This window comes from Henckelia pumila, chromosome 2, assembly GCF_033568475.1.
Source record: "Henckelia pumila isolate YLH828 chromosome 2, ASM3356847v2, whole genome shotgun sequence".
NCBI lineage: Eukaryota > Viridiplantae > Streptophyta > Magnoliopsida > Lamiales > Gesneriaceae > Henckelia > Henckelia pumila.
The window spans coordinates 90708672-90780760 of NC_133121.1; the positions used below are offsets into that span (position 1 = coordinate 90708672).

A 72089-nucleotide genomic window follows, 5' to 3' on the forward strand; every position below is an offset into this window, starting at 1 on the left:
CCGCACCTAGAAAAAAAAAATTTTACAACTCCATCCGGGCTTGGACAATGATTGAAATCCTAATCATTGCTCCATAGCTAAGTTTGTGGGTAAAATGGGGTTGATGCTCCATCCAGGCTATAGACGAGGGGATTAAAAAAAAGAAAAAGATTTTTCGTATCCTAGCCAGTTATAGCTAAGTCAGCGGGTAATTATTGGGGCTAAAGCAATACCGGGTGCAAAATCCGGAGGTGAGTAATTCATTATCTCAAGGGAGGTGAGTTTAGTCTAGAAGTCGTTGGAAGAAATGGGCACTTGAAGAGTGAAACTTGCACTAATTTGTCATAGGTCGCTAAGCAGTTTTGAAACGAATTCGGTCTAAGTTGTATGAAACTGGAATGACAGTTCACACACACACGTTCACGTTAACCGAAGGTGTATTATGAAAAGTTGAGAGCATGTGAGATTTTGTTTTGTGATTGAACTTCTTGGAGGCTGTTCACATTCATGATTCGTCCTCACTTATGTTTTTGTTTTCATGTTGTTTTTGCATGTCTTGCTCGAGGGCGAGCAAGAGTTAAGTATGGGGGTGTTGATAAGTGCATTTTGTGTGCATTATTTCGTTATAGGTTTATATCTATTTTGTGTGCTTTCATATTGTTTTTATGTGTTTTAGTGCATGCTTGTGTATTTCACTCCTCGGGTTAATTTTGTAGGAAAATGATTTGTTGAAGAGTGAATTACAGAGCAGCTTTGTTAAAAAAATCAAATTTAATTTTAGATAGATCCAAATCCAATATTCACCGTTCAGAATGAAGATCAAGATGTTTTAAAGCTTCTGTCCAAATTTCAGTTTGATCCTACGGCTAGATCTCGAGATATGAATTTTTCAAAATCGTCGCTCGCAGCAGAATTTTAGTGTTGCGCGCGCGCGAGAATGGAGCTCGCGCGCGCGCGATTTGCATGTTCAGACTCTGTTTTTTATTTATGCGCGCGCGAGGCTTCTCCAGGCGCGTGCGCGCGTGTTTCGACGTCAGTTTTGTTCCGAAAAGTCCTATTTTGTGAAGGAAATTAATTGGTACAAGTTCCGGACCATATATATAGAAGATATAACATATTTTTGGGGGTTCCAAAGCTCCAGACGACAGACAGAGGCGGAGGCTACGGGCGTGGAGATTGAAGACGCTCCATCAGAGTTTTTTTTCTTTTTTTATTCTTATTTTTATTTTTGAATTATTGTTTTTAATTATTGAATAGTTTATTTTCAACCAAGACGGCGTGATTGGGCCGAACAAATTTATGTAGAAAATTTGGATGTTTGTTTGGGATTTTTCAGAGTTGATTTTATTTTATTGATTGTCAGATTTATATTTATCTTGTGAATAGTCTGATCAACTGTTTGCTTGCATGTTAATCGATTCCAAGTCGACAGAGGAGGTATTGATTTCGATCACTTTGATAATCAACATATTGTAAAACCGACTAGAAATAGAATTCGGTTTTAGTGTGCGGTTTGGGTGTAAACTGAATTTTCAAAAATATTTAATGCATTCAAATTTGATTAGAATTACGAAAGATTAGTTCATCAACATTTGAATAGGTTTGATTGTTCTAGAAATAGACCTTTGAACAAGTTAGGAGAATTCCCGTGATTTAAGATTAAATTTGAGTCCTGAATCGGCTACATGTTACATGATTTGTTCGGTACCTACGTATGTCTTGGTTGTCTTGTTTTAATTACATTTTTTTTTTACTATTTTAAATCTTATTTTTAAGCAGTTTTTATTTTAAATTATTATTTTATTTAAATCAAATTGCGCTTTATGATTTTGTCTAAATTAAGCTAAATAATTAATTCTTGAGAATTGACTACAGTCCCTGTGGGATCGATACTTGGACTCTCAGTCCACTTTACTATTACTTGACCTGGTACGCTTGCCAGTAGATTTTTATCAAACCGATTTTTCCGATCATCGCCCTACTGAAACTTTACCGAGTAACACCGAAACAAACCCCAAGGGCGTGAATGCTATCATGATCGTGACTCGAGCACAATCTGAAAATTCTAAGAAGATGGTAGAAGAGAAAAATATGGAGGGGACGAAAATTTCAGAAGTCAAGGAGGATGTGCGCACTGAAAATTTCTCCATGGCAGGTAAGACTTCAAAATTTGAAGTTAATAATGATGTTGATATTTCTACATTACCTTTCCCTCATAGAGCGAAGCAATTATTATTTGATCATCAATTTAAAAATTTTCTTGAAATCTTCAAGAAACTACATATTAACATACATTTTTGCAGATGCACTAGCTCAGATGCCGAACTATGCCAAATTTCTGAAGGACTTGCTGAAAAATAAAAAGAAGTTGAATGATGTGACGAAGGTCACAATGAATGAGAAGTGTTCGAATGTGCTTCAGAAGGAACTCTCACAAAAATTTCACGATCCTGGGAGTTTCTCCATACCTTGTCATATTGAAAATTCTAAGTCGATAATGTTTTGTGTGACTTAGGATCGAGTATAAATTTGATGTCTCATGCACTTGCTAAGAAATTGGGTATATGCAACAGTGAACCGGAAAATATTTCTCTTAAATTTTCTTATGGATCTAGTAAATACCCAAGGAGGATAGTTGAGAATGTTCTAGTCAAGATTGAGAAATTTATTTATCCTATTGATTTTGTTATTCTTGACATGAATGCAGATTGTGAGGTGCCTCTGATTTTAGGGAGTCCATTTTTAACCATGAGTAGGGCGTTAGTTGATGCTGAGAAAGGAGAGTTAATATTGAGACTGAATAATGAGCAAGTGGTGTTTAATATGCTTAAGTTGGCTAATGATAATCCAAATTTAAAATCTTGCTCTGATGTCAAATTTATTGATGTGTTTCATGTTATAGGTGATGAATGTCAGAAGGTTCAGATCTCCGCAGGGATTAGTCCATTGCAAAGTTCTATAGAGATGTAGCATGCAAGTGCAAGACTGATCTGAATTTTTCCAAGTCGAGGGATAAGCCACCTTGAATGTTGCCACTAAAGGGAGGTACAGTCGGGCTATAGACTATAAATTTAGGGCTGACCGAGAGGCAACCCGGTGCTCTTTTTCCTACTCTATTTTGTTTTTGTTTTCTTTTATTATTGTTTTAAGTTTTTTTTTAGTTTTATTTGTTTTCCTCGTTTTTTTTTGAAAAAAATAAAAATATTTTTTTTAAATGTCTCGCTCGAGCGAACTATTCTCTGTTGAAGTTTTGTTTTTGCAAACTTTTCTCGCTCGAGCGAGCACCCTAGCTAGCTCGAGCGAGAAACACTCTGGCCCCGACTTTATTTTAGGCTCGCTCGAGCGAGAGTGTCTTATACAGAATAAGTCGGGACGCCCCCTTCTTCTCTCCCTCACTTCTTCTCTCAATTTCTTCGAACCCTAAACCCCTAAATCACTCATAATTCGAAATTCTCACAAATTTGCAGGCTAAGCAATCCCGTGCATCTCACTATTATCTTCTCCGTCGGACATCACCTTATCACCTACGATTGTGCGTCGTTCTCCTCCACGCCGGACGTTCACTCACGATATTCATCATAGTCCGCCGCCTCTATGCCGATTCAGCCGCACGCCACCGATCTCTTCGCCGGAAATCCATACATCTTCTCCGCCGCACCTCCAAATTCCTCTTGTTCACCAGTTTGCCGCACCACCATCACACAAGTCTTGCCGAAATTTGCTAGTCCACTTTAAATTCGATGGGTCCAAAACAAGCACGATTGGATGGCGCCTCTTCATCCCAATGAGCTCCGGCGTCTTCGTCTTCCTCGGGCATCGCCGGAAAATTTGTAAATGCCACTGCAAAAGAAAGGTATGACCGAGCTAAACTGAATCGCACCCCTATTCTTGAGAGGGGTGTCGAATTAACTCATAGGGACAGTGCGGTCACAATTTTTATTCATCATCGGAATTGGGTTTTTTTTGTCAACAACCAAAGGCTGCGGTTGTGCCTTTAGTTAGAGAGTTTTATGCTAATGCTGCTAAAAGAGAGGATGATAAAGCCTATGTTAGAGGGAAAGTAGTTTCTTTTGATGAAAATGAATTGAATGCTTTACTTCAGACTCCTGCTGTTGATGATAGTTTGTATCAAAGTTTGAAGGTCGACCCCGGCTATAATGAAATTTTGCTGCAATTGTGCTATGAGGGGGCGGCTTGGCATGACCCGATTGCATATCTACATTTTTCGGAAAAATATCTGTTGTTGGACGAGTCCACTTGGTTCGCATTTGATGCAAAGCGTTTGATGTCTATATCTCATACGAGTAGTGTGAACATGGTGACTTCCATTCTGTTGTATGCCTTGAGTTTGGAGTGGCCGATCAATGTCGGTCGGCTTATTCATAGTGAGATTCGTCGCTCCATCTATACGTCATCCCCCTTGGGCCTTTTCTTTCCCAGCATTATTTCAGAGTTATGCATTCAGGCTGGGGTCCAGGTTCGAGCTGACGAGGAATGGCAGCAGCCACGACAGCCCATTGATGCCGCACTTGTTGCGAAGAATAAAGCGAAGAGGAAGAAGGACTTTCATCATGCCGGACGAGCGAGTTATAGTTCTGCTCCTGTACCTCCACCACGGCATCCCCGTCGTAGGCCATTTCCTGAGGCCATTCATGAGCTCACTGATTTTGCTCATGTTCAGAATGATTTTATGGCAGCTGCGACCGCCAATTTTCAAAGGATGGATGCTCTTCTTGAAAGAGTGGGTGCCCGGTGAGCCAACTTGTGGCTAAGGGCTTTGATGACTCTTTGTATAAACAATTTTTTGTTTAATATAATTTACACTTTTATTAATGGCAATTATCTTTCTTCATATTGTTATATTGTGATATACCGTTGTTATTTTGATAAAGACCTTGAATATACTATAGTGTATGTAAGATGTGGTAGAACATGGGGATGTCTATCATGAAACACATCTTATAGTCACTGTATATTCTAAACTGTTCCTAGTCGATTGAGCCGTCCGATAATAAGGATAAGGATCGCTCGAGTTTGAGACTAGCATTTGCGATGCAGAGTACCACGTTTCATTGGTAAGGAACATAGAGATGTTCGAAGCATGCAAATGGATATTCATATGATGAATGATCGAACTACCCTATCCGGACTTTCCAAGTGGTTATCACTTATCGAGTGGATAAAGTCCGCGGTTTTGGTTGTACACCATTAGTCCTTACTACTTGAAACATCATTGAGACTCTATATGCTAGTACTGTGCTTTGGCTCGTTTACCGACTCTATTGGGGTCATCAGGTGTCGGGATTGGGTACAGTTACAACACATATAGGAGTCGATGCTTTGTTGTCAAGGATTCACCACATACTTGCGAGTGTGGATATCCTATGCGATCTGAGGAGATATTAGTGTGACGAATCTCTGGCCAGAGTACATGATGTGATTTAAGAAATGTTTTCTTAGTAGCACATGCGATGTCACTATTTGATCTTCAAGATGCATTGCATAGTTATCGAATCTCGAGCGACTCTCGATATACCAATGGTTGTTGATTCGATCGGGATATATGGATGAAGGGACCGTACTGTACGCTAACCAAAATCTATTGGTTCTTGTAGGCACTATCAGTGATACCTAGGGAATCATGGGGCGATGTTGCTAGACGCTCTTACCATGATTCGATGGGCAAGTCGGAAATTGTTGTTCCGAGTCACAAGGAGTTGTGAGCCCACGGCTAGCTGTATCCCTGAACCATTGAGGGTCACACAGTGTAATGGATTTTTAATCCCCGTTGAGATAGTTAAATTTAAAGAGTTAAATTTAATGAACGAAGAAGTTGGACTTCTTATTTAAGAGTAGAGGAGTAAGATTTTCTAAAATGACATAGGGATGGCCATTTTTGGAAATCACTGAATTCGGATTCAGAAAAATTTATCTTGACTTTAAAAGGTGCAGAAATGGTTTCTGTGGACATTGGTGAAATCGGTTTATCAATCGGAGTCACGATGAATTTTATATTAATTTCTGAACATGCGGGCTTTGCTTGTCGGGCTTGAACTTATGACTAATGGGCCCTAAGCTGTTAGTGGCCTACATTATAAATAAGTTATTGCAGTACAGAAATTACACACAACAGGTCACAATTTTCGAAAAAACCCTATTTTTCTATCTGAAGTGGCCGACCCCCTCTCCCCTCTGCTCAGTAAAATCCAGTCTGTGAATTTTGAATTGCAGTCTGGTTTAACGGATCAAATTCGTTAATCTCTTCGTAGAAACTTCTGATAGATTTTCTAGTGCAATCTATCAGAGGAATTAAATATCCGTTCGTGGACCTGATTGAAGAACAGTTCGTCCATCAGTTCCAGGGATATACAACAAGAGCAGAGAAATCTGTTGGTGTCCAAAATCTCGATTCGAGATTAAAGGTAAAAATTTTATAATTGTTATTTAATTTTTACACACACAATTTAATCGTAAGGTTGATACCTATTATGGAATCGTTCCATACAAAAATTTTAAACTTCCACTGCACTGGGTATCAATCCTAATTGATCTGATCGCCGGGTTATCCAACAGTGGATGATAAGATATGATCTTATGTATATATTGAGTAAAATATGATTTTATGTATAAAATTGGATTTTATAGATAAAATATGATTTTATTTGATAAAAAGATAAAATATGATTTTGTATGTAAAATAAGATTTTATGTATGAAATATGATTTTATCCTTTTAAATTTAAATTGCCATTGCATGTTATCCAATAAATTAATTTTGAATTAAATGTTATTGGATAAGGATGATCGATTGCCATGACCAATTTTGTAGGTGTATGTTAGGAATTTACATTTGTTTTATTGTTGTTGGTTTTATTAATGGGCCTGGTTTATGGCCCAATATGAATGTCATATGTAATAAAAGTGGGCTTGGTTTATGGCCCGTTCCCACCCCTTAAAAATGTATCCCCTACTTGTCATTGTTATTTATTGTAAATACATTAGATTTAGTGGGAGATCAAGATTTGAAGATGGAGGTGGGCCCAGCAGACAATAAAGACAGAAGAAATGTAAATTGGAAGCAAATGTAATAGGATTGCATTGCATACTGCATATTACCTAGGATTGGACTAAGACTCGTGATTGGCAACCACGGGTCGATTAGAAATGGAATCGATCATCCTATATAATATGTGATATTATAGTTGTATGCATGTTTTAGACATAATTGTGTGAATCCGGCAAGCATACAAAAATTTTAAAAATGATGAGACAAATTTTTATAATTAAAATCCCTCATTTTAAATATAATTTAAAATTGATATCAAGATAAATAAAGGAAATTTAAATTTGTTTAAATGTTCCTACCTTCCATCAACGATCAATGTATGAGATGCTACCCGCGGATACGGTCCGGCTCATATTATTGGGGGGGCCCGTTCGTCGGAAAGCTGTACATTGGATCGACACATGTTGTAAGTTGGGTGGAACTCCCATGGGATCGACTCATATTATTGGGGGATCCACATGGCGACCGTCCATCACAACTTAATATTGATGGGTCATCTTGACATGTCACAATAAACGGCGTCATATTATTGGGCCCTTATTGGACATGAGGTAAAAACGTGGAGGTTGCTTTGAAAGCAATTGGGCTCTACCTTTTGAAAATTATGGTTGGCTGATATTATTCGGGACCATAAGTTTGTCAATTGGACTCCATGTTCTCACTAAGGAAAACAGTTTCCCGTTTTCACTAGAGGGTAGTGAAATCGTTAAAATAGTGGGAGTGAGATTCATAAAATAAATTTCGCCTATTTTATGTCTTAGTAAATTGCTTAAAAAATCACTGATATTTGTCTGTTTCTTTTCAGTATTTCATAAGATGAATTCGCGTAATCCACTTTTCTCGATCCTCGAACAAAATAAGTTGACTGGCGCAAACTATACGGAATGATTCCGTAAGTTGAAGATTGTCTTGACTTCGGAGAAGATGCTCTACGTGTTAGAAAAATCTCCTCCAAAGGAAGCACCAGCTGACGTAAGTCCGGAGGAGTTAGCCAAGCTTGATACATGGTGGGACCATGATATCAAGACCAAATGCTATATGCAATGTTGGAAAACGCGGCTCTCTGATCAATCACGATTGATACCCGATGCAGCGGAAGTTTAAAAATTTTATCATGGAACAATTCCATGGTGTGGGTATCAACCGTTCAACGATTAAATTATTGTGTGTGTAAAATTCAAATAACAATTAATTAAATTTTACCTTCAATCTCGAAGCGAGATTAATGGACACCACACAGATTTCTCTGCGCTTCTTGTATCTCCCAGGAACTGATGAACTCCTTCAATCAGGTCCACGAATGGGGTTTAAATCCCTCTGATAGATTGCACTAGAAAATCTATCAGAAGTTTTTCTGCGAAGAGATTAAACGAATCTGATTCGTTATTCCTGACTGCAATTCAAAATCACAGACCGGAATTTCTCGGGCAGAGTATGGGAGGGGTCGGCCGATTATTACTTTGAGAGGCTAGGGTTTTCGCTTTTGCTTCTCAAAAATAATGAGCTGTTGTGTGTAATTTCTGTACTGCAATAACTTATTTATAATGCAGGCCACTAACACTTAGGGCCCATTAGTCATAAGCTAGGGCCCGACAAGCAAAGCCCGCACGTTCAGAAATTAATATAAAATTCATCGTGACTCCGATTGATGAACCGATTTCACCAATGTGCACAGAAACCATTTCTGCACATTTTAAAGTCAAAATAAATTTTCCTGAATCCGAATTCAGTGGTTTCCTAATATGTCCATCCCTATGTCATTTTAGGAAATCCTACTCCCTTACTCTTATTTAAGAAGTCCAACTCCTTAGTTCATTAAATTTAAAAAACTCCATTACACTGTGTGACCCTCAATGGTTCAGGGATACAGCTAGCCGTGGGCTCACAACTCCTTGTGACTCGGAACAACGATTTCCGACTTGCCCAACGAATCATGGTAAAGCGCCTAGCAACATCGCCCCATGATTCCCTAGGTATCACTGATAGTGCCTACAAGAACCAGTAGATTTTGGTTAGCGTACAGTACGGTCCCTTCATCCATATATCCCGATCGAATCAACAACCATTGGTATATCGAGAGTCGCTCAAGATTCGATAACTATGCAATACATCTTGAAGATCAAATTAGTGACATCGCATGTGCTACTAAGAAACCATTTCTTAAATCACATCAAGTACTCTGGCCAGAGATTTGTCACACTAATATCTCCTCAGATCGCATAGGATATCCACACTCGCAAGTATGTGGTGAATCCTTGACAACAATGCATCGACTCCTATATGTGTCGTAACTGTACCCAATCCCGACACCTGATGACCCCCATAGAGTCGGTAAACGAGTCAAAGCACAGCACTAGCATATAGAGTCTCCATGATGTTTCAAGTCGTAAGGACTAATGGTGTACAACCAAAACCACGGACTTTATCCACTCGATAAGTGATAACCACTTGGAAAGTCCGGATAGGGTAGTTCGATTATTCATCCTATGAATATCCATTTGCATGCTTCGAACATCTCCATGTTCCCTACCAATGAAACGTGGTACTCCGCATCGCAAATGCTAGTCTCAAACTCGAGCGATCCTTATCCTTATTATCGGACGGCTCAATCGACTAGGAACAGTTTAGAATATACAGTGACTATAAGATGTATTTCATGATAGACATCTCCATGTTCTACCACATCTTACATACACTATAGTATATTCAAGGTCTTTATCAAAACAACAATAGTATATCACAATATCACATTTAGTTTTAACACATTGTTGCAACATTACTTGTATTTTTCATGAACATGTTAATTCTAATGATAGTGTTTTATCTCAATGTATTCTCGTCATGAAAGCAAAATGAGAAAAATATTTTTTGCTCATTCCTGAAATTTTTTTATGTGCTTTTGTTTTAGATCCTAGACTTAAATTAGATGGCTTAAGCGACATGTTAACATTATATTATGAATCTTTGGAGCCTATTGCGAAAACGATTCCTTCTATCTCATTGATTTTGTTTAATATTAAAACTCATTTACTTGATATTTATAATGAATATAACATCAAATATGGTGGACAAATTGTTTCACATGAAACACAATCCACTGCAACTAGTAATGTTTCTTCTAAACTTACTAAAGCACAACTTTTATTAAGGGAACAGACGAAACGTCCACAAGGATCCTCAAGTTTCAGTCAGGAACTTGAGAATTATTTTACCACTACTTTTGATTTTAGTGATACAGATGAGGAAAACTTCGATATTTTGAGATGGTGGTCGCAAAAAACACAAATATATCCAATTTTGGTTATAATGGCAAAAGAAATTCTAACTTGTCTGGTTTCAACAGTTGCAGTGGAGCAAGCATTTAGTATTGGAGGAAATACATTGGACGAGAGATGTTCTAGCTTAAGGCCGGAAAACTTGGAAGCCCAATGTTTGCTCAATGATTGGTCAAAAGCCGCTACTCGAACACAACATATTCAAAGTGATGAAGAAGACCAAGATGATACCGAAAGAACATCCGGAACTACGACGGGAGAAAATGCGAGTGAAGTAGAATAAAATGTAATAGATTTGTAATATTAAGTCATAAGATATTAAGATGTTGAAATTCTAATATATTGTTTATTTAATAAATGTAATAGATTTTCATTATGGAGATATGAAATATTTGATTGAGATTATTTAAAGAATATGTCTTATTAAAAATTTGTTTAAAAATTTAAAAAAAATTACATTTCGAAGGTGCAGTGCCCCAGCACTGCCAGCGCTGCCCCTTCGGATTTAATTCGAAGGTTTAGCGCCCCAGCGCCGCCAATTCAACGCTGGGGCGCTAAACCTTCGAATTAAAATCGAAGGTGCAGCGCCCCAGTGCTAAATTCGAAGGTGCAACGCCCCAGCGCTGGGGCGCTGCAATTTTTTTTTTTTTTAAAAAAATGGCACGGTTTAGCTCGGACCCTGAACAGGCGATTAACTGGACCCGGACTGGAACCGCCGGTTCACCAACCCGGACCGGAACCGGCCATTGGCGGGCCGGTTAAGGGTTGGCTAAATGCCAACCCGGACCCGGTAGATCCGACCCGGACTTGGACCGGACCCGGACCCGGACCGTGGCCAGGTCTACTCTCAGCTTCCAATATAATACCCACTTAATGAAGATATATAATATTGTGCACAATTAAATGAAATCTTAACATATATTCATATGTGCCACTTAATAAGAAAATATTTTGATACTTAAATAAAAACTTTCCTAAAGTTAGTGCAAATAATTTTTTTTTAAAATCCCTGACTCATGTTTATCTTATAAACAGGGACGGAACCAGACTTTTAGATTTAGGGGCTAAATCAAATATGTAATTTTGAGGTCGAGATCATGTTTAAAAAAAAACTAATGAAATATAATTTTTTTCAATTCCAACATAACATCTTATCGAAAAATATTATTCATCTCAATAAAAGTATAAATAAATACACCATTAATGATTACACCAAAAAATACACATTCATTCTCAACAACTAAAAAAATAAAAAAAATTACACCAAAAAAATAATAATCACATTCTATCTCAATATCTAAAACACGGAAACTAGTAACAAATTTATGTACATTTAGCTTAGAAAACCACAAATAACAATAAAACCACGATGAAAAATATTAATTATTTATTAAAAAAAATTAGAAAGTCACGATTTAATTTTTTAATAGTTAATTACATTACAAATTATAAACAAAATAACAAACACCAGTCACTATTTGAAAAAACATGTGTATAATAAATTGAATAGAGATTGGATCACTCGAATGAGCTAGATTAAAAAGTTAAATAATTCTTGAATGGGCTAAAACTCATAAGCATTTATTAAATTTATATTATTGGCCTATTGGGTTATACTTTATAAGAGAGGGGCTAGACTAGGCTCCTTTCTTTAAGTCCGTCCCTGCTTATAAGAGCACCCACAGTGGTTTGATTAACACCAACTGGGTATTTTGGTTTGAACAAGTGAGTATTATAATACCCAATTGATGTTCAAACCAATATGATACCCACTCAGCTGCCAACTAGATGAATAACAATGAACGCGTTCATTCAGTTTTTTTTTTCGAATTATTGGTCTAGTGCATGCATTAATCGCATGGGGTGGACCTGACAGCCACTCCACGCTTTTTGCATGTACGGTAACTTTTATATATTTTGTTTTCTTTAATTTAATTATTTTAATAAATTTGAATTAATTTAAAAAAAAATCATAAAATTTTCAACGACTAGTTAACTGCTAGTTTAATAAAAAAACAATAAAAAATTCATCTATAAATACTCACAAATTTGTACAAATATTTTCATTCCAACACATTATCCTATATCATATTACACTCTCAAATTCTACTATTTATTATTCTCACCGTATAAGTTTTATTTTTATTTCTACGGGCATATTTTTTATCCGAAATAGATGAAAATAATAGGGTATTTTTTAAAAATTTCGTGAATTCTACAAACACCCCGAAAGACTATTCATCTTTCCAAAATTCACAAATTCCACCAAATTATCAATATTCACGATATCCACATCAATTTTCAAATATCCAGTTTGTTCCACAAAATGTTCAAAATTTTCAAGGTTTTGGAAATTCTATGAATCATCCGAATAATGGCCCCGAGGTACATATCAACCGCTTACATCCGAATATTGGCAAAACCCGAGTCATCCATATTTCACGTAGCTGATTGTCCCCGCAAACAACTGGTATGCCCTCTACATCTCCGATGACAAATGAACCTGCAACTCCGACTTCTGTCCCCAAGACTCAACTTTCCGACCGTGAATCCCCAATTAAGGTTTCAAATTTAGAAAAAAAGCGGATTCAAATGCTAAGGGTATGATACAATAGTCAAGTTGGTGAAGGTTGAAGACGAGGTCTTAGCGAGATCTTTTGTCACTATTAGTGATGACACAATCATCGAAAATGATAAGAAGGCATACACTTTTTTGGAACGTATTGCAAGCTACTACAATGAGAATCGTCCCCCAAGTTCAAAAAACAGAAGTGAAAATGTGATACGATCACATTGAAACAATAAATATTCAAAAGAAGGTACATTGATTGAACGCAAATTACAATAGTATTTACGGTTCATATCGAAGCAGTTACAATAACGAAGATATATTGAGGGTTTGCGTACAAAAAATATCGCGACGAAAATAATGGCACTGCATTTAATCTCGAGCATGTGTGAAGAATTGTCAAAAACCGTTCAATGTTTACTCCACAGTCCGTTGATCACTTTGTTGCCACGAAGAAAGCGAGGACCTCGAAGTCGGGAGCAAACAACAAACACCTCCTCCAACCAAGATGTGAGTATAGACCTAACGAAAAAGATACTCGTCGAATGAGTCAGAAGACAACAAAAAGAAAGAGAAAATACAAAGTAAAATCGACCATGGAGGATATGATAGTAAACCACAGCAATATTTTTGCAAAGTTTACTGAGTATACAAGCGTAAAAAAGTTTGATGTTTATCTGAAACAAAAACAACTCGAAGTAGATGAGATTAAAAATGTATCAATTAAGCATATTAAAAAGATGAGAACAAGAGAATATGATACAAATACATGAACTATTATGAGCCTATCAATGACACTCGTGAAATAAAAAGAAAAAACTTTAAGTAATAAATATAGTTAAAAATAATAATAATGTTTTTAAAAATAATAATAATTTAAAATTGTAAATAAAATTGAAAATATATTTATTTAACATATAAAATAAAAATAAAGTTGAATGAGTAGACAGTGATACCCATAAGTAATGAGTGTTAATGTTAAAATGAATGTGGGTGAAATAGACGTTAATATGATGACATGTGTATCTCATGGTTTTGAAGATGTGACATATATTATAACGTTGACATGCGATTGTCGTAATGTATTTGGTGCACACATTATAGTTGGTAGGTCAATTTGGAAGGGCCAAATTGTTGAATTCCATTTGAATTTAGTACTATTTTTGCGTTAAGCATTCGAAGATATTTGGTCACATCCGTATCATTTCTAAAAGGTTTGTAGTGCTCAAATTTTGTTTTCTTTCTCAGATTTAATTTGAGCATTCTATTCTTGAGAACTCTCGTGCTTTTTTGTTTCGTGAGAATATACGTGGGAGAATATTTTGCTTCATCTTGAGGTGCGGTACTTGTGAGTACTTGGGATTTGATATTTTAAAAAACGTGTTGGCTTGTAAGTCTAATAATATTTGCAGATTATTAATCTCTCAATCATGATTTTAATAGCATCTCTTATCACATTAAACTCTGTCAAATCAATTATCATTTATTGACCTTAATCCCAGGTTCTCAAACAAATTAAATACAATTCAAATCACAATTCATTATTTTAAAATGGTTAGTTGTCCTACGTTGAGTGAATTAAATCGACCTTAAATAGTTGTAGATAGAGACTTGGACAATCTTTTCGGAGTTGAATTAGGTCCAAATCCATAATTTTATCATGGTATCAGAGTATAACTGTTATCAATATATGTTAGACTGCTAATGTACCACCTATTAATATCTCGAAAACTACGTCCTCCAAATATTTATTTCTAGTATGAGGAGCCTGTGTTAGTTTTTCCACACTAATTGGATTAAGTCGTTATATATATATATATATATATATATATATAGATTTGCACAATCATCGATTTGAATTGGATCACTGTATGCAATTATGCATTATGAAAGTCCTTGGTAAACGTGTTAAGTTTCATATTGATTTTCTTTTTCTTGTTTTTTTTTTGGGGTTAAATTTAAGAGGTAGATGTTCACATTGTGACGACTGAATCCTCATAGGATAAAAAACTAAATAACAAAAAACGAGAGGACATGACAGGAGCAATATTATACAACGTTATCCAGTCCAATTGGTGGTAGTTAGAATCTAGCCCCCCACAATTTAAATATATTAATAAATGTATTTATATATATGGATGTCATTCACCTAACCACAAGCACCAACTACCTCGCCTCGTCAATTCGTTTAACTTGTACATTTTGATTCCTTAAAAAATAAAATTTTACATTTTGATATATATAATAATTCGTGTTTATATATTTGCTTTTGTAAATCGATCAACGGATCAAGATTTCCATTCTTGCTAGGTGAAATATTTTTATGTTTGATGGGATATGATGAGTCTCTCTGAATAATAATTTCTTATATTATGTAATTGTCCTTGATTTGGTATTATATAAACTTTTTGTTTGTTTGTTTTTTTAATAAAATAATAATAATAATAATAATAAAATGGATTTTTTAAAATTGACCAATGTTGGATCGGAGTTGGTGAAATGTGAACTCCAATAACAACGAGTATCGTGAAATTGTGATGTTTCTTGTTTTGAATTCAGTATTATTTTGGTAACTTATACTTTGAAATTGTTATAGTCAATGTCAAATATCATTCTACAATGATTATTAATAACCATGAAATATACCCTCTTTTGTAATATATATATTTTTAAAAACAAAAGGAAGTAAATGACAATAACCCACCAACAAATGAGTTTATATAGGTTCAGGATACTTTTAAAAATTACTTGGTCAAAAAATTTATTTGATTTATGACCTTTATTTCAAAAAAATTAGAAAAATGACTTTCAAACATATAGGAAATACAAAGACTAAGTAAAGGATAAAAAATGTGTTGGAACATACCTGGTTTTGATGTTGACAAAACTACATAAACAAAATTCAGAGGTAAACTTCACTTCTCCACGAGAAGAACTGAAGAAGAAGACTAGACATGTTTTCGAGCAAAACTACAGACGTAAACTGAGTTGACTTTTACCAGAATTTAACTCATATTATCAAGCAGTCAAGTCAACTAAACTGTGTCACTGCATTCAGTTTAGTGAGCTAAACTGAATCAGTTTTTCAGAGCCAAACTACTTCTACTAAGCCAAACTAAATTACCAAAACTGAACTACTGCAAGAGTGAAACTACCCAAAGACTGCGTGACCCAAATATGGATGGCAACGTGGCGGGTTCGGGGCGGGTTTGAGCAAACCCGAGACCCGACCCGCCAACCTGTGGATCCAGTGGGTCCAATTCGGGTTAGACCCGTTGGACCCGCCAAATTAAATATAATTTAATTTTATTAAATAAAAAATTAAATAAGTTAAAAAATTAACAAATCATCATTAAATTTATTTTTAAAATTTATATTAATAATATTTAGAACAAAAAAATATTCCTACAAGTTAAAATATATAACTTTTTTATTTAATTAATAATTAATAACAAAAAAAATCATAATAATATATTTTCATATTAAAAATATCATAATATATTAAAATTATTTAAATCCAAAAATATTATAAACTCAAATTAGGGATAAAATATTGATTATGTAATATAAATAATATAATTATATATTATTAATATATATACATATATATTTTATATTTATATTAAAGTATATATAATATATATTTTTTGAGGGGCGGGTTCGGGGCAGGTCCGGCCAAAACCGGGACTCATCCCGGACCCGCATGTGGACCCGCTTGGCCTGGTCTAAACTCGCCCCTCCGTGTCGGGTTCAATGCAGGGCCGAGTTTAGATCCGACCCATTGCCATCCCTAGACCCAAACTAAATTCACTGCATTAATCTTACTTCTTCGGATAGACTTTTTCATACATAGCTGAAGCCGTAGAAGCCAAATCACAACAGTGTACTATCATGTCAGAAGATGTACGAGGACAAGATAACATAACGACCATTATTTGAATTAGAAATAGCCGTTACAAATCTAAGTATAAATAGATATCAAGTGATGCTTGAAGAAGCATCCAACTTTATAAAGAATTCATGAATATATTCAAGCTATCAAGAGGTAAACTGAACACTTTCAGTTTACTCAGAAGAAATATTCATTCATCAAAAAGCCGAAGAACACAAGCACGCATATCAGTGCACCAGATCAGTGACGATCACATTGTGCTAAGTGTTGATTTGTAATACAAGTGTTGTATTAGTTTATTAGTTAAGATGTTGTAAACCTCGTTGTAACAAATATCAGTCGAGGGCTGAGTTCTTGAGTCTAGGAGTTTTGGGATAGGCAGTTAAGTGTAAGTCTTAGTCTTGGAGTGAGTCATTGCAAAGTGTTGTAATAGTTAAAATCTTTTAGAGTGAATCATTCCGAGGTAGAAGAAAGGATGATGTAGGAGATTTAGCTCCGAACATCCATAAACAATTTCTTGTGTTGTTTAGTTTCTGTCAAACACGACTCACACACAATCATCCACTCCATCTTAAACAAGTTAAATCTGTTAGTAAATCTTATTCCGCACTTATTTAAAGTTAGATTAACATAGACACGTGAGAAAGAAAGCATTTTAGTTGACTAACCTCAACTGAACTCAACTTAGTAGATTCAAGGGTTAACTGCTACAAAAACTTGAGCTTGAGAAGTTAGCATTCACCTGTTGAGCATTTTCAGAGGATAACGACCCCCCAAAACCGATCCTAACAAGTGGTATTAGAGCGAGGTTCTTTCTCGTCTCCGAACTTATCTCATAATGGCTCTTTGAGCTAGATCGCCAAGAGCTTCTGGTACACCACTGTGGACAACTGCACTGCCAAAACTATTGAGACATGCTCCATGGCTAAGAATCTCTGGCAGTAGTTGATCAAGCTAGGCGATGAGGAAATAAAGACTGAAGAGAGCAGGAATCCATTAATCGAGCTTATTGACGAGCCCTGCTGCTCAAATAAAGCCACGAATATAAATGAAGAAAGCTACTTCATGGCTCATGATGATCAACCATCCATCAGAGAACAAGCTTCATAACAAACTTTCACAAGTGGACATGTATTTGATTTCAACTCTAATAATTTCACACGAGAAGATTTATCTGAAGCACTGCATGACATTACTAATGAGTACCAAAAACTGTGCTTAGCATTTGAGGAAGTCAGAGCAAAGCAAAGCAAAATGATTTTACCATACTGCTCAACTAAACACGACTGTGAGAAGTCAGTTGAAAATATCAGTCTATAGGCATAGGGATGACAATAGGGCGTGGCGGGGCGGGGACACGTCCCCGAATTCTAACCTCATCCCCATACATGCCCTGATCCCCATAATTTTTTATCGGGGATTTCCCATCCCCATCCCCATCTCCATCCCCGTGACGACCAAGTTCCTATCCCCGTACACATAACCAAATATATATATATATATACATACATATATTATAAATAAATTTTATTATTATTATATATATATATATATATATATATATATGATATCAATAAATTTTATTATATAAGAATATACAAATTATCATTCAATTTTATGATAAAATACATAAAATATTTTGGGTCAAATTTTTTATTATAATATTAACTTTTAAAATTAATAAAAATATTTTAAATAACAAATATTTCTATCAATAAAAATTATTATTTTAAAGAAAATAATATGTATCAAAAATTTATTAAAATTATATATTGTTTCTAAATTTATCAAAATAAATAAAAAAAATATACATAAATTAATATAAATAGTTTATATATGTACGTAATATGAATGAGATTCAAATAATATTTTTATGTTATAAAAAATTACGTTATCATAAACGGATGTATTATATTATAATGCATAAAAATATATATAAACCAAATAATAATAATACGTTTAATTTTAATTTTTTTATAATATTTAGATTTAATAAAATATTATAATTAAAATATTTGTATACTGTATTATTATTATTATTATTATTATTATTATTATTATTATTATTATTATTATTATTATTATTATTATTATTATTATTATTAGGGCGGGTTCGGGGATGTGAATATCATCCTCATACCCTTCCCAATATGTTGCGGGGATTTTTAAAAATCTTCGAACCCGAACTTATACCCAAAAATACTCCTTCGAACTCATCTCGTTTCGGGTTTTCCCTGCGAGAAAAATTGTCATCCCTATGTAGGCAGAGATTGCTAAGCTGAAGACTGAAAATGATAAGGTACAAGTTGAGAGTCAACAGTGAAATCAGAGAATATGAGGCTAACTGAACTGATTTAAACTTGGAATAAGTCCTCAGCTTTGTTGACACAAAACTGGTCTCGGGTTTAGTGACAAGGACTGCAGACCAATTGAGAAAAGTACTCGACCAAAACTGAATATATGCAAAGGCAAGTACATTCACTTTGTCAAATCCAGTTTGGTACATGAACATACTAGTCTTGCCCCACAGAATGATGAAATTGTTGAAACTTGAAACAATGTCCCGAAGTTTTAAATTGAATATGTGCCACAGAGCTCTTGTGCAAGACAAGATTGGACAACACAACCGTAGACCCTACATAAGGTTTGATCCAAAAGGATACAGAAAGATTCATGATGAGGGAAAAATAAAATCACATGAAAGGTTTTGACGTCTCAATTACAGAAATACCAGATATAAAATTTCAGAGTTAGTGTTATTTTCAGTGTTGTCAACACTTCGAAAAACACTTATGCAGCGGAATAATTAAACATAAAATAAATAACATAAATATTTATGCACAAGTAATTAATACTTGTGCGGTGCCTCATGACAAAATGATCACTAGAAAAACAAACCAGTTTACAAAAACCAACTAGTGAACATATATGAAAACCTAATTTTCTCAACAAATTGAGAAAATAAAGAACATCATAAAAACTAGTAGAACTAGAATAGAAAAACCAATATGATGTTTAACACATGTGCCGAAAAAAAACAAAAACCAAGGAACCACTTTCGAATCAACACTTCACTCGCGTGATTCTTCAAGTGTCTCCAACACTTTACGGCAACACGGTTATTCGGCAACGATCGGCAATAAAGTTTCTTCAGAAAAAAATCTCGATCAACTCTCAAATATATTCTGAACTATTCTCTCTGTGTTGATCTCGCTTCGTTGCTCTACCTCTCGTTCTGTAGGATAGTCTTCTTAAATAGATCTTTTAGAAATCCTACCAAAAAATTCAAACACAAAAGTTGTTAGGATAAAAATATTTGATCAACAAACTTGATAAGATATAAATCATCTCTTTAAACAAGAGATAAGTTATTCAACTAAAATATACACGATAAGATAAATATGATAAGATTAATTCAAACTCATGAGATCAATATAAGCACATGTCAAAGAAAGGAAAAATTCAAAAATTCTCAATTAGAGAATAACGTGATATACACGTTCTTTCAAACTCCCCCTTTTTGCCTTTCTGGACAAAACATACACAAATGCAATAACTCCTCCTGAGTTAGATAAGTACTGCTCCCCCTGAATTTTTTCACGTCAGCACTAAGTGGTGTGAGTTAGTGTTGGCAACACTTACTCTCAACACTCAACAGATCAGAGCAGCAAGTAGCATAAAAGCATATCTAAGCACTTATGCAACTTATCATGTAAGAAAGTAAGACTTCAGAGCAAAACACTTATATCAATAATAAGAGCAAACAAAAAAACCAATAAGAGAAACAAATCCAGCTTTCGGTTATTCTGTTTCATCAACTTCATATGCTCCAAAAGTACTTGCAGTGTATTTGTCTTTGTCACCACTGCCCTTTTTTGTCCACAAATGTTCAGTCCAAACAAATATCGTGTTGGAAACACACGACTCAACACCAAATGCAGACCAAGTTAGGTCTATATTCCTCTTTCCATTTCAATTTTATAACACAAGGAGCAACATCATCAATGTGTCCAATAAAAAAAAAACTATTGAGCAGAGAGTTAGATAGCAAATTGAACAATACAAAACAATGAATGTGATGTTAATCAAATTTGTGCAAAATATGGGGTGAACAAATCATCCATTGAACAATACAAAAAAATTCCACAATCAACCCTTCACCTTCCAAAAGACCTATGCAGAAACTCTTTCCAATGAGAAAAAATCAATGGGTAAACTTTTGAATTAAAGAGATAAAATTCAACCCAATTATGGAAATAATCCGAGATTAATAGCAGCCAAATATTCCCATGAATTACTCCACATCGGCTCAACTCCACTCAATCATTGTTAATCACAAAAATTCAATTTTCAGTAAATAGAGTATTTCACCAAATTTTGTTTGCTTAGAACCTCAAACACTGAACAGAAAATATTCACAATTTTGAATGCATATGCATGTCTTATTTTATGCCTAAAAACAGAATGTAACATAGAAATAAAATTTAACCACATGCACATGATATGTTCACAAGTGTAGTGTTGTCTCTCGTGTTGACAGCATCATCAACAACACCATAGTTTTTCAAAAAGTATTTGAGATTTACACACTTGATTACCTTTGATTTCAGAAAATTTTCAGAAGTGGTAGCCTGCACACTAAAAGAACAGTCTTCATTGGACTCAATTAGGTAGCTTTTTCCATTTTCTTCTGATGATTTACAAAGTTTTATATATGACATTGATCATCAAACTTATTAAAAAGCTGAACACTGAATTTGCGAAACCACCTTTTATATGAGACAAGAACATGGAATACACGTACATCCCTCAACTACTTCGTGGTTTAGTCAGAGTTCGGTTTGCAAGGGCCAGTGTGTTTCAATAAAAAATTTTCTAAAAAACTTGGCATTAGTCGAATCACTGTTATAGAGATTAAAACACTACACAGTACAAAGTGAATGCAGAATGCCTAAAATCCTAAACATGCATGAAAAGGAAAACAACAATGTTGTCTATGATGTTGTAACACCGACGACAACACCAACAAATGATTATAATGCACACATGTTGATAGAACTCCAAAGATTTGAGAATCTTTTTAAATCTAAAATATTTGTGAATATAACTGCCAGTTGGTTATTAGTTCCAACAAAATCCATTCGGATCACACCTTTCTCTACTAAATCTTGAATCAAGTGATTTTCAATGTCAATGTGTTTTGTGCAAGAGTATCAAGATGAGATCTTTGAAAATGTCAATTTCTCTCGAATTATCACAATAAAAACTTGCACATAAACACATACTGAGCATAACATCAAGATGACTAACATTCAAACACAAAATAAAACCAGTAATCTTGCAGTATCCAGTGTTTTCAACACAGTCTACAATACTGTCCTCACACAGTTTTTCATTCGAATCCATAGGTGTTTTATTTGGCACAATATTACAGATGAAAATAGAAGTGACTTACCTGTGAGTACACATAACTCATGCATACTAACCCAATCATCTTTCGATAGTCAACCTTCTCTTTGGTGAGCTAGCAATAAATATCCTCTCCAAGTTGATAACAATTGTCCGATGATCTGGTGCATGTCAAAATACAAAAAATATTCTTATCAAAAACTTCACAAAGAGTTTTATTGAATTTAACATAAAGATCATCATCACAAAGTTTACTAATGCTAATAAGATTAGCATTCAATCCTTCAACATGTAGAACATTGTGAAGCTTGGGCAGTCCTTCTACGTTCAATGTGCCTCTACCAACAATCTTTCCATTAGCTCCTCCTCCACATGTCACTTTTCCTTTATCTTGTTCAACATAATCAGCAAGATACTTTTTCAATCCTGTCATGTGATGAGAACTCTCATTGTCAAAATACCAATAACCTGCAACATTAGTTTTCAAGGAAGCATAAACAACATTACAATTAGATTTAGCTTTTGGAACCCCAATATTTTTCTCAGTATTTTTCTTCCTGGCAGTGTTCTGATGCAGTGTTGGCAACACTGGTGACATCACTTGCCTGATATTTGAGTACATATAATCATACCTGAGCTTAAAACAGTAAGGTTTTATGTGACCTGGTTTTTTATAGTAGTGACAGATGTACCGACGCTTCCTATGCTTGGTCCTCTGAGCAGGAACTTGTACTTTCAATGGAATTGGTTTTGGCTTAGGAGATTCACTTGGAATACTAGCAGAGCTATTGTTCTCTTTGACAAACACAGTTTTCGATGACTCTCCCACTTCAAACTTGTTGTTCTCAAATCCTAGTCCAGCTCTATCATTCTTTCCCATCATTAGCATTGATTTCAGTTTGACTTTGCTTGAGTTGAAATTGGCAAGTGTAGCTGTAGCTTTTTCAAGTTCCTCTTTTATTCTGTACAACTCCAAATCTTTCTTGCTCAGAAAAACTTCAAGTCTAGCCATTGCTGCTTTCAGTTCACTGTTCTCCTTTGATAGAGCAGAATTTGACTTGTTCCTTGTCACCCAATCAGCAAACAATTCTTCATACATCTTCTGGACATTTTCTAGAGAAAGCTCATCCTCATCAGCATCTTGATTATTCAAGTCTTCAGTTACCGATGCATTCCAGCACTTCTGTTTTCTGTGAGTGTTGTGGCTAAGTGTTGCAACACTGGCAACAACACTTCTTTTCTTTTGCATCAGAACAGTTAGTGCATTGTGAGATTCTTCTTCTCCTAGTTCTATACCCTCTTCAACTTCATCATCACTTAAGGAAGCATTCATTCCTCTTCGAAGTCTGGTTGAACACTCATTTGCATAGTGACCAAAACCTGTGCATTCATGACACTTCACAGAATCAATCCTCTTTGATATAGCCAGCATTTTTCCTTCACTGTGTGTTAAAGATTGACTCTTAGATGGGGTGGTGTTCTGTTCTGATCCACCAATTCTTAAGGGTCTTCCAACAGCAGGAGTGATTGGAGCTTTATATTTCTGTCCAGGTTTCTTTGAGTCCCTCATTATCTTTAAGTAGTTACCAAATTGTTTGGTAAGCAAGTCAATGGATTCATCTCCTAAGTCAGACTCATTTACTTCCTGCGTCAGATCAACAAAATCATTGTACGAGTCGTTAGAAACTTGTAGAGCAATAGACTTACCTTTGTCCTTTCTCCCCATATTCATATCTAACTCATACGTTCACAGTGAACTATCAGTTCATCCAAACTCAGAATTGATGTATCCTTAGATTCATCAATATCACATATCTTCATTTGAAATATTTCGGGCAGTGATCACAGCACTTTGCTAACAAGGCGTTCATTTGATATAGCATCTCCTAGATCGATTGCCTCATTTTCAATCTTCCTCAAGCGGCGTTCATATTCATCAATTTGTCTCACTTTTCTCCATTCTCAAATTTTCAAACTGAGAAGTGAGAATCCTTCTTTTGGTTCGGCACACACTTTCAGATCCTTCACAGTGCATCTGAAGTTTTTCTCAAGCCTGTTTAGCACAAATACAGTTAGTCATCAGTACAAACATGTTAGAATCAAGAGAAGTAAATATAGGATTATGGGCTTTGTTATTCATGTTTGAAGCTGCTGTTTTTTCAACATTCCAATCTGTTTCTGGTTTGAGGAGAAAATCTCCTTCTCCATCAGTTCTTTTGGGTGGACTCCAGCCTTGTAGCACTCGTTTCCAAGCTTTTTCATCAATGGATTTGATGTAGACTCGCATCCTAACTTTCCAAATAGCATAATTGGATCCATCCAAGGTTGGTGGTCATTCAGTAGTGCCGGAATATGGTATTTCCATAATAAACTCTGTCATACACAAAAACCAGAATCTCACTTAGTATCGTCAAGTGTTGGTCTCTGATGCCACTTGAAATGTTTTGACGTCTCAATTACAGAAATACCAGATATAAAATTTAAGAGGTAGTGTTATTTTCAGTGTTGTCAACACTTCGAAAAACACTTATGCAGCGGAATAATTAAACATAAAATAAATAACACAAATATTTATGCACAAGTAATTAATACTTGTGCGGTGCCTCATGGAAAAATGATCACTAGAAAAACAAACCTGTTTACAAAAACCAACTAGTGAAAATATATGAAAACCTACTTTTCTCAACAAATTGAGAAAATAAAAAATATCATAAAAACTAGTAGAAACTAGAGTAGAAAAACCAATATGATGTTCAACACATGTGCCGAAAAAAAACAAAAACCAAGGAACCACTTTCGAATCAACACTTCACTCGCGTGATTCTTCAAGTGTATCCAATACTTTACGGCAACACGGTTATTCTGCAACGATCGGAAATAAAGTTTCTTCAGAAAAAAATCTCGATCAACTCTCAAATATATTCTGAACTATTCTCTCTGTGTTGATCTGGCTTCGTTGCTCTACATCTTGTTTTGTAGGATAGTCTTCTTAAATAGATTTTTTTAGAAATCCTACCAAAAAATTCAAACACAAAAGTTGTTAGGATAAAAATATTTGATCAACAGACTTGATAAGATATAAATAATCTCTTTAAACAAGAGATAAGTTATTCAACTAAACTATACACGATAAGATAAATATGATAAGATTAATTTAAACTCATGAGATCAATATAAGCACATGTCAAAGAAAGGAAAAATTCTAAAATTCTCAATTAGAGAATAACGTGATATACACGTTCTTTCATCACACACTGCATCACAAGCATATTCACGAACACATCACCCACAATACAATGCTCATCATACACACCACTCACAGTTTAGTGCATATTATTACCTCACATGCACACAATACATAAAGCACAAACCTTATGAGACACATACAATGATAGAACAATAAGGTTAATCAAAGTCTGAATTCCTAAGGGACTAACTAATCGAGGACCCACACAGACTTGGGTACCATAGTCTAGTTTAATTTTGTGCTTGTAGGCGACAGGAATAGACGGATTCAAGAAATCAATTTGGGCATGCTGAAATTGATGAACTAAAGATATCGTACCCCAAACTAAAGTAGAAAGGAACTGAAAGAAAATCACTTTTGGAGGGAAACTGAAATGAGGGGGAACTTTGGTCTTACAAATTTTACTGAGGAATGCATAAATCTTGAAGACAACAACTGAATCACATATCTTGATTCAAGACTAAGCTTTCTTATCCTTAAACTCTTAAATTTAAGCATTAATTAGCTTTATTAATGTTTGCTTCGCAATTTCTGACACGTTTATGAAATTTCAGTTTCGATCATGTGTAAGCAATACTTTGCATGAATTGAAATAATGGAGCGCCATAGAAAATAAAAATAGATTTTATTCATAGATGATTTTTAAAATATCTATTTCCCATTCTAATGACATCATCCAAAAGCTCATCTAGGTGCCCAGTTTACCTGTAGATTCCTCTAGTAATTCTGCAGTAGAGGCGATTTTGTTTAGAATCTGAAGCTCTTTCATGAGCATCAGGAGGAAAACATCTTCAGAACAGAAGATGTATTCAAACTTGAAAATACCAACTCGTTGCTTATATTTCTCCAGCCTCTTATCTTCTTCTTGCGGAAGAGGAGCAGACATGAGTGATTGCAACTTCTCCACTTTAGTCTTGATAGAATCCGTTTTCTTAGAAACGATCCTCCATATTTCTACATTATTGCTTCCAAACTGACTTGAGCTGAATTTGTATATTCCATTGTTTGATACATTGATAAAATTTAATAAATATGTATCTCTTTTATGGACATACCCTAAGCCTACGAAGAGTCTTACACATGCTCACATTTTTCCTATAAACATCTCAGATACTCTTGAGATTACGAAGAGACAATACCTTTTCCAACATTACCCTTACAATGAAATCATCATTTGAGGGGGAACTAAATCGTGTTGCAGTAAGTCAACTGATAAAGTCAATTTTGCACCCCAAACTGAAGAAGACAGACTGAGCATACCAAATTTCAACAAGTATTATCAGTTGAGGCACAACTCATCACCAACAAGTTATATCATATGGGTCAAAAACAAGTGGCATATAAAAGAACATCAGTCGAGGTAGATGACGCATTCAAGCTTAGTTTTCACATTTGGAGCAGTGAGACATCACCCATTAAGGGGTAATTTTATACTTACAAAGATGGAGAATTTGTAGCAATTTGTGAAAAGATTGACCAAACGAAGCTAAAAACACTCTTTTAGAAGGAAGAACTAAAGAAGCAGTCGAGTGCTATTACGATAAATGCATTTGAAGAATTTTCAATGCTCGAATATGAAAGATACATGTCAAGAGCTTTGCCAACGCCAAAAAAGAGGAAATTGTTGGAACATACATGGTTTTGATGTTGAAAAAACTACATAAGAAAAATTCAGAGGTAAACTGCATTTGTCCACGAGAAGAACTGAAGAAGAAGACTGGACAAGTTTTCAAGAAAAGCTGCAGACGTAAACTGAGTTGACTTTGATCAGAGTCCAACTGAAATTATCAAGCAGTCAAGTCAACTAAACTGTGTTCACTTAGTAAACTACGTTCAGTTTAGGGATCTAACTGAATCAGTTTCTCTGAGCCAAACTGCTTCTACTAAGCCAAACAAAATTACAAAAGCTGAACTACTGCAAGACTGAAACTATACAAAGACTACGTGATCCAAACTGCACTCACTACATTAGTCTTACTTCTGTGGATAGAATTTTCCGTACATAGCTGATGCCGCAAAAACCAAAGCACAACAGTGTGCTATCATGTCAGAAGATGTACAAGGACAAGACAAGATAAAGACCACTATTTGAATTTGAAATAGCCGTTACAAATCCGAGTATAAATAAACATCAAGGGATGCTTGAATAAGCATCCAGCTATATAAAGAATTGACGAATATATTCAAGCTATCAAGAGATAAACTGAACACTTTTAGTTTACTCAGAAATATTCACTCATCAAGAAGGCGAATAACACAAGCACACATATCAGTGCACCAGATCAGTGAGGATTTCATTGTGCTAAATGTTGAGTTGTAATACAAGTGTTGTATCAGTTTATCAGCTGAGGTGCTGCAAACCTCGCTGTAACAAGAATCAGTCGAGGGCTGAGTTCTTGAGTCTAGGAGTTTTGGGATAGGCAGTTGAGTGTAAGTCCTAGTCTTGGAGTGAATTTTTGCAAAATGTTGTAATAGTCAAAATCTTCTAGAGTGAATCCTTCCGATATGGAAGAAGAGGTGACGTAGGAGATTTAGCTCCGAACATCCATAAACAATTTTTTGTGTTGTTCAGTTTCTGTCAAACTTTCTTACACAATCATCCAAGCCATCTTAAACAAGTTCAATCTGTTAGTAGACCTCAATCCGCATTTAGTTAAAGTTAGTTGATTAATATAGACACGCTAGAAAAAAAAAAGTTAAGTTGACTAACCTCAACTGCACTCAACTTAGTAGATTCAAGGGTTAACTGCGACAACAACTGGAGCTTGGGAAGTTAGCATTCACCTGTTGAGCAATTTCAGAGAGTAACGACCCCAAAACCGTTCCTAACAAAATTAGAAGATTATATTTCAAATTCATGGTCAAACAAATGTCGTTTAGTTAAATAATTCGATGAGAAGAACAAAAATTATTCACATTTCATTCTATGGTCAAAGGCAAATTGAAAACTAAACAGTGCGATTCCAAAGGAAAATAGAATAAGCTACTAAGAAGTTTTTCATCGTCTCGGATATATTATCATTTTCTTAATGAGTAACTATGATATTATCGATAATAAGTTAAGTTACATCATAGTATGCACATTCTAAATCTACCAAACTACAACTGAATTTTAACACGAAGTATCATGAATAAAATTTGCTTTTGTTCGTCAGTTATTTGTGCTGTGTGGGCCAAGTTTATGCAATGTATTCATCACTTTCAAAATTGACATATTTTTATTAATTCAATAAATATTTTACATAATTAAAATGAAAATCACTTAAATCGTGTGGTAAACAATGTTTTCATAACCGGAATGATGATCGAACCGGTCTATTTTATAAAAATGGTCCAATTATCGGTCAGACCGTTTTTATCCGAAAGTCAAATCAAAAAATCGTTTATATAATATAATAAATAATATATTTTAATTTTTAATTTTAAAAACCTAAAATATGTATATAAATAGACTAGTTCTTGACCGGCTAGACCGCTTAAACGGTTTTTAAATATGTTTCGAATCGGACATGTGACCAGTTCTCCGTAGAAAATTTATATCATATTTGCGATAAAAAATAATAAAAAATTTTAAAAATCAAAATAAATATTAAATGAAAAAAATCTATTATATACAATATGCAGTAATTTTTTTTCAAACATACAATATATACAAATGTAATCAATATTTCTTAAATCTATATAAAAAAAATAAATTTTAAAAATTTCGGGTCATATGGGGGTTAACTATGGTTGACCTGACCCAACCCGATACTGACTAATTTTTTGGAGTTAGCTTTTGGGTTTAATCCGATTTTATTCGAACCCAAAAATTCTCAAGTTTAACCCAATATTTTTCGGATCGATTCGTGTTGGGTTGATGAATCCTATTCATTTTTTACACTCCTAATACTCATAAAGAGTGTTAGGCATCAATTTGCAGAAGGAAAAAAAAAACTATCCAAGTTATTTGTAAAAAATTATATATATATATATATATATAATTTTGTTCTGCAAAATTATATTTTTTAGATGTATTATTTTGTTTTGTTTGGTCAACTGGAGAAAAAAAAATTGAAATAAAAGTGATCAAATTTTAGGTCTGCCCGCATATAAATGCGTGTGGTAATTAAAAGCAATCAGCGAGGAAGCTACCATGTCCCCATGACCACGAATGTGTTTGGGCAACTTCTGTAGTTGGTAGTGCTATTCCCTCTAAACCTACCAGACCAACTTATATGTATATGTGTGTATATATATATATATATATGTTTTGTTCCACTCTTATTCTAGTTTACATAAGATATTCACATGAACATCTGAATTAGAAACAAAAAAAGTAGCAATAAAACTGATCATATTTTTTGTTTTTATGTTTCTCTGAACATCGCATATAAAATCATATCGAAAATAACACTTGCGGTGTAACTTAAACATACAAACCGTGTAGTATATGTTATGCATGTGAATGTGCGAACCAAATAGCTCCATTTTTTTGACAATAGACAAGTCAATTTCACATATGGATACATCCCAATGATCATGTATGTATGTATGTACTACACCTACATATGCAATAATATATATAATATTATTGGTAGCTAAACCTGGTAAATTTTCACGAGTCGTAAGAGTTGTTGGATGGCTGAAACTCACGAAAACCCGATGGCGGCCGATGTGCTGGAGTGCTGCAAAATCGAGCCGGTGCCAGATACAGTGGCGGAGTTGACACTTCCGCTTCTGCACTTTGACATTTCGTGGCTCTATTTCCACCCGGTGGAGCGTCTGCTGTTCTTCGATTTCCCCATCTCCAAGTCCCTTTTCGTGGAATCCATCGTCCCCAAACTCAAGGAATCGTTGCTCCAGACGCTCAAGCATTTCCTGCCACTTGCTGGGAATATCGTCCACCCTCTGGATTCCAGCAGGCCCTATTCGAGATTCGTGGTGGGAGACTCTGTGTCGCTTACCATAGCCGAATGCAAGAAAGACTTCAATCACCTCACCGGGAACCACCCTCGAGTCGCCGACGAGTTGTACGCCTGCGTTCCGAATCTCCCGCCGGCTATTCATTCGACGGATGCCGTGGTTTTCCCTGTGTTAGCTGTGCAGGTCACGCTGTTCCCAGACCATGGAATCTGCCTGGGTTTCTCCAATCACCACGCCATCGGAGACGCCAGCTCGATTGTTCGTTTCATTAAAGCCTGGGCTTCCGTCAACAGATTCGGCGGCGATTCGAAGCTGATAGATGACAAGTCTTTGCCGTTCTACGACAGAACTGCTGTCCAAGATCCGGAGGGATTGGATTCCATTTACTGGAATATGACCAAAAAATCTCGGCCCGTCGAGTCACCGCCGATCAGTTTCCCACTGAACAGGGTATATATATATATATATATTTGGTTTGATTACCTTTCTGTACAAACATTTTTGTTTTTTACATCTTCCTTTGACTTTGTAGGTGCGTGCCACATTTGTCCTGACAAAGGAGGATGTTCAGAATCTGAAGAACTTCGTCCTTTTGAAGCGACCGGAGATGCGCGTGACAGCTTTCACGGTGACCTGTGCTTTGGTTTGGGTCTGCTTGGTGAAAACGGCGGCTGTGACGGAGGAGGTGGCCGACGAGGAACCCGAGTACTTCGGATTCGCCGCCGATTGCCGCGGCCGCCTGGATCCGCCGCTACCCACTACATATTTCGGCAACTGCTTAGCATTCGTGAAGGCGGAATCGACCCATGGGGTATTGAAAGGAAGAGATGGATTCTTGGTGGCAGTGGAGAGTGTGATCAAGGCTGTTCAGAAAACCGTGTACAATGAGAAGGGGATTCTTGATGGGGCGGAGGAGTGGCCTGTGGAATTCGGGAAACTGATCGGAAAACGCCTCTTCGGCGTGGCTGGGTCGCCAAGATTTGACCTTTACGACTCAGACTACGGTTGGGGAAGGCCGAAGAAGTTCGAATCTGCATCAATCGATTCGGATACGTCCATGTCTCTGTGTAAATCCAGGGATTTCGAAGGAGGGCTGGAGATTGGTCTGTCCAGGCCTAAGAAGAAACTGGATACATTTGCTGCCATCTTCACTGAAATTCTGAGGAAGCTATGAAATTTCTGATGCTTGTTGAAACACTTCTATTACACAAGAAAATGAACTTGATCAAACAAACTTTGTTGGCCGTAATGTCTTCTTCACATTCAAGTAGCTAGATTGTGCCACAATAAGTAAACATGTGCACCTTTGGTATTTAAATATTTGTATTGGTAATTATTCTGTTCCTTGTGTGTTGTACATAAGTTTGCTTGTGCAAAATGATACCGAAAGTTAAAAAGTATGGATTCTCGTTTCAAGTTGAGTATAATGTTTGTTTGGTGCCATTGTGAATTGAGTAAATCATATAGGACATGATTTCAACCATGTGAAATGATGGAAAAAATTGTCAAGTAAAATGTGATCTTGAAGTTAATTGTCATCGACTCATCGTACGATGCCTTCTCTTGTTAAAGTTTACAAATTTCATCAAGATAAATGAGTATCCGAAACTTGGTAATGCCCTAAATAAACATGAGCCAAATTACAAGGATGTTTTGTTGGCAACCTGCGGTCTGAGGATGAGTCATATCAAGTTGTTTAAACGTAAATGGAAATTTATTATACCGCGTTAATGAAATAATAGTTCATTTATAGGATTTAATTGCATTCACACCCCCTGTGAAAAATCTAAAAAACATAAAACATCCTGATGTTTGTAACTACCAAAGCGAACTGAATATAAGAGATTTCTAAGACTATCTGTTGGACAGAGCCGGCCTTTGCCCAGGGTGGGCAGGGTCCATGCCCAAGGCCGCACCCAAATATTTTTTAAAAATTATATATAATAATAATAATAATAATAATAATAATAATAATAATAATAATGGTGGGACCAGAAATTATTTAAATTATATTATAACTTTCATAAACACAAGTAAAGAGAAGGAAACACTTTACGCACCAACTGCTATTCAATCGATTTCACCATTCAATCGATTTCATTTTTTTTTACCCAAACGGTCAAACCCATAAGATATCACACTATCTATAATCGCCACTCCGATTGACATCTCTGTTTCAATCTTTTCGCTGTCCATCGTCGCCCCTTTCACGTCGCCGCACACCGCTCTTTCCTGCCGCTAGTCACAGATTCAAATATTTCGGGTGAGTTGTGGGTTGGGAAGCACAAAATCTTAAGACTTGATATTTATTAACAATATAATAATAATTATTATTATTTTTTATTATTAAAATTTTATAAGAATTTCGTACAAAAACTAAAAACATAAGACATAAAAATTATATTTTATATTAAAACTCATGAATATCTCAAGGTATTTATTATTTAGGCTTAAAAAAACCACCTAGACGCTAGGCGGTGGGTCGCCGCCCGCCATCGCCTAGCACTTTTTAGAACATTGATGTGAAGGATAATTTTGTATAGCTCAATTGTATTGTTGTGGTTGTACTTGGTGCAGCAGTATTTGAAGAAATATGATGCCTAAAAAGTACCCATCTGGAAGTGCTAAAAGAAAAAGAAAAGAAAAGAAAAGAAAAGCAAATAGAAAAGAAGATGACTCAATCAATTAAAAGTTCTATGGATAAGTTTGTTTTGAAAGAAACGAGTATAGTTTAAGAAAATTTGATTAAACATATCAATAATCAGAGCACACAAGAAATCATTCTGAAAACAAATAGAAGAGGTGTATGTTGCAAACACTATGTGTATTGAGGAAGAAAAAAATGATAACGAGAAAAATGAAAAGATAGATCATTCTTTGAATATATTTGATCCAAGAGTTTGATAGCCTTGATACAAAAATGAGGGATTTACTCATTGAAAAAGGTCCAATTAGAGAGGTTAATTTTGAATACCCGTATGATGAACTTGGTATACGTTTTTCCTCAGAGCAATATAATAGAGTGCTTCCAAACAAAATAAGCTATGAAAGAAAACGGCTATTTATTCAAAAGAGTTAGATACAGTATTTTGTTTATGTTGTAAGCTTTTCAAAACCTTTCAATCACGAAGTCAATTAGCAGAAAAGGTACCTAGAGACTGAAAGCATCTAAGTGAGAAGCTTAGAGAACATGAAAAATATCGTGAACATCTTGCTAATTTGAGATCGATGGTGGAGTTATAGGTGATATTGAGGAAAAATAAAACAATTGACAAAAAATTGTAGGAACAGATTAAAAATGAAACACACCATTGGAGTGGGGTTTTGACAAGAATTGTAGCAGTAGTAAAATATTTGGCTAAAAATATTTTATCCTTCCGTGAAAAGAATGAAAATTTGGAGGATAGTTCAAAGGGTAATTTCTTGGGCTTGATTGAGATGATTGTCGAGTTTGATCTTATAATGCAAGAACATCTCCGTCTCATTAAAGGAAAAGAAATTCATCATCATTACCTCAGTCATAAAATTCAAAATCAGTTGATAACAAATATGTCATTAAAAGTGAAAAATGTTGTCATTGAAATGGTTAAGAAAGCAAAGTATTATTCTGTGATACTTGATTGTACTCTTATGCAAGCCACAAAGAACAAATGACTTTAATATTGTTGTGTGTTGATGTTAAGAAATCTCTCAAGAACTTGTGTTCACGCGAGGAAGAAGAAGTAGGACAGTTAAAAACTAACTAACTCCCATTACCAGTATTAATAAGGAAGTCTAATCTCAAGACTTAATCACAGCCGTAGGAACAAGTATAAGTAGACTTGTTTAATCTTGGTCGTTGATATTAATATTGAGTCAAATTAGTCTAAACAAATCTCCACCTATTTGGCTCAATCTCTTGCATTTCAGTGATTCAAATGGAGTTACCCCAATGATACTGACCGCTAAAATCGGTATGATAAAAATCAACTGGCAAGTGTACCAGGTCAAGTTATAATATAGTGGACAAAGGTCCAGATGTCGAACCCACAGAGACTGTATAAATATGAATACCAAAATATATTTATTCCTACTTAATCTAGACTAATGAATAAAAGTGATTCAGATTTTAAAATAATAATTAAAATTGAAATTAAATTAACTAAAATGCAGCAAGAAAATTTGGATTTAATTCAAATTTGGGAAAAGCTCGATCAAGGACTCACGTAGGTACCAGAAAATTCATGTAACAAGCAGTCGATCTAAGACATCAGACTTAATCTTAATTCACGGGAATTTTCCTAATTTGTTCAAAAGACTATTTCTAGAACAATCAAACCTATTCAAAATTTGACGGATTAATCTTTCGTAATTCTAATCAAATTTGAATGCATGAATAACTGTGAAAATTCAGTTAACACCTAAAACACACATTGAAACCAAATCTATTTCTAGTTGGTTTTAAAACATGTTGAATATCGAAGTGATCAAAATCAAAACCTCCTCTGTCGACTTGGAATCGATTAACATGCAAGCAAATAACTGGCCAGGTAATTCACAAGACAAATATAAATTCGATAATCATTAAAATAAAATCAAGTCTGAAATTCTCAAATAAACAAACGAGTTTTCTACATAAATTGTCTGGCCCAATCACGTGGCCTTGATCGAAAGAGAAAAACTACTCAAAAGTTCAACATAGTTCATAGACAAGAGTTTTTAATCCAAAACATCAACTAGAAATCAAAAATAAAAGAAAAATAAGAAAAGAAGAATGGAAGATGATGTTGGCCGCCTCCTTGCCTCAAAGATGTGTGTAACCCCTATTCTGATGAATAAATTCCTATTTATATGCCCAAGGGTCTTCAAAAGATAGTATCCTTCCCGAGCAAGAATTTCTTTTTTAAAAAACTCTGTACGCGTAGTTCGCTCGAGCGAGCATAGGCTCTCGCTCGAGCGAGCAATCTTCTCCCCCGAAGGTAAATTTTCACGCCTCGCTCGCTCGAGCGAGCATAGCCTCTCGCTCGAGCGAGCAATCTTCTGTCTCGATTGTCACTTTTTCGCTCGCTCGAGCGAGAATAACCCTTCGCTCGAGCGAGCATATGTCTGCACACAAATATGACTTTTCCATAATTCCCTAAAAAATGGACCAGGTAAAGTATTATGCAATCAAATGAATAAAACATGCTAATACTAAATAAAACAACAACAATAACAAATGAATGCTTGCAAAACTAACACCAAAAATATACATATGAAACACAGTTAACAACTCCCCCATACTTAAGCCTTGCTCGCTCTCGAGAAAGATATACAACAAACACAATGCACTAACACAAGTAAGAATTACAAGACAGCCTCAGATAAGTTCTACTTCAATTTCCCAAAAACCAAAACAACTTTCGATTGTCCACAATACACTGTCAGTTGAACGCAAATGTGTGTGTGTTCCATTTATTCCAGTTTTGTGCAACTTCAAAAGAATCCATCATAAGAATGTTTAGCGACCTATGATAATTCAATGCAAGTATCACAATCTAGCACTCTGTCATCTCAACAATCCCAAACAAAAACATGCATTTTCTTGAGATTTACACATACCTCTTGATTTTGAAATTAATTTTCTAATGCCCCAATAATTACCCGCAGACTTAGCTATAACTAAGATAGGATTAGAATTTCAATCCCCTTGTCTATAGCCCGGATGGAACTACAATCTCATTTAACCCGAAAACTTAGCTATGGAGCAATGATTAGGATTTCAATAATTGTCCAAGCCCGGATGAAATCGCTATTTTAAAAATTTCAAAATTTTGATAACCCCATTAAATCCGAAAACTTAGTCAAGAATAAGGGATTAGTATTTCAATCCCTCACTCGTAACCCGGATGAAGTTAACTTACGCTTACAACTCAAGTAAAAGTTTTTTAAAGGTACGCCCAAAATTATGCATGTAATGTCTAACAACTATCAAGAATCCAAAACACTATCATGATCAACAAGCATCTATTGTCGTGCAATGGTCAAACAAACACGGATTTCATCAATTACTTCGCTACACTACACTAGTCTAACATGCGTGCTTAAGATGATTCACGATTCAATCAACAGTTTCTCATGTTCAATCAAAAGCAACATTTTTCAAAAAAAAAAAAACAATTTTCTTTCTCAACTCTATCATCATCGACTAACAGTCATCATCTTACTCGTATCCACACAAACAACACACAATGATATGCATGATTATGAACAAAACACCAAACGAACGAAACCAAATGAATGCAAAACAGAATGAGACAATGATGAACACAACAAACCCCCCCCCCCCCCCCCATACTTTTCCAAAGCATTGCCCTCAATGCTTCAGAAACACAAAACAAACACACAAACAAATGCAATGTACAAAACTAAAAACATAATGCACAAAACATAAAAAGGAACTCCCCTGGTCTACTGTAGTGCAAAAAGGTCGAGATCCTTCTCATGTTCGGGAGGAGGTTGTGGAACATAATCATCCTAAGCTGCAGGCGGGTACTGAAATGGGTGATCCTAAAATGATGAGGCTGGAGCAGCGTACTGAAAATGGAACGAAGGCGGGTATGGCACAGCATCAGGAATAGACGAGGTGTCGAGCCTCAAATGTGTAGTAATGCCATAGAGAAGTGTTGGATAACCCGGCGATCAGATCAATTAGGATTGATACCCAGTGCAGCGGAAGTTTAAAATTTTTGTATGGAACGATTCCATAATAGGTATCAACCTTACGATTAAATTGTGTGTGTAAAAATTAAATAACAATTATAAAATTTTTACCTTTAATCTCGAATCGAGATTTTGGACACCAACAAATTTCTCTGCTCTTGTTGTATATCCCTGGAACTGATGGACGAACTGTTCTTCAATCAGGTCCACGAACGGATATTTAATCCCTCTGATAGATTGCACTAGAAAATCTATCAAAAGTTTCTACGAAGAGATTAACGAATTTGATCCGTTAAACCAGACTGCAATTTAAAATTCACAGACTGGATTTTACTGAGCAAAGGGGAGAGGGGGTCGGCCACTTCAGATAGAAAAATAGGGTTTTTTCGAAAATTGTGACCTGTTGTGTGTAATTTCTGTACTGCAATAACTTATTTATAATGTAGGCCACTAACAGCTTAGGGCCCATTAGTCATAAGTTCAAGCCCGACAAGCAAAGCCCGCATGTTCAGAAATTAATATAAAATTCATCGTGACTCCGATTGATAAACCGATTTCACCAATGTGCACAGAAACCATTTCTGCACCTTTTAAAGTCAAGATAAATTTTTCTGAATCCGAATTCAGTGATTTCCAAAAATGGCCATCCCTATGTCATTTTAGGAAATCTTACTCCTCTACTCTTAAATAAGAAGTCCAACTTCTTCGTTCATTAAATTTAACTCTTTAAATTTAAATATCTCAACGGGGATTAAAAATCCATTACACTGTGTGACCCTCAATGGTTCAGGGATACAGCTAGCCGTGGGCTCACAACTCCTTGTGACTCGGAACAATAATTTCCGACTTGCCCATTGAATCATGGTAAGAGCGTCTAGCAACATCGCCCCATGATTCCCTAGGTATCACTGTTAGTGCCTACAAGAACCAATAGATTTTGGTTAGCGTACAGTACGGTCCCTTCATCCATATATCCCGATCGAATCAACAACCATTGGTATATCGAGAGTCGCTCGAGATTCGATAACTATGCAATGCATCTTGAAGATCAAATAGTGACATCGCATGTGCTACTAAGAAACCATTTCTTAAATCACATCATGTACTCTGGCCAGAGATTCGTCACACTAATATCTCCTCAGATCGCATAGGATATCCACACTCGCAAGTATGTGGTGAATCCTTGACAACAAAGCATCGACTCCTATATGTGTTGTAACTGTACCCAATCCCGACACCTGATGACTCCAATAGAGTCGGTAAACGAGTCAAAGCACAGTACTAGCATATAGAGTCTCAATGATGTTTCAAGTAGTAAGGACTAATGGTGTACAACCAAAACCGCGGACTTTATCCACTCGATAAGTGATAACCACTTGGAAAGTCCGGATAGGGTAGTTCGATCATTCATCATATGAATATCCATTTGCATGCTTCGAACATCTCTATGTTCCTTACCAATGAAATGTGGTACTCTGCATCGCAAATGCTAGTCTCAAACTCGAGCGATCCTTATCCTTATTATCGGACGGCTCAATCGACTAGGAAAAGTTTAGAATATACAGTGACTATAAGATGTGTTTCATGATAGACATCCCCATGTTCTACCACATCTTACATACACTATAGTATATTCAAGGTCTTTATCAAAACAACAATGGTATATCACAATATAACAATATGAAGAAAGATAAAGTCATTGCCATTAATAAAAGTGTAAATTATATTAAACAAAATATTGTTTATACAAAGAGTCATCAAAGCCCTTAGCCACAAGTTGGCTCACCGGGCACCCACTCTTTCAATCTCCCACTTGCCCTATATCCAACTAGTCATACTACGTAGACCCATTGCTTCGCGATGTTTGTCAAATAATGGTCCTGGCAAGGGCTTAGTAAGTGGATCAGCGATATTGTCTGCAGAGGCCACTCTTTCGACAGTGATGTCTCCTCTTTCCACAATCTCCCGGATGATGTGGTATTTCCTCAGTACGTGTTTGGATCTTTGATGAGACCTTGGTTCCTTTGCCTGAGCAACGGCACCCGTGTTGTCACAGTACACCGGGACTGAACCAACAACTTCAGGAATAACGCCCAACTCTTGGACGAAATTCCTCATCCAAACTGCCTCTTTAGCAGCAGCTGATGCTGCAATGTATTCAGCTTCAGTGGTGGAATCCGCTGTGGTGTCCTGCTTGGAACTCTTCCAAGAGACAGCACCGCCATTGAGCATGAACACAAATCCAGAGGTTGACTTTGAGTCATCCACGTCACTTTGGAAGCTAGAGTCGGTATAGCCTTCCAATTTTAGTTCTCTTCCTCCATATACCATGAACATATTCTTAGTCCTTCGTAAGTACTTAAGAATGTCCTTCACGGCTTTCCAATGCATTTGACCGGGATTAGCTTGATATCTGCTCGTGACACTCAGAGCAAATGCTACATCCGGTCTGGTAGATATCATCCCATACATGATACTACCTATGGCTGACGCATATGGTACATGTGTCATTTTCTCTATCTCTTCATCCGTCTTGGGACACATAGACTTGGATAGAGAAACTCCATGACACATGGGTAGATGTCCTCTCTTGGACCCATCCATTGAAAACCGTTTCAATATGGTGTCGATGTAGGTTGATTGAGTGAGTCCTATCATTCTCTTAGATCTATCTCTATAGATCTGTATCCCAAGAATATAGGATGTCTCACCCAAATCCTTCATCGAGAATCTACCTGATAACCATATCTTTGTTGACTGCAACATCCCTACATCATTCCCAATGAGTAGGATGTCATCAACATAAAGTACTAAGAATGTCACAACATCCTTAACTACTTTCTTGTACACGCATGGTTCCTCCGGGTTCTTGATGAAACCAAAATCCTTTATTGTTTCATCAAATTTCTGATTCCAACTTCTTGATGCTTGTTTTAGACCATAGATTGATCTCTGAAGCTTGCATACCTTATGCTCGCTTCCCATGGATGTGTACCCCTCAGGCTGCTTCATATAGATTTCTTCCTTAATGTCTCCATTAAGAAAAGCAGTCTTCACATCCATTTGCCATATCTCATAGTCATACCATGCAGCTATGGCAATAAGGATTCTTATGGACTTGAACATTGCAACTGGTGAAAAGGTTTCATCATAGTCAACTCCTTGTCTTTGAGTATAACCTTTTGCCACTAATCGCGCCTTGTAGGTCAATACCTTACCATCAGGCCCAAGCTTTCTTTTGTAGATCCATTTACACCCTATTGGAACAATTCCATCGGGAGGATCTACTAAAGACAAAACTTGGTTTGTATGCATCGAATCTATTTCCGACTGCATAGCTTCAAGCCATAAATTTGAATCCGCATAAAAAATTGCTTCCTTGAAGTTTCTTGGATCACATCCAACATCGGGTTCATCTTGATCCCCTTCAAGAAGAAGACCATATCGAATAGGAGGTCTAGAAGTCCTCTCGAATCTTCTAGGTATAGGCGTGTCCAGCAATGGTTCCTGAGGTGTAGGATCGTTATTTTGTATTTCGGGTTCTTCTCGAATTTCTTCGAGTTCCATCATCTCGCCTTTCTTATCCAATAAGAACTTCTTCTCCAAGAAGGTGGCATTCCTTGAAACAAACACCTTTGTTTCAGCAGGATAATAGAAATAATATCCGATTGAATTCTTCGGATACCCTACAAAATAACATAAGCTGGATCGACTATCCAACTTATCTCCCACTGTCCGCTTCACGTAAGCAGGACATCCCCAAATCCTCAAGTACGAATACTTAGGAGCTTTGCCATTCCATAACTCGTATGGTGTTTTGTCCACTGCTTTAGTGTGGACGTTGTTCAACAACAATACCGCCGTTTCAAGCGCATAGCCCCAAAACGAAGGTGGAAGCTCAGTGAAGCTCATCATGGACCGAACCATATCCAACAAAGTTCGATTACGACGCTCCGATACACCATTAAGCTGTGGTGTCATAGGAGGAGTCCACTGAGAGAGAATCTCATTCTCTTTTAGATAGTCCAAAAACTCGGTACTCAAGTATTGTCCACCTCGATCCGATCGAAGTGCTTTAATACTTTTACCTAGCTTGTTTTCTACTTCAGCCTTGAATTCTTTGAACTTTTCAAATGCTTCAGACTTATATTTCATTAAATATAAATACCCATACCTTGAATAATCATCAGTAAAGGTAATGAAGTAGGTGTGGCCATATTGAGTCCCAATTCTAAATGGACCACAAACATCTGTATGGATCAAATCCAACAGATTTTGACTACGCTCAGGTTTCCCCTTAAAAGGAGATTTAGTCATTTTTCCTTTTAGGCAGGATTCACAAGTAGGTAGAGAGTTAATATCAGACATATCAAACATGCCCTCTCCCACTAGCTTATTCATCCTCCTTGAGGAAATATGACCTAGCCTAGCGTGCCAAAGGTTTGCCGGGTTTTGGCTATCGATTTTCCTTTTGTTTGTTGTTGCCGGTTTATCAACATAATTTATTGGAACGTCTTTTAGTTTTAAGTTGTATAGATCGTTTTCAAGTTGTCCATTTCCAATCAAACATTCATTCTTGTAAATATTGCAAATCCCATTCACAAAATTGCAAGAATAACCATCTCTATCAAGCATAGAAACAGAAATAATGTTTTTAATCAAATCCGGAACAAATAAAACATCTCTTAAAAGTAACTTAAAACCATTCTGCAAAATTAAATAAACATCTCCCACGGCTTTTGCTTCAACTCTGGAACCATTTCCGAGCCTCAGCTGGGTCTCACCCATTCTAAGCCTGCGACTTCTTGTCATCACCTGCAAATCATTGCAAATGTGAGATCCACATCCGGTATCCAATACCCAAGAAGTAGTATTAAGTGAAAAATTTATTTCAATATAGAACATACCCTTTGCAGTTCGCAACTGCTCTAGATATTCCTTGCAGTTACGCTTCCAATGACCGGGCTTCTTGCAGTAATGGCAAACATCCTTGGATTTTTCCATGTTTGAAGCCTTTGTCTTGTACTTCTTCTCGGGTTCGATTTTCTTGGGTGGGGCAGAACGTTTCTTACCCTTTGTACTTGGCCCCTTCTTAGCAGAAGAAGAGGAGCCCACCAAGAAAGCCGGTTTATCCTTCTTTAATGTGGATTCATATGTCACAAGCATATTGACCATCTCTTCAAGGGAGGCCTCTATCTTGTTCATATTGAAATTTACCACAAATCCGTCAAACGAAGAAGGAAGAGACAGAAGTAGTAAGTCCACGTTGAGTTCATGCTCCAACACCAAATCAAGGGTTACCAACTTCTGTATGAGCCAAATCACTCGTACCCCATGATCATGGACCGAAGTCCCTTCACGCATGCGACACGTCATTAGCTCCTTTACAGTAGCGAACCTTTCAGCCCTCGATTGAGCCCCAAAAAGTTCCTTGAGTTGAACGTGAATGTCAGCAGCATTCACGGTGTCCTCAAATCGCCTCTGGAGTTCATCAGACATCGAGGCTTGCATGTAAGAGTGGGTGCCCAGTGAGCCAACTTGTGGCTATGGGCTTTGATGACTCTTTGTATAAACAATCTTTTGTTTAATATTATTTACACTTTTATGGCAATGACTTTATATTACTTCATATTATTATATTGTGATATACTATTGTTGTTTTGATAAAGACCTTGAATATACTATAGTGTATGTAAGATGTGGTAGAACATGGAGATGTCTATCATGAAATACATCTTATAGTCACTGTATATTCTAAACTGTTCCTAGTCGATTGAGCCGTCCGATAATAAGGATAAGGATCGCTCGAGTTTGAGACTAGCATTTGCGATGCGGAGTACCACGTTTCATTGGTAGGGAACATGGAGATGTTCGAAGCATGCAAATGGATATTCATAGGATGAATAATCGAACTACCCTATCCGGACTTTCCAAGTGGTTATCACTTATCGAGTGGATAAAGTCCGTGGTTTTGGTTGTACACCATTAGTCCTTACGACTTGAAACATCATGGAGACTCTATATGCTAGTGCTGTGCTTTGACTCGTTTACCGACTCTATGGGGGTCATCAGGTGTCGGGATTGGGTACAGTTACGACACATATAGGAGTCGATGCATTGTTGTCAAGGATTCACCACATACTTGCGAGTGTGGATATCCTATGCGATCTGAGGAGATATTAGTGTGACAAATCTCTGGCCAGAGTACTTGATGTGATTTAAGAAATGGTTTCTTAGTAGCACATGCGATGTCACTAATTTGATCTTCAAGATGTATTGCATAGTTATCGAATCTTGAGCGACTCTCGATATACCAATGGTTGTTGATTCGATCGGGATATATGGATGAAGGGACCGTACTGTACGCTAACCAAAATCTACTGGTTCTTGTAGGCACTATCAGTGATACCTAGGGAATCATGGGGCGATGTTGCTAGGCGCTTTACCATGATTCGTTGGGCAAGTCGGAAATCGTTGTTCCGAGTCACAAGGAGTTGTGAGCCCACGGCTAGCTGTATCCCTGAACCATTGAGGGTCACACAGTGTAATGGAGTTTTAATCCCCGTTGAGATAGTTAAATTTAAAGAGTTAAATTTAATGAACTAAGGAGTTGGACTTCTTAAATAAGAGTAAGGGAGTAGGATTTCCTAAAATGACATAGGGATGGACATTTTAGGAAACCACTGAATTCGGATTCAGGAAAATTTATTTTGACTTTAAAATGTGCAGAAATGGTTTCTGTGCACATTGGTGAAATCGGTTCATCAATCGGAGTCACGATGAATTTTATATTAATTTCTGAACGTGCGGGCTTTGCTTGTCGGGCCCTAGCTTATGACTAATGGGCCCTGTTGAATCCGATATTTTGGTGATAACAAACAACAACTCATTGTATAGGAATGTGCTGCCAACCATTGTATTTCAGGAATCTACTACAACTTCTACCGAAAGCTTGTCAACCGCCTTTATCTCTCGACCGGCTGAAGTCACAAGCCTATCGAATGGCTATCAAAACCAGCAGAGGATAAATCTATCTACCGGAAGCTTGTCAACCGCCTTTATCTCTCGACCGGTTGAAGTCACAAGCTTATCGACTGGTTATTCAAACCAGCAGAGGACAAATATCTCTACCGGTAGAATGCCAACTGCCTATCTAGATATCTCGAGACAAGTACCTGTGACAAGATGTTCTTTGCAGGATCCTTTATTAAAAGCAGAACCGGCGTTTCAGAAGATTTGTTGACTCCTGCAAATCAAGACAACAGGTTGTACCAAAATGGCAAAAACACAGAATGACTGCAGATAAAGCATTCGACCGTTTATTCCAGTTTTGGACCCTGGAAGTTGTCTGCAGTGTACGATCCTCATGCAGAATCATCAATGCATTTATGAGCATTAAATGTGCATTCAATGCAGCATCAGAACGTTCAAAATAAAGACGTTGATGATTGACCTATATAAAGGGAAGATTGCTCAAAAAGAGAACAACAACAAGAACAACAACAAGTGATACGAGACAACGAAGAGAGACAAGCAACTCAGAAAAATTTCAATCACTTGACTAATATCAGAAGTCCTCATCTGATATACTTGAGCACACTTACAAGATCATTCATCTGCTGCTCAAATAAACCCTCGCCTACAGTTCACATATCTGATCGTCAAGGATATCCTAGGGTTTTCAAGCCTCTCGACCGCTCTGCAGTCTGAGAAGCTCAACTCAACTATACTCAGTGTTGAAGAGACTTGAAGCTGCTCTGAAAGCTTCCACCAGTCTGATAAGAACTGAGAATCTTATCTGTGTAAATCTAGGAGTTTCGGATTAGGCATTGGATAAGTCCTAAGTCTGAAGTGGGTGTATTACAAGACGTTGTAATAACCAAAGTCTTCTAGTGAATTCCTTCCTAAGTGGAAGAAGGGGAGACGTAGAAGGATTAAGCCTTCGAACTTCCATAAAATCGTGCTTTAGCATTTACTGCCATTTATCTTATATCCTGCTCATACATTGCATTATAAACTTTGCATCACTAAAACCTCTGAACTATTTCCGCACTATTTAAGTTGTTCAAAACGTTTTAGAAGTTGAGAAAACTGATTAAGTGAACTAAACCTCACTTGATCATTTTAAAGAAGAAGAAGAAAAGTTTCAGAGTGTATTCACCCCCCCTCTACCCTCTGAACCGATCCCAACAAGTGGTATCAGAGCGGGTTCCTTTCTCAACTGCTGATCTGAAGTTTTCAAATCATGACTTCTTTCAACAGAATTCCTATGTTTTCTAAAGAAGAGTATGATGATTGGAAAATTCGCATGCAGGCACATCTTGCAGCACAGGATGATGACATGCTATATGTCATAACAGACGGTCCTATCAAAATTATGAAGGTCAACCCAGCTCTAGCCGATGGTGCAGGACAAATGATTGAGAAACCAAGAGCTGAGTGGACCACTGAGGACAAAAAGAAGGCCAATCTTGACAATGTGGCCCGGGACATCCTATACAAAACACTGGACAAGAATATGTTCAGCAAAATCAAGTCATGTTCCACAGCAAAGGAGATTTGGGAGAAGCTCACTCAGCTGTGTGAAGGGAATGACCAGACAAAGGAAAACAAGCTCACTCTGGCCATTCAAAAATATGACAACGCCAAAATGAAGCCAGGGGAAACCATGGCTGAATTTGATGAACGGTTCAGTAGTATCATCTGTGATCTTATTGCTTTAGGTAAAACTTATACTAACCGTGAAATTGCTGTGAAGGTTATGAGAGCTCTGCCCAAAGAATGGGAGATCAAGACAGTGGCCATGAGAGAGTCAAAAGACTTGAGCAAGGTTGAACTGCATGATCTCTTTGCAGATCTCAAAGCCTATGAGTTCGAGCTCAACATGAGAACAGAAGATGAACCATCTACTTCTCAACCAACCAAGGCCTTAACCTCAACCGTGATATGTCCACCGGTCGAGGAAGCTCCAAAGAGATCAGCTGAGCAAATCAGCAATGAAGCCATGACACTCTTTGTCAAGAAATTTGGTAAATTTATGCGTAAAAACAATTCTAAATTTAAAAATTATCATAAATCGGACCATACAAACGATGGTCCTACTTGTTTTAACTGTGGAAAGCCAGGCCACTTCATTGCAGACTGCACCAAGCCTAAGAACAATGATCAGAAGCAATTCTCCGAAAGAAGAAGGGGTAAGGAGGATAAAAGGACGTTTAGAAAAGGAAGAGACCAAAGGGTTCTAGTAGCAGACGAAAGCAAAAGCAAGTGGGCTGAGTCTGACTCTGACAACTCCAATACCGGAAGCTCTTCAGATGACAGCGATGATGAAAAAGTGGAATGCCTTATGGCCGACATCGAAGAAGAAGCTGAGGAGGTATTTGACTTTGGCTCACCTGAATTTACTCACAGTGATTTAGTTACTGCTTTACACGAAATGGCTAATGAATACAAAGCATTATCCAAGGAGTTCGAGGAAGTAAAGGCAGAAAGAGCTGACCTAAAAGATAAGTCAAGCAAATCAAGCTGCATGCAGCAAAAAGAGCTTGATGGTCTTAAGGTCAAGCTAAGTCTGCTGGCTACTGAGAACGACACCTTGAAAAGAGTATTCCAAGCTACCTTGATTGAGAATAAAAAACTACTTGAAACCATTAAGGCTTGGAATAAATCTTCGGTAACCATTGACAAGATTCAAGAAATCCAAAGACCGGTACATGATAAAACCGGTCTAGGGTTTGGAACAAATGAACAGTCTATGGAATCCTGTATTCAGTCAAGCCTGGACAAAGGCAATCTTAACAAAATAAGATTTGTCAGGTCCAGCACGATATATGAACACGATAAGTGCAGCTTTGACAAAAATCAGAAAGTATCGAACGAACGAAGCTCTAAGCATAGAGGGCTGGGATATGTGGATCCCCAGACCTCTAATCAAAGAGGAACTTGGATCAAACCAAAACCTAATGAAAGAAGAAAGGGAAACCAATCTAATTTCAAAAGGCCATGGAATGAGTCTAACTACTCTAAGAAAAGATGGTCAAAGGAGAAGCCTTACCAGTACTTTAATTGCAGGCCAGTTCAAAAGAGGTACAGGCTAACTGATGAAAATAAAAAAGGCAAGCAGCACACAGCAACCTCACAAGCACACACATTTACTGCCTATCGACCGCACAGATTTCTGGACACACACACGGGCAAACCTGTAAGGGTGTTCCAGGTGTGGGTCCCGAAAGGGCTAATCCGACCTGGACCCTACTAGATATGGGTACCAAAAGTTCTTCACTCTTTGCAGGTACTAAAAGTCCAAACGGGCGAGAAAACCACTTCTATCAAGGACACTACCTGGTATTTAGATAGCGGTTGCTCACGACACATGACAGGGAATCCAGAACTTCTAACAGAAGTGGTGTTGTGCAAAGGACCAAAGATCAGCTTTGGAGACAACTCCAAAGGTAAAACCGTGGGTAAGGGTAAGATCATCCATGGTAACATCATTATTAAAGATGTGTTACTTGTTGACAAACTATGCTATAATTTGATAAGTATTAGTCAACTATGTGACAATGATCATTCGGTCGAGTTTCACAAACACACTTGCCTCATAAAAAATGACAAAGGTGAGACTCTTATGACCGGTGTACGAGACCTAAACACCTACAAGGTAAACTGGTCTTGCTCACATTTCTTCACCTACTTGTCTTACTGCTCATCATGATAAACATTGGTTGTGGCATAAGCGGTTAAATCATCTAAATTTTAAGTCCATTTTTAACTTGAGGAAGCATGATTTGGTTTCTGGTCTGCCCGAAGGAGATTTTATAAAAGACAAAGTTTGTCCTGCTTGTCAACTAGGAAAGCAGGTGAGAGCAACTTTTAAAAATAAAGGGTGTATGTCTTCTTCCAAATGTTTAGACTTACTTCACATGGACCTATTTGGTCCTATACCAGTAAGAAGCATAGGGGGAATGAGATATGCTCTTGTTGTTATAGATGACTTTTCTCGATTTACTTGGGTCATCTTTCTCTCTTCAAAAGATCAAACTGCACCTCACCTGATTAAGCTTTTTAAAACGCTTGCAAAATGAACAATCTACTGTGATAGATAGAATCAGGAGTGATAGAGGGACTGAATTTTTAAACACCACTCTTATGACTTATCTAGATGATCAGGGAATCAAGCATGAGTTGTCAGCTGCTAGATCCCCACAGCAAAATGGGGTGGCTGAAAGAAGGAACCGTACTTTAAAAGAAGCAGCCAGAACTATGATTGCTGATTCAAATGTTTCTCAAAGACTTTGGGCAGAAGCAGTTAACACAACTTGCTATACTCAAAACAGATCTATGATTAATAAACGATTTAACAAAACTCCATATGAGATCTGGAATGGCACAAAACCTGATATTTCTTATTTCAAAATTTTTGGGTGCAAATGCTTTATCCACAACAATGGCAAAAACCATTTGACAGCCTTCGATGCCAAAGCAGACGAAGGAACTTTTATTGGTTACTCAGCCGTTAGCAGAGCTTATCGAGTGTTCAATCAAAGATCACTAACGGTCGAGGAAACCATTCATGTTGTTTTTGATGAATCTACTCTATGTACAGAACAAACTCAAGGGAGCATAAATGATCTGAGTCACAGACTGGAAAACACAAATCTACAGGAAGAGAGTGACAGTGATCTATATCCTCCAAAGAAGGATGATCCAGTTCCCTCTACCGGGTGTGATCAAACAAGGCCAGAAGTGGATCCACCGTTGATAACAATCCTCCAGCCAATGATGATCCAGTAAACGAGGACGTTCATCAACCAATTGATGACAACCCTTTAGGGAATTATTTTAGGTGGAACAAAGATCATCCACCTGGGTTGGTCATAGGTGACCCTTCTGCTCCTCGAAAAACACGTGGTCAAATGATTAATGAATTCTTGCATGCCGCTTTCATATCTCAGGTAGAGCCCAAGAAAATAGATGAAGCTCTATCATATGCCAGCTGGATTGAAGCTATGCAAGAAGAGTTGAATCAATTCACCCGCAACAATGTTTGGCATCTAGTTCCTCGACCGAAAAATCAAAATGTGATTGGAACTAGATGGGTGTTTCGTAACAAGCTCGATGAACATGGCACTGTTGTGCGTAACAAAGCTCGACTTGTTGCTCAAGGATTCAGACAAGAAGAAGGCATAGACTTTGAGGAATCTTTCGCGCCAGTTGCAAGACTAGAAGCAATCCGCATCTTTCTTGCTTATGCAGCCTTCAAGAATTTTAAAGTTTATCAAATGGATGTGAAGTCTGCATTCCTCAATGGTCTACTTCAAGAAGAGGTGTACGTTGAACAACCACCAGGTTTTGTCAATCCTACTCATCCTCAATATATCTATAAACTTGACAAAGCTCTCTATGGATTAAAACAAGCACCGCGTGCTTGGTATGACACTTTGCTAAAATTTTTACTGAACATGATTTCCAAATTGGAACGGTCGATAAGACCCTGTTTAAATTTGTAAAAGGTGATCATGTGTTACTAGTACAAATTTATGTTGATGACATTATATTTGGGTCAACTAACCCACAGTTGTGCTCAAAGTTCTCTAAACTGATGAAGGAGAAGTTTGAAATGAGCATGATGGGCGAGCTAAACTTCTTTCTTGGACTTCAAGTAAAGCAACTTGAAACTGGAATATTCATCAATCAGTCCAAGTATGCCAAGGAATTGGTAAAGAAGTTTGGAATGGAACAATGCTCAACTGTATCTACCCCCATGAGTACATCAATTAAGCTTGATAAAGATGAAGGGGGAATTCCGGTCGAGGTAACCATGTATCGAGGCCTTATTGGTTCATTGCTCTATTTGACTGCCAGTCGACCGGATATCATGTATTCAGTTTGTTTATGTGCTAGATTTCAAGCCGCACCTAAGCAATCTCATTTCATTGCTACCAAACGAATACTTAAATATATTAAAGGAACTACTAATGTGGGTCTTTGGTATCCCAAAGATTCAAATCTTAATCTTATTGGCTATTCAGATGCAGATTATGCAGGTTGTAGAATTGATCGCAAAAGTACAAGTGGCACATGTCAATTCCTTGGAGATAGACTAATTTCGTGGTCAAGTAAGAAGCAGACATCAATTGCTACCTCGACCGCCGAAGCAGAATACCTTGCTGCTGGCAGCTGTTGTGCTCAAATACTCTGGATTCAACAGCAGCTTAATGATTATGGGATTCGGTCGAGTGAAGCTCCAATCTACTGTGACAATACAAGTGCCATAGCCATCACTCACAATCCAGTGATGCACTCTCGGACAAAGCACATTGATGTCAGGCATCACTTTATCCAAGATCATGTCTTAAAGAAGGAAATCAGGCTGGAATACATCTCTACCGATCAGCAAGCAGCAGACATATTCACCAAGCCTCTACCGGACGCTAAGTTTTCATATTTTCGAAATATTCTTGGCTTAGTAGATTTAAGTTAGTATGCATGTGTTTAGGGGGAATGATTGTCAATATGACATTAATAGATTAGCTGTTACGTTGCCATTAATATTGGCATATCATCCGCCTTTAACTAGTCTCTGACAGGCTTCGTACTAGCAGCTTGGTGCTTTGAACCAAATGACATTAATTGGGCGCCGTGATTATGCTCTTCAAAACTTTTTGAATTTCAAAAATACTTTTCATGACATCACCCTATGGCCCATAGGTTCCTATATATACTTCTTTACACTCGTATATCAATCTTTCACCTTTGCTAAAAACTTTCATATTGTATTAAACGCTCCATCGAATTACTCTCAAGCTTTTGCTTACTCTTTGCTCGAGTTCTTATCTACAGATATCATGTCGATCCAGAAGACTTGCCTCGCCATCAACTTTGATTCCGTTGTTAAGGCAAACAACGCAGGAATAACTGAGGTCTTCACCATGCTTGAAGCCTCTGGACTGAAGAAATTTCTGGAATGCAGCGCCATCTGCGATTTGCCTGTTTTGAAGGAGTTCTTCGCAACCGCTCAAATCGAGCATGGGACTATCAAATGCTTGATCAAGACAGAGGTCTACTCCTTCAATCAGAAGTTCTTCGCCAGCACATTTGATCTGCCCTCCAGGGGTTTGACAAAATGCACGGATCTTCCAGATGGTAACTGCTCTTATTGGTTGAAGGAGTTCTCAACTACTGATGCTCCGATCAAACTGCCGGCCCAGAAGACATCTCTCAAAGCTCCATTCAGGCTACTGACTAATATCGTGGCCAAGAATCTTCTGGCCAAGGCTGGATCTTACGACAAGGTGACGCTGGAGAAATTTCAATACATGGCTTGTATTGCCTCCAAGATCAACATAAACTGGTCAGACATTCTGTTCAATATTCTATGTGAAATGATCAGGGGCAAAGGGCAATTCGAGGGATTTGCTTTGCAAATCTGCCACATCTTGGGCGTCCTTGGAGTGGACTTTTCCAAGACTGAGCCTCTGCATCCCACCAAATGGCTCAACAAGTCTACGATTCTCAAATTCCTGAACAAGAAAGAGACTGCGGTCGACACCTTGCCCTCAACCGCAAAGGTTATTGCTATCCCTCAACCGCTTTCAACGGTTTCGGTCGTGGCCAAACCAGTCCATACCAAAAAGTCTGCCAAGCGTCAACTGATCATCGAATCTGACTCTGAAGATGAATCACGTGAGAATGTTCCACTGATTCAAGCTTTCAGCAAGTCATCCCCTTCGGTCTCCAAAGCAGCTGTGTCATCCACGCCTGCAGGCGAGAAGAAGAGGCAGCACAAGAAGCTAAAGTCTCTTTCTGGACTTGCTCCTACCCTGCCAACGGTCGAGACTACTACCGTTGTTGCTTCTACTGCTCCTCGTCCTACAAAAGGTGTGATAATCCGGGAAGGTGCCTCATCAGCTCCTGAGGTCACTCTAGCTGATCCCAAAGACAAAGGGAAAGGTGTGATGATCTACACACCCAAGGCTCAACCAGCAGCTACGATAGAACTCAATATGATCATCTCTCACGTGCTCCGTACTGTCAAGCGTCATCTACAACGTTTTGACAGATGGCATCACTCCCGCACTCACTTGACACTCGCTCAAATATTTCCTAAATGGAAATCTCTAAACGTCATTGAGCAGAAGATGCTTCTATTTGCTGATACTGAAGACATCGTGGAGGCTCTGGGAAGAAGACATCTCATAGACTTGAAGCTTCGAGGAAGCCTGCTATCACTGCTAATTAATGAGCGTGTCAAGAATTTCAAATCCAAGAGTCCTACCGCTGCCGATGACTTTGTGATTTTGACTGGACTACAGGATAGTCTACGTCAAATCACTCAACTACTTCAGCACTTCCAAGCTCTCAACAATGTCAAAACACCAGCTTCAGCAGCCTGTTTGCAAGCTTATGTGCTGGAAGCACAAGTGATGATGAAAACCTTTCTCACTCAAGATCAGGGTGAAGAAGACGTCTATGCTCTCCCTTCTTCAGATGGGATTCTGACCGATCTCATCACTGCTGACCTCTTTCAATCATATGCTCTAAGATCGAGTGTAGCAGCATCTTCATCGGTCGACCCCTCCTCAACCGCAGTCCAAGCAGTTACTCAACCGGAAGCAGTTGTGATTGCTCACTCCTCTCCCGTGACGACCGCTCACACTTCTCCCGGTCATTCACAAGATGTTTTAGAAGTGGTTGCACAAGAGATACCTGTCACCTCTGTGACAGAGGCTCCTTGCAGTAGTGAAGCAACAGTGCCCCCAACGGAGATATCAAGCACTATTGTATCACCTGCATCTCCAGAACAGCAAGTGACTGATGCTGATCCAGCACTTCAACCGTCTCCATCTACTGAAAAGTTTATGGAAGATCTCATTATGGATGAACCAAGTGCTGATCCTGGTACTCCACCAACCATATTGGCTGCAGTCGAAACTATTACATCTCCAACTGTACCATTATTGGAAGGTCCATCGGGTAGCTCTCCAGCAAGTTCACCCGTACCACATCATCGTGAGTCTAGCCCGGTTTCACCAAGAAATGACTCAGAAGGGCAAATGATTCAGACTGATGATTCTTTAATTGAAGCCATGGCCGCAGCTCTAGATCATACCTTGATAAATCGGCTTCATGAGCTCATGCAAACGGTTAGGTCCTTCTCTCAAGACATAACAAACTCATCCTTATCGGTCGATAATTCACGCCAGACGATGATTCGGCATTTCGAGACCGTGTCTCGAGACCTTGCTCGTCTGTCCACAGAGATCACTAATCATCATCGCACTCAAATCAACACGCTCTCTACCGTCTCCGAACAAGTTATCCGATCCGAAAATCGCCTTCATAAGCAGTTGAATGATCGGATGGACACTATGCAAGCCACTCTACTTGCTCAAATCGATGCAAAAATAGACACTATGCAAGCCTGCCTTGGCACTCAACTCACTGAGGTCATCCTTCGGCTCAACCAAGGTGATGCCCAAAAGGGGGAAGAAGAGCAACGTAGAGCAGCAGAGGCAAGAAGACGTGAAGAAGAGTCCAGAAGAAAAGAAGAAGCCGACAGAAGAAGAAGAGAAGGCGATAGGTCAGGAGGAGCCAGTTGGTTCAAAAGATGAACAACTTATCTCTTCTTTACTTATCGCAGCCGCATCTTATTTTTTTTCTGTAGGTGTAATAAAAATGCTTATTGTACTTAATGAAATTCATTCTCTCAATGAAGTTCATTTTAATGCTTTCATATTGTTCTTGGAGCACTTAAGTTTTGTCATCACCAAAAAGGGGGAAATTGTTGAATCCGATATTTTGGTGATAACAAACAACAACTCATTGTATAGGAATGTGCTGCCAACCATTGTATTTCAGGAATCTACTACAACTTCTACCGGAAGCTTGTCAACCGCCTTTATCTCTCGACCGGCTGAAGTCACAAGCCTATCGACTGGCTATCAAAACCAGCAGAGGATAAATCTATCTACCGGAAGCTTGTCAACCGCCTTTATCTCTCGACCGGTTGAAGTCACAAGCTTATCGACTGGTTATTCAAACCAGCAGAGGACAAATATCTCTACCGGTAGAATGCCAACTGCCTATCTAGATATCTCGAGACAAGTACCTGTGACAAGATGTTCTTTGCAGGATCCTTTATTAAAAGCAGAACCGGCGTTTCAGAAGATTTGTTGACTCCTGCAAATCAAGACAACAGGTTGTACCAAAATGGCAAAAACACAGAATGACTGCAGATAAAGCATTCGACCGTTTATTCCAGTTTTGGACCCTGGAAGTTGTCTGCAGTGTACGATCCTCATGCAGAATCATCAATGCATTTATGAGCATTAAATGTGCATTCAATGCAGCATCAGAACGTTCAAAATAAAGACGTTGATGATTGACCTATATAAAGGGAAGATTGCTCAAAAAGAGAACAACAACAAGAACAACAACAAGTGATACGAGACAACGAAGAGAGACAAGCAACTCAGAAAAATTTCAATCACTTGACTAATATCAGAAGTCCTCATCTGATATACTTGAGCACACTTACAAGATCATTCATCTGCTGCTCAAATAAACCCTCGCCTACAGTTCACATATCTGATCGTCAAGGATCATCCTAGGGTTTTCAAGCCTCTCGACCGCTCTGCAGTCTGAGAAGCTCAACTCAACTATACTCAGTGTTGAAGAGACTTGAAGCTGCTCTGAAAGCTTCCACCAGTCTGATAAGAACTGAGAATCTTATCTGTGTAAATCTAGGAGTTTCGGATTAGGCATTGGATAAGTCCTAAGTCTGAAGTGGGTGTATTACAAGACGTTGTAATAACCAAAGTCTTCTAGTGAATTCCTTCCTAAGTGGAAGAAGGGGAGACGTAGAAGGATTAAGCCTTCGAACTTCCATAAAATCGTGCTTTAGCATTTACTGCCATTTATCTTACATCCTGCTCATACATTGCATTATAAACTTTGCATCACTAAAACCTCTGAACTATTTCCGCACTATTTAAGTTGTTCAAAACGTTTTAGAAGTTGAGAAAACTGATTAAGTGAACTAAACCTCACTTGATCATTTTAAAGAAGAAGAAGAAAAGTTTCAGAGTGTATTCACCCCCCCTCTACCCTCTGAACCGATCCCAACAGGCCCTAAGTGTTAGTGGCCTGCATTATAAATAAGTTATTGCAGTACAGAAATTACACACAACAGCTCATTATTTTGAGAAGCAAAAATCGAAAACCCTAGCCTCTCAAAGTAATAATCGGCCGACCTCTCCCATACTCTGCCCGAGAAATTCCGGTCTGTGATTTTGAATTGCAGTCAGGAATAACGAATCAGATTCGTTTAATCTCTTCGCAGAAAAACTTCTGATAGATTTTCTAGTGCAATCTATCAGAGGGATTTAAACCCCATTCGTGGACCTGATTGAAGGAGTTCATCAGTTCCTGGGAGATACAAGAAGCGCAGAGAAATCTGTGTGGTGTCCATTAATCTCGCTTCGAGATTGAAGGTAAAATTTAATTAATTGTTATTTGAATTTTACACACACAATAATTTAATCGTTGAACGGTTGATACCCACACCATGGAATTGTTCCATGATAAAATTTTTAAACTTCCGCTGCATCGGGTATCAATCGTGATTGATCAAAGAGCCGCGTTTTCCAACAGTGGTATCAGAGCCAGGTTGCTCAGATCAAACGATTGAATTAATCAATTGTACAAAATTTTTGAGTCTCGGTTTTTGAAACAAAATAAATATTTTTAAATAAAATTTTTTTTTTTTTCCGGGGCAAAACCCGGGCAGCGATTGGATCGCTGCCCGGAGGGGGCGGCGATGGTCGCTGCCCCCGGGGGAGGCGCACGGCGCCGCCCAGGGCAGCGCTGTGCGCTGCCCAGCGCAGCGCTGGGCGCTGCGCAGGGCAGCGCTCGGCGCTGCCCAGGGCGGCGCACAGCGCCGCCCAGGGCGACGCATGGCGCCGCCCAGCGGCGGCACCAGGCGCCGCCAGGGCAGCAATTGTTGCTGCCCTAAGGGGGCAGCCGGGCTGCCCCCGGCCCGCGCCCCGGGTGCGGACCGGCCCGGGAGTGTCCCGGGCGGCCCGCGGGAAAAATTAAATTTTTATTTAAAATTAATTTTAATGTGTTAAAATTTTATTTTTGGTCCGGTCAAAAATTGTTTTTGATTGGTTCACGAGATTTCGGATCGAATTGTTCGAGTCCGTAAATTTTAAAATTGATTTTGGATAAATTTGAATTTTTGGAAAATTTTAATATTTTATCCGTAAATTGAATTTTGAAATCAATTATTTTGGTACAATTGATGATAAGATATGATCTTATGATATATTGGGTAAAATATGATTTTATTTGTAAAATTGGATTTTATAGATAAAATATGATTTTATTTGATATAGAGATAAAATATGATTTTATATGTGAAATGAGATTTTATATATAAAATATGATTTTATCTTGTTTAAATTTGAATTGCCACTGCATGTTATCCAATAAATTAATTTTGAATTAAATGTTATTGGATAAGGATGATCGATTTCCATGACCAATTTTGTAGGTGTATGTTAGGAATTTACATTTTGTTTTTATTGTTGTTGGTTTTATTAATGGGCCTGGTTTATGGCCCGATATGAATGTCATATGTAATAAAAGTGGGCTTGGTTTATAGCCCGTTCCCACCCCTAAAAATGTATCCCCTACTTGTCATTGTTATTTATTGTAAATGCATTAGATTTAGTGGGAGATCAAGATTTGAAGATGGTGGGCCCAGCAGACAATAAAGACTGAAGAAATGTAAATTGGAAGCACATGTAATAGGATTGCATTGCATACTGCATATTACCTAGGATTGGACTAAGACCCGTGATTGGCAACCACGGGTCAATTAGAAATGGAATCGATCATCCTATATAATATTTGATATTATGATTGTATGCATGTTTAGACATAAATTGCGTGAATCCGGCAAGCATGCAATAAAATGAATATGATGAGACAAATATTTTTATAATTAAAAATCCCTCATTTTAAATATGATTTAAAATTTATATCAAGATAAATAAAGGAAATTTAAATTTGTTTAAATGTTCCCACCTTCCATCAACGGTCAATGTATGTGATGCTACCCGCGGATACGGTCCGGCTCATATTATTGGGGGGGCCCGTCAGTCGGAAAGCTGTACATTGGATCGACAAATGTTGTAAGTTGGGTGGAACTCCAATGGGATCGGCTCATATTATTGGGGGATCCACATGGCGACCGTCCATCACAACTTAATATTGATGGGTCATCTTGACATGTCACTTTAAACGGCGTCATATTATTGGGCCCTTATTGGACATGAGGTAAACACATGGGGGTTGCTTTGGAAGCAATTGGGCTCTACCTTTTGAGAATTATGGTTGGCTGATATTATTCGGGACCATAAGTTTGTCAATTGGACTCCATGTTCTCACTAAGGAAAAAGTTTCCCGTTTTCACTAGAGGGTGGTGAAATCGTTAAAATAGTGGGAGTGAGATTCATAAAATTAAATTCGCCTATTTTATGTCTTAGTAAATTGTTAAACAATCATTGATATATGTCTGTTTTTCTTTTCAGTATTTCATACAATGAATTCGCGAAATCCATTATTCTCGATCCTCGAACAAAACAAGTTAACTGGCGCAAACTATACGGAATGGTTCCGGAAGTTGAAGATTGTCTTGACTTCGGAGAAGATGCTCTACGTGTTAGAGAAATCACCTCCGAAGGAAGCACCAGCTGACGTAAGTCCGGAGGAATTGGCCAAACTTGATGCATGGTGGGACCATGACATCAAGACCAAATGCTATATGCAAGCCTCGATGTCTGATGAACTCCAGAGGCGATTTGAGGACACCGTGAATGCTGCTGACATTCACGCTCAACTCAAGGAACTTTTTGGGGCTCAATCGAGGGCTGAAAGGTTCTCTACTGTTAAGGAGCTAATGACGTGTCGCATGCGTGAAGGGACTTCGGTCCGTGATCATGGGGTACGAGTGATTTGGCTCATACAAAAGTTAGCGACCCTTGATTTGGTGTTGGAGCATGAACTCAACGTGGATTTACTGCTTCTGTCTCTTCCTTATTCGTTTGATGGATTTGTGGTAAATTTTAATATGAACAAGATAGAGGCCACCCTTGAAGAGATGGTCAATATGCTTGTGACATATGAATCCACACTTAAGAAGGATAAGCCAGCTTTCTTGGTGGGCTCCTCATCTTCTGCAAAGAAGGGGCCAAGTATGAAGGGCAAGAAACGTTCTGCCCCACCCAAGAAAGTCGAGCCCGAGAAGAAGCACAAGACAAAGGCTTCAAACAACGCAAAATCCAAGGATGTTTGCCATTACTGCAAGAAGCCCGGTCATTGGAAGCGCAACTGCAAGGAATATCTAGAGCAGTTGGGAACTGCAAAGGGTATGTTCTATATTGAAATAAACATTTCACTTAATACTACTTCTTGGGTATTGGATACCGGATGTGGATCTCACATTTGCAATGATTTGCAGGTGATGACAAGAAGTCGCAGGCTTAGAATGGGTGAGACCCAGCTGAGGCTCGGGAATGGTTCCAGAGTTGAAGCTACAGCCATTGGAGATGTTTGTTTAATTTTGCAGAACGGTTTTAAGTTATTTTTAAAAGATGTTTTATTTGTTCCGGATTTAATTAAAAACATTATTTCTGTTTCTATGCTAGATAGAGATGGTTATTCTTGCAATTTTGTGAATGGGATTTGCAATATTTACAAGAATGAATGTTTGATTGGAAATGGACAACTTGAAAACGATCTATACAACTTAAAACTAAAAGACGTTCCAATAAATTATGTTGATAAACCGGCGACAACAAACAAAAGGAAAATCGATAGTCAAAACCCGGCAAACCTTTGGCACGCTAGACTAGGTCATATTTCCTCAAGGAGGATGAACAAGCTAGTGGGAGAGGGCATGTTTGATATGTCTGATATTAACTCTCTACCTACTTGTGAATCCTACCTAAAAGGGAAAATGACTAAATCTCCTTTTAAGGGGAAACCTGAGCGTAGTCAAAATCTGTTGGATTTGATCCATACAGATGTTTGTGGACCATTTAGAGTTGGGACTCAATATGGCCACACCTACTTCATTACCTTTACTGACGATTATTCAAGGTATGGGTATTTATATTTAATGAAATATAAGTGTGAAGCATTTGAAAAGTTCAAAGAATTCAAGGCTGAAGTAGAAAACAAGCTAGGTAAAAGTATTAAAGCACTTCGATCGGATCGAGGTGGAGAATACTTAAGTACCGAGTTTTTGGACTATCTAAAAGAGAATGGGATTCTCTCTCAGTGGACTCCTCCTATGACACCACAGCTTAATGGTGTATCGGAGCGTCGTAATCGAACTTTGTTGGACATGGTTCGATCCATGATGAGCTTCACTGAACTTCCACCTTCGTTTTGGGGCTATGCGCTTGAAACGGCGGTATTGTTGTTGAACAACGTCCACACTAAAGCAGTGGACAAAACACCATACGAGTTATGGAATGGCAAAGCTCCTAAGTATTCGTACTTGAGGATTTGGGGATGTCCTGCTTACGTGAAGCGGACAGTGGGAGATAAGTTGGATAGTCGATCCAGCTTATGTTATTTTGTAGGGTATCCGAAGAATTCAATCGGATATTATTTTTATTATCCTGCTGAAACAAAGGTGTTTGTTTCTAGGAATGCCACCTTCTTGGAGAAGGAGTTCTTATTGGATAAGAAAGGCGAGATGATGGAACTCGAAGAAGTTCGAGAAGAACCCGAAATACAAAATAACGATCCTATGCCTCAGGAACCATTACCGGACACGCCTGAACCTAGAAGATCCGAGAGGACTTCTAGACCTCCTGTTCGATATGGTCTTCTTCTTGAAGGGGATCAAGATGAACCCGACATTGGATGTGATCCAAGAAACTTCAAGGAAGCAATTTCTGATGCGGATTCAAATTTATGGCTTGAAGCTATGCAGTCTGAATTGGATTCGATGCATACAAACCAAGTTTGGTCTTTAGTAGATCCTCCTGATGGAATTGTTCCAATAGGGTGTAAATGGATCTACAAGAGAAAGCTTGGGCCTGATGGTAAAGTATTGACCTACAAGGCACGATTGGTGGCAAAAGGTTATACTCAAAGACAAGGAGTTGACTATGATGAAACCTTTTCACCAGTTGCAATGTTCAAGTCCATAAGAATCCTTATTGCCATAGCTGCATGGTATGACTATGAGATATGGCAAATGGATGTGAAGACTGCCTTTCTTAATGGAGACATTAAGGAAGAAATCTATATGAAGCAGCCTGAGGGGTTCACATCCATGGGAAGCGAGCATAAGGTATGCAAGCTTCAGAGATCAATTTATGGTCTAAAACAAGCATCAAGAAGTTGGAACCAGAAATTTGATGAAACAATAAAAGATTTTGGTTTCATCAAGAACCCGGAGGAACCGTGCGTGTACAAGAAAGTAGTTAAGGATGCTGTGAAATTCTTAGTACTTTATGTTGATGACATCCTACTCATTGGGAATGATGTAGGGATGTTGCAGTCAACAAAGATATGGTTATCAGGTAGATTCTCGATGAAGGATTTGGGTGAGGCATCCTACATTCTTGGGATACAGATCTATAGAGATAGATCTAAGAGAATGATAGGACTCACTCAATCAACCTACATCGACACCATATTGAAACGGTTTTCAATGGATGGGTCCAAGAGAGGACATCTACCCATGTGTCATGGAGTTTCTCTATCCATGTCTATGTGTCCCAAGACTGATGCAGAAATAGAGAATATGACACATGTACCATATGCGTCAGCTATAGGTAGTATCATGTATGGGATGATATCTACCAGACCGGATGTAGCATTTGCTCTGAGTGTCACGAGCAGATATCAGTCTAATCCTGGTCAAATGCATTGGAAAGCCGTGAAGGACATTCTTAAGTACTTACGAAGGACTAAGAATATGTTCATGGTATATGGAGGACGAGATCTGAAATTGGAAGGCTATACCGACTCTAGCTTCCAAAGTGACGTGGATGACTCGAAGTCAACCTCTGGATTTGTGTTCATGCTCAATGGCGGTGCTGTCTCTTGGAAGAGTTCCAAGCAGGACACCACAGCGGATTCCACCACTGAGGCTGAATACATTGCAGCATCAGCTGCTGCTAAAGAGGCCGTTTGGATAAGGAAGTTCGTCCAAGAGTTGGGCGTCATTCCTGAATTTGTTGGTCCAGTCCCGGTGTACTGTGACAACACGGGTGCCGTTGCTCAAGCAAAGGAACCAAGGTCTCATCAAAGATCCAAACACGTACTGAGGAAATACCACATCATCCGGGAGATTGTGGAAAGAGGAGACATCACTGTCGAACGAGTGGCCTCTGCAGACAATATCGCTGATCCGCTTACTAAGCCCTTGCCAGGACCATTGTTTGACAAACATCGCGAAGCAATGGGTCTACGTAGTATGACTAGTTGGCTATAGGGCAAGTGGGAGATTGTAAGAGTGGGTGCCCAGTGAGCCAACTTGTGGCTATGGGCTTTGATGACTCTTTGTATAAACAATCTTTTGTTTAATATTATTTACACTTTTATGGCAATGACTTTATATTACTTCATATTAGAAGTAGGGTAATAAACACCGGATAATTGGTCACTAGCATCATTAAAAACTTTTAAAATTCACAAATACTAGTGCATATGTTCCATTGATTTGAAAACAAATAAATATCACGAGCTTGAACAAATTGATGAAAAAATGTACATAATAAATCTTTATATTCAAAAGAGGATAATAACAATTTATATGTTGAATTCCAACGAGTAGGAATATCTCGTGCAAACCGCTTAGGCTTCATACCATTTACTCTACAAAATTTTTCCCATTGCTTCATAACTTGAGGATGCGTCCATAAATAATGAATAGCGTTCCTAATTGGTTGAATATGTATGCCTAAACTTTTTAGTTCATCTTGAACACACAAATTTAAAATATGACATGTGCATCTAATATGAAAAAATTTGCCACCTAGTGATGGTTTACATATTTCAATAAGCTCACTAATACTAGAAGTATTTGCACTAGCATTATCAAAAGACATTGAAAAAACTTTGGTAGTTAGACCATATTCTTCTAAAATAACAAATATAAGTTGCGAAATATTTTGTGTCGTGTGTGATTGGTTGAAACATCTATATGCAAGCAACCTTTTTTGAATGTTCAAATTATTATCAATCCAATGACATGTAATACTCAATGTTTTTATAATCGAACCGGTCGACCACCAAAAAACGGTTCAACCGTTTCGACCGGTTCGACCGGACGGTTCAACCGAATTAATAAAAAAATAATATTATATTCATTTTATATAGTAAATAAAATTTTAATATATTTATTATTAATTATTTCATAGATTTTACTAAAATTTTATCATAGTATACTAGTACATAATCTCCAAAAATCAACAAAATATATTCTAAAATCTTATTCATAAATCATAATTAATCAACATGATATCTACTGCCTATTTTTGTTCATAAATCACAAGAAATCATCAATCATTTATATGTCTATTTTCGAACAACTCCAACATTCAAATTCCAAATATGTAATTGAAAATAAATAAATAAGCAAAACAAAAAACAAGACCCGTCTGCCAAAAATATAATTCATTTCTCCGTACTCCAAATCATAACTAACATTCCAAACTTCAAATTTCAAAGGCCAAATTTTTAATTGCTAAATAAATAAATAAAAACAAGTTTCGTATGCCATAATCCATAGTTCAATAGATGGTAGCGATAGAAAATAGGTGTCAAAAGATGTCCAAATATGGTTTCAATCTACCATTATCTCCGACGGACGGCGGTGTATAGGGGCGGCAAAAGCGGCAGCCTTGAAGATCAAGGTTGAGAATCGAGAGAAAGAAGAAAAATAGGGGAATGGCGGCTTCAACTCGTGCAATCGAAATGCTGAATAAGGGAATAAACAAACGAAACCCTACATCTTTCTAATTTTCAATTTTTAAATTTTTTTTTTTTTTAGTTTTTTTTTTAATAACCGGCCGGTTTACCGGTTTTATCGGTTTTTCCGGTTCAACCCGGTTTTTTCCGGTTCGATCGTATTTTTGGGTTTTAACATGCACCCGGACCGGTCTGGCTGCCGGTTCCTGGTTGAACCGGCCGGTCCGGTCCGGTTCCGACAACACTGGTAATACCCATATATGAACAATTTTGCCAATGATCACTCCAAATATCGGAACACAAAGAAACTTTATTGTTCAAACTATAAAATTCCTTAATTAATTCTTTCTTTTGATCAACGACTAACTTTTTCATTGTGCGTTTGAGACTATTTCTTGGAATACGTCTAATAGAAGGATTTGCACTTTTAGAAAGCCAATTTTCAAAAGATAATTTATCGCTAAAACTAAAAAAAAGTTGTTCAACCGCACAAAATTTAGTCGTTTCTTCTCTAAATCTAGCTTCGTTATATTTAAATAGTTGAGATTCATTACCCGATTGAGAAGAGAATGCCGGAATTTGAGTTTGACCACGATCAATACCAATTTCCACCAAATGATTTTTCTCGATATGCCGCGTCAAAGTTCCATAACCATCTCCTTGTTTAAATTTGTAACATTTTGAACAATATTTGCATTTGGCTTGCAAATCACCGGAGGGAAGCGTCACCTTGTCGAAGTATTTGGTGAAGATATCGGATGTCGGGCGAGGCACCGCTCGAGTTTGTCTTTGAGAGGCCGCCGGATCGTTCATACTTTTTTGACTTGCATGATGACGTGGTGGTGGTGGTGGTTGTTCAACTTGTTGTCTTTGTTGCGCTTCTTGTCGAATTTCTTGAATTTCATCATCGGAATATTCAAGATCAAATCCATCGACATTGAATTGAGGATACTCGACCTCGGGTGGTATGATGCTCTTTTCCTTTCCTTTTCCTTTGTCACCCCTACGACTTGATCCCGCTCCGGACATTTGTAATTGTATAAATATGAAAATAAATCAACAATTGACAATAAACCAATAATCGAAACTTAATATTTTTGATAATTCAAGAAATTAAAAGGAATTGAGAATAGAGAGAATGAAGAGAGAATTGTGTAAATAAAATGAAATAAGGTTGGGGGTATTTATAGATAAAATCATAAAAAGTAGGTTTTTTAAATTAAAAAAAAAAAAAAATTAGCCGGTTGACCCGGCGGGTCGAGCCGCCGGGTCGGGCGGGTCGACAACGGCCACAAGATCGTGGCCGTTGGACATTCAACGGCCACTTGCTAGTGGCCGTTGGATCTGGGCGCCCTGATGGGCGCCACGTGTCCAACCCGCCGGGTTGGACGGTTCCAACCCGGCAGGTCGGACCCGTTCAACCCGGCGGGTTGGACCCGCCAGGTTGCCGATTTTCCTAAGGGAAAACCGGGACCGGACCGCCTAGTGGCCGGTCCGGTCCCGGTTCCGGGTCGGGTCCGTTGACCACGGGCCGATTCCGGGCCGGTTTCGGGCCCAACCCGGCCCTTGGCCAGGTCTAGGCCTGAGAGGGTATTATATACCCACTCGGTTGTCATCCAGTTCGCAGCTGAGTGATATTATATTAGTTTGAATAACAATTGAATATTATAATACCTACTTGTTCAACCAATGTGGGTATTTTTACAAGATAAACATGAGTCGATGATTAAAAAAAAAGGATTTGTTTGCACTAACTGTAGAACAGTTTTTATTTAAGCGTCAAAATCTTTTTTTATTAAGTGACACATATGAATATATGTTAAGATTTTATTTAATTGTGCACAATATTATATCTTCATTAAGTGGTCAAATATTGAAAAATTTAGATGTACATAAATAAATAAAAATCTTACCTTTAGGTGTGCAAATCATATCTTTTTATTGTACATAAAATCTCATCGTGATATGCTGTAATTCCGGCTTTGGTCAACTAAGGTAATCAGCTCCCTATAGATAGTGGCTCTAAGGGTCTCTAAGCACACATACTTTCAAGAATTGCTTACACCATTTATAATAAGGTTTGGAGTGCTTAGAAGACTAAAGCGTAGGATAAATATTGAAGTGTTGTTCGAGGTTCTTTTGAAGTGCTGCTCAAAGCGTTCTTCATATCTTCAATGGATTCAATGGCTGGAGGTATGCATGATTTATTTAATTCTTACAGTTGATATCAGATCGGTTTTACCTCCGCCTTGATATTGTTAAACAAAATTTTTGAAAATCTCTATTACGTTATTTTTATGCAATTTTCGAAATTATTTCATAAAAGTTTGCAAGAACCCCTATTTTGTTATTTTGCGCTTCGAAAAAAAAAAATCACCCAAAATTTGGAGAAAACCCTAAATTCAAAATCATCCAAATTGGCTGTCGTACGGATGCCACCTCGACAATTCAGACAACTGGTCAACAGCCCACATCGGGGCGACCACCAAACGCCATCAGTCGGAGTATGAAGTCGTCATATTGACCCGATTTTGGGCAAAGTCGCGACCTGTTCACGATTTTATTCAAAAAAATAAAATAAAATTGTTGGTTGATAATACAACGGTGAGGTTGCGGCGAAGGGTCGGCGGTACTTGGGCTTCAATTAGCGACCAAAAATTTGGCCGGAGGAGGTGGCGACGCTAGGGTTCTAGATTGGGCTAAGTTCAATCTCAAAAATTAGGGCTTGCACAATTGATGATTTTTCAATTTAAGTGCCTATTTGGCTGCTGCGGATATTTTTAAAAAAATTATAATTTTTGGCCTTTAGAAATATTATCTTTCCAAATTAAGAATTTTTTGCATTTTAGAATTTATTTGGATAAGATATGCCAAATATCGTGATTTATTTGCATACAACTTAATATTTTGTATGATTTTATTTAGGGATTACTTGTTCAAAATTAAATTGTTATTTTTCCTCCATAAGTATAATTAAAGTTGCATAATAATTATGATGTGACATATGAAAGCATGATCCGAGAGAGTTCTCTATAAGACCGGTTTAAATCGTCGTGTAGTGACTGGTCTTCTTGGCGAACGTTGCTCTGTCTAGGAGATGGGTTTTTAAAGAGTTCTTAGACCTACCTACCCCCTGGGAGCACTCTTGGAAAGTGCTGATAATTATTATATAAAGAATTAAATAAAGCCAAAATATTGTCTAGTGAACCGTATAATTTTAAATAACTAAGTTTTATCCACACTCTTAATTATGTAAAAGTATACATTAAGTAGATTTAGTTCACATAATGGACATAAATTGTAATTAATTGTATAAGCACAATAAATTTTACCTCATAGAGATCTTTATTTTATTTATGTGATTAACTAGGATAAAATTTCAAAAAAAAAAAATTTAATTTACCCGCAGGAGTTAGGAAAAATTATTTTTGATAGTTTTATTATAAGTGACATAAAATCTAATTAAGTTAAAACTTCAGTCCACAGACAAATTTTATGTCGTTATATTTTATTAACATGATTTACATTGGTAAAACATGAAATTTTCTCAAAATATTTTAAAAATATGCATGTTTATTTAATCTTATGTAGTACAAATTGTTAATTTCTCTGATATGCATTGTGATATCCCCGAACTTAAAGGGAATTGTAAGACCCCGAAAATATTAAGTTATTAATTACGGAATTAGAGATTTAAATTCCGAATTTTGGAAAATATTAATTGGAGAAATTATGGAAATTAGAGATTTAATTTCCGAGTTGAAAATATTTAATTTGAGAATTTACGGATATTGAGATTTTATTTCCAGGATTCTTAAATTAAAATATTAAAATATTTGAATTGAATATTTATGGGATTAAGATTAAAATTCCATATTTCCAGAATTAAATAGGATTTAATTTGAAGAAGAAACTCGAGCAGGGACCGAATTGCAAATAGTGGACAATTCGGGGGCCAAAGTGCAAATATCATATTTTGAGTGGGACACTTGTCATTTGGCTGGATATAAACGAGTAAGTGCATGAATTGCATCAGATTGTTCAGCCAAGACAACCGAGAGCACTTCTTCTTTGGGATTTTCATCTTCAGAAATTGATATCTCAAGATCCGGCTGTCCGATTTCAAAACCGAGCATAGTTTTGGAATCCTCGCGACAAGAGATTCATTGTGATGTAAGTATCTCTTTGATCCAGCATGTCTCGAAATTATGATGTGTTGATGTTGGGAAAAATAAGAATTTGGTTATGGAAATGGTGTTCTTGATGTTATAAGCTTTACGACATCGAAACCGGAACGACGAACGGACATCATATGCAATTGTTATGATTTTCAGAATATATTTCGAACCCTTGCACCTTCTGATATGCTGGTTTAAGCTGATATGAGATGTGTATGTGTTGTTTATGATTGAGATTTTGGATAGAAATGAAGTTCGGGTTCCGAATTTGTACCGTTACGCCGTCAGTTTACGTTTGATAAATTCTGAAAATATATGCTGCTGATTTCGAGAATTAAGTGATTAAATAATATTGATATGAGTTATATATCAATGTTTAGATGATGTTTGAGTTGTTAGAATTATCAGTTTCGAACCGTTGCCTCGCCGGTTTGAATTCCAATCAAATTAGCAAGCCTTGAGTTGTTGAGCATTGGTTTGAGTTGAATAGTGTTCTTGGTAAGTTAGAATGCTATACTGAATGATTGATATGAATTTCAGATTGTTCAAGATTATATCGAGTTCGAGTTCGCAACGATTTGAATCAACTGAAGAATGGTCAAGGTTTGAGTTGCTAGCTTTGAGATTTCTACCATTCTAGCTAGTGAATTGATGCAAGCTTTGTGTGTATTGTAGCTTGAGGATTGGAGCTACTTAACTATAAATATTGGAAGGTATGATTCGATGATGACCAAAGCAGGGAATGAGCATCGAGATGTGTTTGATCTCTCGATCCCTTAAATCACACAATAGTTTCTAGTTTATGTGTTTATGTGTTTTGCTATTCTTTATTGGAGTTGAGCTGGTGGCTTATTTGTTAGGCTATATTATGAGGTGATTGTGTATTGTGTCATCTCTTTGTGTTTCCTTGCGCCTAACCTTTCTCTCCGATTTGCCTTGATATCGTTGATGAGTAATAAGCATTGATATCGTGTATCAGTGATGAGATTCGAGCATTGATACCTAAAGCCGGGTTTATAACATCAATGAGGAGTTCTAGCATTGATGGTGAGTGATGTGTTTTAGCATCTAAACCGATGTTGCCTTTGAGCCTTATTCCTTCTTAGCCATTTAATTTATTTTGCATTTCATAAGGTGTTATTTATGATTTGAAATGCATGTTATGGCTACTTGCGATTATTTATATGTTCCGTCTTTCATACTAAATCTTTAGACTTATCGGTTTTCCGGCTGTTGCTTTGTTTTTGTGTGAGCATTGGGAAGAGTTTAGAAGTGGTGCTCCGGGTTGTGTTGTAGCTTGTTGTTGGAAACTTACTTTTAAACCATGTTGAGTTTTGATGGTATCCAACTTTTGTATTGTATAGCTTTGCATAGTCTAGAGTTGTATAGATTATGTGTTGTTGGATCATGTTGGGAGTAAGTTTAGCATGCTTCTTGGTTGTTGAATCTTCAAGTTTTGAAGGGGAAACCAATGGTGTCATTTAATGGTTTATTTTTAACAGCAAAATCAGCACAAGTGATCTGCAGAATTTTCGAACAGGGCTTGGCTGCTCGATCGGTAGAGTTCTACTGATCGAGCGGGGCCTGTTTTTGCTCAAACCCGAGAGTTGGCAACTCTTTCTCGCTCGATCGGTGAAGTTCAACCGATCGAGCGAGGGTCATATTTTTAAAAAAAAAAATTGTTTGGTTCTTGTGCTGCTTCTTTTAAATGTTGTAATTGTTTAATTATGGTATTTTTATTAGACGAGCCCCGAGGTCCCACATTGTTTGGTATCAGAGCATAAGTTGTCTTGAGTCGACATTAGAAGCTGAGTGGGGTAGATTGAGTCGCATGAGTTCATTATGCATGAGTTAATGCATTGCTTGATTATGTGAATTCAATGCGAGCATGTTTCTACCTTTGAGAAATTGCCTGACTATATGCTAGCATGTGCTTATTTTTTTTATGATGAATATGCTGGCATCAAATTACATGCTTATGCTGGCATTAAATTACATGCTTATGTGTTGTAAATTATATGCTTATATGTTTATTGAGCATATTGATATTTGTGCTACACATGTAAATAGAAAATGATATGTGAGGAAGAAAAGGGTACGCTCATGAGTTTTATGAGTAGGGAATCGAGCAATACTCAGAAGACTGAGGAGTATGAGGTATGTCTCCTTGTCATGCAAGCCAAGGTATGCTCATGGAGTTTATTGAGTTAAGAAATGCTGGAACTGAGATTATGATTATGATTTATTGATGTTGTTGGTTGTATGGTCTCAGTATAACTTGTACGTCTCCATGTTACACAAGAAATTGTATGCTCTTGAGCTTAAAGAGTAGCGCTGGACTAAATCATGGTTATGTCATAGCTACGGTATAGGTAGAGAATTGATTGTGTTTAATTATGACCATTGTGTATCTGCATGAGATTTTGATTGCAGGTTTCTGTATGAGATAGATACGGAAAAGTCATATCAGAACTGGATGCGTTTGGCTAGTGATGTTATGAGGTTGAAAGGACAGAGATGAAATCTATTCTCGAGGAGATTGAGTTATCATTCCCTAAGACCTGCTGTGGCCGGAATTGAGTGAGGTAAGATCTGATATTGTGATGTCTATCGATGATTGAATTGATTTTATCAGATAACCTCAAGCAAAATAGAGATAAATCCTCGATATGATAGATTTCAGACTAGTCCAGGAAATTGATCAGATTAGATCAGTGATTGAAATATGGCAACAAGAATTCTTGGGATTAGAACGATTTCAGGAATGGGTTATAAGCTTTGTGCTAGTGTGGGAAACACTTTGAGATCAAAGCTAGAATTTTATATAACCTTTTACTGACAGATGAATCGATATAGAAGCAATACTAATTATGATTCCTTGATCAAGTAGAGATGATTTGGTGATCCAAATGTACCCTATAAGAATATTGAGTTTATGATATCTTTTGGGTTGAAGAGTATGCTAATGACATTAGTGTTTTGGGATTCAGAATTCAGTTACAGTTGAGCCTTCCTTCGATTATTTTGCTGATATTTGAGTTTTATCGTAGTCATGTATTCTTGATTCACATGACATTGAATTTTATGATTCTTGTCATTTGATCTCGATTGTTCTCTGAGTAGGAACTTGGGAAGTTATATTCTTGGTATTTGAATTTTTAGCTCTGGACCTTGATATTGAATTGCGTGAATTTTTATTGGATTCCATGGTGATCTACTTGTCTTTGTGCAATCATTGAAAATGCTTAGGACTCTGTCCTAATTGATACGTGTGTGTAGATATCTTATCATAAAGCCACGCTATCAACCTTGATTTGGGATATTGTTATAATATTGCATTATTGATGAATTGATCACCAGTTATGTTTATTGTTGATCGGCTCATATTTCTTATTTCTCGAGCTTGAATTGAAGAATTCACCCTAGTATTGTAATGCAAGTGAGTTGTTTTCACTTCGCAACGATTATTGTCTAGAATTTAATTTGTTTTATTGATCATGATTTGAGAAATTACCTTCGAAACTATCTGATGTTGAATTAGAGAATCATATATTTGGAAGTGATGGCTCGTAACTGATAGAGATTGCTAGTCAGAGAATACATGAGACCGGTTATTCTGCTTTGAAGTCCTTTGTTGCCAAAGGAATGGGTCGATGAGATTTTATTTCGACTATAGCCTATTGAACAGGACTACAGTAAAGTAGAAGTATCTGTTGCAGTAAATAGACGATTTGTTTAACCAATGGTATGGTGCTTTTGTCTATTCAAAGATTGTTTGAGTTTAGATATCATCAAGTGTAGATCAGTGAGGTAGTTGTGCCTAAGACCTGATTATGCTGTTGATGTGATGAATACTTCAGCGATGTTCATGAGTTTAATGAATAGAATCTGTCGGAGATTCATTGGTGAATTTATTGAGACATTCAGCGATGATATCTTGAGTTAGTTGATGAATGAGCCGAAGTTGACAGAGAAATTGTATGCCAAACTGTCCAGGTGCGAATTTTAGCTGGATAGAGTTGTGAATATTGGCTATATTGTTTCAAAGAACGGGATTGTGATGAATCCTAGCAAGATTGAGACAGTGAATAACTAAGGTCTTAGCAGAGATTGTTAGAGGGTTCTCCTGTAGTGCAAGATTATCACCCAATGAACCCTGACTGATGTGCAACAGACGAGTTGAGAAAATTTGCTGGAAGAGTATTATCCAGACAGATGTAATGCAACCACTGAAGCTTAAGTAGAAAGGTGTGCGATTTGATCTTATCTGCTATTGATGTGGTTATCTTGATCAAGAGTTATTGTGCTTTTAGCTTGAGTTTTTGTGTTATATTTGCAACTGAGTAGAGTATATGCAATCCAAGCTGAGCCAGTATTGATTGTGAGGGTTACAGAAGCACGGAAATCCACTCAGATTACGTGAATCTCGATAGAGAAAATCAGACTTAGACATGAGTTTGAGTATCAGTTGAATATGGATTAAGTTTGGTGTTTGCAACTACAGGTATTATTGTGCACAATATTTCAGAAGTGAGACAATAAATTCTGAAAGAGGCACATTACAATAAATTTTATATCTATCCAGATCAGAGTATGAGAGCAGATATGATAGAATTTGTGTTCCGATGCCTAAACTGTCAGCAATGAAAGCAAAACGAAAGCGACCATGTGGTCTATTGTACAGTTTGGCGTGTTCAGAATAAGAATGGGATCAAAACACGATGAAATATGTTCCGAAACTACCGAAATCATAGAGAGGATGTGATACAATAAGGTAGTTTATGATAGACTGAATAAATCTGATAGAGTATTTCTTATCAGATGCTATTCCGACATGACCATCTGATCACTTTGTATGACAGAGATGTTTTGAAAGGGCTTGTTGTGC

General features: G+C 37.3%; 1 protein-coding gene across 1 annotated transcript; it reads left to right on the plus strand.

Moving 5' to 3' along the window:
- The first annotated feature begins 29740 nt into the window (after positions 1–29740).
- Positions 29741–31741, plus strand: LOC140881480 (phenolic glucoside malonyltransferase 1-like). The gene is made up of 2 exons (XM_073286826.1): positions 29741–30791; positions 30874–31741. The coding sequence occupies exons 1-2, from the start codon at positions 30057–30059 to the stop codon at positions 31513–31515; spliced, it is 1377 nt and encodes a 458-aa protein (XP_073142927.1). The 5' UTR covers positions 29741–30056; the 3' UTR covers positions 31516–31741.
- The last annotated feature ends 40348 nt before the right edge of the window (positions 31742–72089 follow it).

Coding starts and splice junctions, on each gene's coding strand:
- LOC140881480 (XM_073286826.1), top strand. CDS start 30,057: ATGGCTGAAACTCACGAAAACCCGATGGCGGCCGATGTGCTGGAGTGC. Junction 30,792..30,873: donor TCAGTTTCCCACTGAACAGG/GTATATATATAT, acceptor TTGACTTTGTAG/GTGCGTGCCACATTTGTCCT.